General features: G+C 31.5%; 6 protein-coding genes across 17 annotated transcripts; 2 read left to right on the forward strand and 4 right to left on the reverse strand.

Moving 5' to 3' along the window:
- Nucleotides 1-20215: 20215 nt before the first annotated feature.
- Nucleotides 20216-27424, reverse strand: LOC133690349 (DNA repair protein recA homolog 3, mitochondrial-like). 6 transcript variants are annotated; one of them, XM_062110613.1, is made up of 9 exons: nt 27359-27424; nt 27117-27197; nt 26978-27035; nt 26672-26889; nt 26183-26270; nt 25598-25779; nt 25105-25251; nt 21790-21921; nt 20216-20985 (listed from the first exon to the last, which is right to left on the reverse strand). In XM_062110613.1, exons 2-9 carry the CDS (start codon nt 27171-27173, stop codon nt 20602-20604), a joined length of 1266 nt encoding a protein of 421 aa, XP_061966597.1. In that variant the 5' UTR covers nt 27174-27197; nt 27359-27424; the 3' UTR covers nt 20216-20601. The 6 variants fall into 6 exon arrangements, with proteins under 6 accessions (XP_061966597.1, XP_061966595.1, XP_061966596.1 ...); XM_062110611.1 differs by having other exon boundaries at nt 26978-27038; XM_062110612.1 differs by having other exon boundaries at nt 27117-27416.
- A 9006-nt stretch (nt 27425-36430) lies between these two features.
- On the reverse strand, nt 36431-40553 carry LOC133689873 (nucleosome assembly protein 1;2). Of its 2 annotated transcripts, XM_062109959.1 has the most exons (12): nt 40266-40551; nt 40131-40174; nt 39801-39896; nt 38598-38690; nt 38409-38493; nt 38262-38323; nt 37984-38168; nt 37674-37851; nt 37524-37567; nt 37141-37357; nt 37005-37022; nt 36431-36893 (listed from the first exon to the last, which is right to left on the reverse strand). In XM_062109959.1, the coding sequence occupies exons 1-12, from the start codon at nt 40309-40311 to the stop codon at nt 36825-36827; spliced, it is 1137 nt and encodes a 378-aa protein (XP_061965943.1). In that variant the 5' UTR covers nt 40312-40551; the 3' UTR covers nt 36431-36824. The 2 variants fall into 2 exon arrangements, with proteins under 2 accessions (XP_061965943.1, XP_061965944.1); XM_062109960.1 differs by lacking the exon at nt 37005-37022 and having other exon boundaries at nt 40266-40553.
- Nucleotides 40554-48175: 7622 nt separating this feature from the next.
- LOC133690225 (uncharacterized) lies at nt 48176-54702 on the forward strand. The gene is made up of 7 exons (XM_062110451.1): nt 48176-48937; nt 49029-50263; nt 50719-50784; nt 50974-51102; nt 51766-51816; nt 52698-52838; nt 52971-54702. Exons 1-7 carry the CDS (start codon nt 48811-48813, stop codon nt 54069-54071), a joined length of 2850 nt encoding a protein of 949 aa, XP_061966435.1. The 5' UTR covers nt 48176-48810; the 3' UTR covers nt 54072-54702.
- A 5449-nt stretch (nt 54703-60151) lies between these two features.
- LOC133687920 (heat shock factor protein HSF30-like) lies at nt 60152-62435 on the forward strand. Its single transcript, XM_062107268.1, has 3 exons — nt 60152-60854; nt 61089-61957; nt 62042-62435. The coding sequence occupies exons 1-2, from the start codon at nt 60192-60194 to the stop codon at nt 61953-61955; spliced, it is 1530 nt and encodes a 509-aa protein (XP_061963252.1). The 5' UTR covers nt 60152-60191; the 3' UTR covers nt 61956-61957; nt 62042-62435.
- A 357-nt stretch (nt 62436-62792) lies between these two features.
- On the reverse strand, nt 62793-67615 carry LOC133687919 (BTB/POZ domain and ankyrin repeat-containing protein NPR1). 3 transcript variants are annotated; one of them, XM_062107266.1, is made up of 6 exons: nt 67293-67614; nt 66806-67102; nt 66496-66574; nt 65062-65809; nt 63438-63641; nt 62793-63204 (listed from the first exon to the last, which is right to left on the reverse strand). In XM_062107266.1, exons 2-6 carry the CDS (start codon nt 67030-67032, stop codon nt 62963-62965), a joined length of 1500 nt encoding a protein of 499 aa, XP_061963250.1. In that variant the 5' UTR covers nt 67033-67102; nt 67293-67614; the 3' UTR covers nt 62793-62962. The 3 variants fall into 3 exon arrangements, with proteins under 3 accessions (XP_061963250.1, XP_061963248.1, XP_061963249.1); XM_062107264.1 differs by having other exon boundaries at nt 66496-67102; nt 67293-67615; XM_062107265.1 differs by having other exon boundaries at nt 66496-67102; nt 67262-67615.
- A 1317-nt stretch (nt 67616-68932) lies between these two features.
- Nucleotides 68933-70785, reverse strand: LOC133688962 (uncharacterized). Of its 4 annotated transcripts, none has more exons than XM_062108635.1 (4): nt 70609-70785; nt 70412-70483; nt 70265-70293; nt 68933-69420 (listed from the first exon to the last, which is right to left on the reverse strand). In XM_062108635.1, the coding sequence occupies exons 1-4, from the start codon at nt 70641-70643 to the stop codon at nt 69083-69085; spliced, it is 474 nt and encodes a 157-aa protein (XP_061964619.1). In that variant the 5' UTR covers nt 70644-70785; the 3' UTR covers nt 68933-69082. The 4 variants fall into 4 exon arrangements, with proteins under 4 accessions (XP_061964619.1, XP_061964618.1, XP_061964621.1 ...); XM_062108634.1 differs by having other exon boundaries at nt 68933-69423; XM_062108637.1 differs by lacking the exon at nt 70412-70483.
- Between the last annotated feature and the right edge of the window lie 816 nt (nt 70786-71601).

The following is a 71601-nucleotide window of genomic DNA, read 5'->3' on the forward strand; positions in this document are numbered from 1 at the left end:
TTGTCTCAGCTTTCCAACAAAACAAGAATGAGCTCATTTGGACTTCTAGAACTCGAGATATGGGTTGAACACTGAGCAGTGTCTGGGCTGCAGGATAGATTCCGACGACTCTTTTGTTGCTACAATTTGAACTTGAAAACGGCCGTTTTGAATCTTGGACTCTTCATGAAATTTTTAGGCCTATGTCTTAGATTTCCATAAATGTTCTATAGCTCCAGTTATGATCCAATAATCGAATGACGTTCCAGTTTGAATTGAACCATCATCTCTTCTTTAAGCTTAGTCCTCTCTTTGTCTTCTCAATTCCAATAATTGAACACATTAATCAATTCTTTAAATTATGAGATATGCCTACATTCAAAATGAACATTTATCATAAATTAAAGATATCTTATGTTATCAGACTTGTTATTATAAAACATGATCAAGTTAGGGAATTTAATGATACTTTAAATGTAATATGATGATATAAAACCTTAATGAAAATGCACTTTTGAGTACTAATCACATACCAACACATGTATTTCTCTTTGAGCCTTTTTTGTAGAAGATGCATCATTACAACATATGGATCGAGAAACTTCTTATTTTTACACCTCTTGCATGAATATTGAATGCCCCCTTCACTAATATTTCTTGGATTAGATAGTACGTAATTAATAAAACCCTAAACCTCATTACAATACTCCATCCTCTGCAACCCTTGGGGTGAATCTCTAAGCATCCATGAACGATCATCCATTACTTGTATCAAATCTATATAAAATAATGATGACAACATGTATTAATTAACTACGTTAACTAAATAAATTTGAAAATATATTTATTTAGCTCAAACTTATTCAATCTATTTTAGTAGTACTCTTAATTCATTATCAATTATGTATATAAAATCAAATTTCTACACATTTACCAAAAATTTCAACTTGGCAATAAAATTAACAAAATATAAAACAGGCCATTAAATAAGCCATTATTTATTTCATCACAAAACGCCTAAGTCAAAAATTTGATATAATTTTTAGTAATTTACAAACAAATATAATTTTACAAAATCTAAAATAAACCCTAATATGTACAAATCATAAATCCATACAACAAATTTGTGTGAGAAAAAAACTATAAAACAAGTAAACACCCAAATAAAATATATATACTACAAAAATATGCAAAAAAATAACATTTTAAAATTGAGTTTTAATAAATAAAAAAAGGTAGATTTGCTTACCTAAAGTGGAGAATCCTCAATAAAATTTGAATCAAAACAAGGATGCTAACAAATTTAGTGTCGTGGTGACCAAATTTGTTGTGGGAGGTTGAATTGTGTTGATTTTGGCGGTGGAGGGGTGGTTGTTTGTTGCAAAAAAAAAATTCATAAGGAAGAAGCATAAATGGTGGAAGGGGAGCGGAGGGTCAATTGCGAGGTCATAAATTAAATATTACCGACGGCATTAGCAACGTAATTAATCAGTCAGTAACTCTGTTAGTAAAAGTGTCATGTCAACGTATGATTTGCTTTTTTTTTACTCCCACTATAATACCCTCCGTAATTCCCTTGATATATACCGAGAAAATGTTTCCAACATATTTATAGATGTACTTTACCGTCAAGATAATTATGTCAGTAATATTGTATGTAAAAGTTACACATCATCGTACTGTTTGAATTTTTTTTCATTACTTATTTTCCCACTGATATTCCCTCGGTATATACTAAGTGAATTTTTATGTCGGTGTTTACTGATGGATACAGGGATGCAAAATTGTATCGGTAAAGGTCATCGTAATATACCTAAGGAAACATTCTATCGGTATTTCTATTTGTATTTGCTAATTTTCTGGTAGTGTAAGTAACTTGTAAAATGGATTGTCAAATGTAAGCACCATACTAGATAAGATAGCCATTGTAATAGCTATTAGTGGGATAGGAAAGCATTGGCAAGACAAATAGGTGTCGTAATAGCCATTAAAGAGATAGATAGGTGAACACAATTCTGGACAATCTTTATTTATGGCATGATAAATTAGGAAAAGGGGTACATTACATAAATCCTAGTTATCTTGACACAAATTAGGGGTTATAAGGTTCATATGAACAATATTTGTTTCTCTATACTAGATCTTTCATCAATCCATAATGAAGATCCTTATAAAATAGAATATTTTTCTAAATATCAACATTCATTTTTAGAAAAATTATGTTGAGCACCATAAGGTTTGTTTTTTTTTTCACTTTGAAACAAATGTTTTAAATATTCACTTTCTATCATGTACTTTGATGGAAGGTAGTGTTTAACATCCTCAGAAGTTCATGCAAGAAAAAAGTCAATAAAAAATATGTATTTATTTACAAGAGTTCCATTAGATTTGTAATAAAGATTAAAGAACCTTTGAAGGTTAAAAATAACTAAAATACTACTAAAGACGTTAGGTTATTTTAAAAATAACTGAAATTGTTATGTAATTTTATTCACAAATACAATAATAGACATTTTGACTTATAAAAATCATAAGGTTACAACTCTTCTTGACTATGTACATAAAAATTTATGTACAAAACTTTTAGCAGACATTATAAGTTCTTTTCCAATATAGAAGGCCAAATATTTAGGATTGGGTCATTTCAGAAAAAGTACTTGTAAAACACATAAGATCACCAAAATCATCATAAATAATTGTACCTTTATGGTTACTAATATTTGCCAAAACTAAACAAGAAATCCTTAGATATTTAACTCCTTTATAAGCACATCAAATTCTTTGACAAATCCTTAGTTTAATACACTTTTTTTAATAACAAATAAACTATAAGTGTTATGCTCACAATGCTTATTGATTAAGATTTCATTTATTAACTCATCTCAAAAATTCATCATTTGTACTTTAAATAAATCGTATCTATTGTATCATTACAACCATCATCATTCATATTTTGATAGAAACTCTTTCATAAAAGCGTCTCGACTATTCTTTGTTCGTAGCCCAGACCAATTTGTCTTTATCAATCTATTAAATACCCTCATCTTGTTATGTATATCACTTTTATTCAATGTTTACAAATACCTACTTTAACCTACTTATAAGTTTATTAATCTCGTTTTATACCTTAAACTTGTACTTTACTTTTAACTCTAGTTTTATTAACTCATTCTATATATTTACTCATACTTTAATACGGTAATGGATCTATTAACCCTATTTATCATATTTATTCATGCTTTGTTTTGATTAAGAGTTCTTAAACTCCATTAAAACCCTAAATTCCTGGTTTAGTTTGATTATGGGTCCATCAACCCATCTAGTACATTTACTTAGACTCTGCATTTGCTATATTCATTAATTTACCCCTACCACATTAATATCCATTATTAAATTAATTATGGTTTCATCAAACCATTTAGTATCCTCACATTCCTTGATATTGCCCTGGTTCACCAACTACCTTCTTTTTTTCAACACCTATTATGTTGTTTTTGATCAACTATATGTTTTTTAATCCATTTTGACTCACATAGTCTCATTTATAGCTTATAAATAGAAATATTCATTCTCAACATCAATCCTACCAAATATGGCTCATCTTTATTATTTTAAAATCTTAAATATTCCTCAAACCTATTTATAAGTCATTCATATATTTTCCAATCTTAATATTCCTTATGCCCATTTATGCACATTTCAATTATCCATGATTACCAATCTTTTTAATTATACATAACTCATACTTCAAAATATAATATCCCTTGTCGTTGTGGCCGAATTAACATTTAGTATATTGGGCTAATAAGGTCTGAGAAATTTCTTACCAACTATAATTGCACCTAATTTATTGATTTCTTTGCAAGCTTTTGGTCTTAATCTTCTTCCCTTCTAAAATGTTTCTCTCTCTCTCTCTCTCTCTCTCTCTCTCCCTCTCTCTCTCTCTCTCGTTCTTCCCAACCTAATTCTCCCATGTTCAGTGTAAGTTTACTCTTAAAAATTCTCAATTTATACTCCGTAAACAACTACTCCATTAACAATCAAAACAAGAAGAAAAGAAAACATGGTCTCTCTCTCTCTCTCTCTCTCTCTCTCTCTCTCTCTCTCTCTCTCTCTCTCTCTCTCTCTCTCTCTTTCTCTCTCTCTCTCTCTCTCATATTTCTCTCTTATATTTCTCTAATTGATCGTCGGCTATTATAAAAGAAAAGGGAAGAGAAATTTTTCTATAATTTACACCAAAAAAAAGTCTTGTTTAGTCTTTTAACAATAATAGTTTTTAAAAAATCTTGATCGCAGAACTTCTTGTACATAAACGTATTCTCATTTCATTCAGAACTATTTATACTCTTTTAGGACATTTTTTCCAATTGATTATGAACAAATTTTGCCTAAAATAAGTTTCTCTATTTTTAGTTAAAATTTACAAGATTAGATACAGGATTTATACCAATAGTTGGCATTGCTCGCATGTAAATTCATAAATTCATTTACTTGAAGTTCCTTTATATTTTTCTCTAAGGATTTTCACCCAACTCAAGAGTTTTCTTTTTAATAATATATTACTTGGTTGAAATTTATTTGATTTAGGGTGTTCTCCATATTGTTTTAATAATTCAAAATCGGGGGTGTTACAAGAATTGTAGTCAGAATATCGAAAATTGAATCTTCTAAAAACAAGATATTTTATAGATGCGATGATAAGTCAAGCAAAAATACCTTCATTGACTGGTGCAAACTTATGAATGAAATTTAATTAACAATAAGTGGGATGAGGATGCTAATGATGTTGACCAAATAGTAGATGAAGTGAAGAAATAGAAAGACAAATTACATACTGTTTGGATCAAGGACCGTAATATAGAAGCTAACTTAGTAAGTGTAAAATTATTTGTAGTAACTAATTTAGTGTGTGCAATGTTAATGTATGTAACAACTATATTATTTGTATTAAAGAAATGAAACATGGTGAATTCCAGTCCTTAGTATAGTCAAAATGTAAAAAAAATCATATCAATCATATCAAAAGCATGCTTTTTAAATAGCATGTACACATCAACAAATATGCAAACAACTAGCATGCACTCAACAAACATCCATAAATAGTTTAAATTATCATGATACCTAACATAAAAAACACAATGACCCACAATATGATATTCATTCATATAAATAACAGTAATATAGCATTCAAAAGTCATCGATCTTTAATGCATCTTTAATCATAGTAGCTTATTTAGGTAGATTGTTAAGAACTAGCTCTAGCACCACAAACATGTATATTGTAAAAAATAATATTGATTAGTAATTGTAAATTGTTTCTTTCGATCTATAAAAACATGATGCATGTTTAGGAAAATCACTTTTGTTTTAGTTAATTGTTGAGAGGAGGATGTACCAACATCACCTCTACCTCCTTTATTTCCTCTTAAAACTCTTTAGCATTTGTTTAAACCTCTAACAGGAACATTGAACCTTCTCCCAATAATGTTGAGTCCTTTTGATCTCCTACTAGAACTACCAGATTCCCTTCCAACATAACTAGTATGTGCACAATAACAAGCACGCAAACCAACATGCACTCAACGAGCATCCATAAATAGTTTAAATTGTCATGATACTTAACATAAATAACACAATGACCCATAATATGATATCCATTCATATAAATAGCAGTAATGTAGCATTCAAAAGTCACCAATATTAAGTACACCTTCAACCATAGTAGCTTCTTTGGGTAGATTATTGAGAACTAGCTCTAGCACCACAAACCTGTATATTGTAAAAAAAATAATGATTAGTCATTGTAAATTGTTTCATTAAATCTATAAAAACAAAATGCATGTTTAGAAAACTCACTTGTGTTTAGGTTAAATGTTGAGAGGAGGATGTACCAACATCACTTCTACCACCTCTGTCTCCTCTAATTCCTCTTAAAACTCTTTAGTCTCTATTTCAGCCTCTAACAGGAACACTGAACCTTCTCCTAATAGTGTTAGATCATCTACCAAAACTATTAGATTCCTTTCCAATATAACTGGATTCTCTCACAGCACCGCAACTAGTAATATGTTTAGCATTATCTCGTTAGCATGTCCTGGAATTATGTCCTACTAGTTGTAAATGTTGCATCAAAGTATGGAAGACTTCTTCCTAGTTGTACAAGGTTAATCTTCTTCTTCTTTCCTTCATTTATTCTTATTTGATTAACCCATATTCCTTTTAAGCTTTGAAGGTAAAAAATTACATTTTTTTTTAGGATCAAGATCAACTTCTAGTAATGGGTGCACCATCTCAAAGTATGATTTTCTAAATGTATCCACATTGTAATACTCACTACATAATTCTTCTAACTCAATTATTTTGTAATTAATACAATGGACAACATGTAAGAATGAAATACCAGTCATTGCTTATTCTCTATATGAACATTGTTTTTCCCCAAATCAACATCCAGTCTCATTTAGCCCTCATAGACTTATTATTCATCACAAATAACTGCAATCATTCTCATGTTCCTTCCCTTTTAAACATATATATCCAACTTTTTCTTAACATAAGGTGTGATCTATATTGCCTAATTTTCAAATTGATCAAATCTATCATGAAACCTAGCCATAAGTTTCAATCTAATCTTCTCTAATAACCAAAGAATTAACATATTCTTGTATTTTCCGATCTAGATATTGAATGACTAGGGCAACTTATTAGTCATATTATGAACATTAACTTAAGGGTCAAACATATGTCTTACCCGAGTCTCAGTAGGGATGTTCTTCAACCAATTGCAAAATCAACAAAAAAAAATATTTATTTAAAAGATGTTTGGGGTTTGAAATACAACTTCTAAAGGAGAATAAGGAGGATTAAAAGCTCCTAGAAAAGTCATGGCAATGGCAGATAAGTGGTGGTGCGTCTTTAACATGCTCTTTGAAATGCTATTATGGTTAGTGCATCGTTACACGTGTCATTGGTGTCTGATTGATGTATGGAATGGTGTATAATGTGCACCATCCCTTTTTTTGCCTTTTTTTTTTATGGTGTAGGTCATCGTCAACCATTGATGGATATTCAACTCCTTGAAGGTTAGGTGGTTAGGGTTCTCTTAGAGTTGCCTTGGTTTTTTCTCTCTCTAAATAATCACACAGAGTTTGTTGGGTTATAGGGCTTATATGGCCATGTAGTACTCATAAAGGGGAGAAGAATAGTGGTTGTCTCATATTTTTTAGATTTTGAAGGAGAGAGAAATCAAAGAGAGAAGTTTTTTGGGTTATTTTCTCTCTCTTCTCTATTGATGATGATGCAGGAGTAGTTCATTTCAATTGATTAAGGGCTTTCGTAGATAGATTTTAGGTAACGAGAATGGTGGTGGTCTCACAGAAATGGAGTTCGTAAGTGAGAGAAATCAAAGGAGAGTTTTGATTTTAGAAAGAGAAAAACAAGGCTAGGGTTTTTATGGGAGAAAGATAGGAAAAGATGAATAGTATTCTTCTAAGGTTTATATCTCCATATTTTAGAATATATTCTCTCAAAAAAATATTATGGTGGCTAGGGTTTTTGGTTGGGTTTTGGTAGAAGAGATGATGAATAGTGTTTTTCTCTTTTTTTTTTCTTTTTTTCTCTCTTTTTCAACACAATTTCTTTTTATCCATAGATGTTAAGGTTTTGGGGGAATAAATGATGAATAGTTTTTTCATGTGGTAACCCTATCTTTTCTCTATAATTCACTCATCTATTTATAACCCATAAATTTTATCATCTTCTCTTTAGTTATTTGGTCCCTAAGTAACTCGATCTTGTTTTGGTCCTTTTAAAAAAAAAAAAATTGGATTTTTGGAACATATTTTGGAATTGAGGGTTCAAATTTGGATCATGACATATGTCATCATTATATAGCCATGCATCTATAATTTCCAAATTAACTATGAATAGCTTATTTTCTTTTTAATTGCTTTAGTTAATCCATATGGTAACCAAAATATCAAAGCTTGATATAAGGTGATAGCACACATATGTTATCATTTATCTAATCTTGCCTAAGCAAGTCATTCCATCCTATCTTTACTTTTACTACAAAGAAAAATACAATAGATATCCTGGACCTAACAGTTATATCCATCTACCATACTCGAAATTATACCTTTTATAAAATATGATATCACCACTTGAGATGGGATCATGGTATCCTTGTTATGACCATTTTCAACCATAACACTTTGTACTAGTACACTATTAGAATTTGTTGTGACATGTAAAGTTTTCAAATGGTGACTTATAACCAATATTGGTTTAATAAATATATGACCTGGCTATTGATTGACCACAAGTTCTGACTAGTCGACTTTAAGGATCTCTACCTTTTTCTTTATACATTTTTTCATAATCATTATCCAAATAAGGTAGGTGGTCGAGTTTGGCATCAAAAGAATAAAGAAAAGTGAATATCATATTCATGGATATTGCTTTTCCAAGGTTGGTTTTCTTTATACTAGAAGGAATTTCTAACATATTTTTCTTAACTGCAATTTGATCATCCAAATTATTACATCAAGACTAATATTTTAGGAAATTTTTTCCTTTTCCTATTATATATTATCATTAGTAAAGATATTAGTTATATCTTCTAAGAAATCATAATGCAATAAGCTATCAGTATCTATAATCATTTCATTCTTTTCTTTGAGGTATTTTTCTATCTGGATGAAGGCATTTATTGAAGCTATTTTACCTCTTATAGGTGTAGCTTGTTTTGAAATTTATACATCGCTATCATCCTTAGTCCTTACCATTATTGTTTTCTTTATAAGAGATAATAGTTTTCTCATGCTATGGTAGTTGTTAGAGTAACATCTTTTTCTTTTTTTTTGCTTTGTTAAACAAATGATGCCACCTTTGTTTTTTATTTTAGGAATACCAAAGAGTTGTGGTGTTTGTTTCTTTTGTTCAAGCTGCGTAGGTATTAGCCTAACATATTGGATAATTTTTCCTTCTTGTTGTTTTACTATGATATTACCTTGGTGTTAGGTTCACTCTTTACTTCTTCAATTCATGGATGGTTGCTTTTCACGAACTTCTTTTTTTTTTATTAAATGTAAGTATATATAAGAGATCAAAAATTACAACTTTGGAACCTATAGGAAACCAGAATATTAAAAAACAAAATTCACGAACTTCTTAACTATCCTTGTAATAGCCTTATCTACCATTTTATAGAGTTCTTCAATAATTTTTCTCTTTAGTAGGTCATGGTCAAGTGCAAACTCTTGAGATGGAGATAGTATAGGGGTAAGGACCTTTTCAAATCCTTATGTCAATGTATTTAATCATCGTGTGATTTTTTCTTTGATATAAATTGATCATTGATCATTGTTGTTAGTTTCTACAGGGTTAGAAGTAATCATTTTAGCATGGATTGATCTTGGTCGCCTTATGTTAACAACACGAATGGTGTTTGAGGTTGTTTATTTTATACCACTTTATTGCTCTATTAAGCATTTAAAACTTGTCTATTTAGTAAGTTATATAGTTGTGCATCATCTCATCTTACTAAAGTGTTTAGACATTACATTCTCCTAAACTAATCTTTGGATGGTTTTCCTTATTTTCATTTCTTTTCTGACCCTGTTTGTTTGCAGGAAAGTAGTTTCTTTTTGAAAAGTGAATTTCAGGAAAGTGAATTATTTTTCGATGTTTGGTAGTGTAATGGAAAATATGTTGGAAAACATTTTTCAGTGTTTGGTTATGTCATGAAAAATGAGTTGGAAAATAACTTATTAATGTTTTATTTTTTTTCAAGTTTATTAAAATAATGAGTAACAAATCTTACAAGTTAAAAAGTTGAATGAGAATGAAATTGAAAAGAAAAATATAATCTCATAAATTATCTCAAATAAATAAATAATAATCAAAATAATAGAGATCAAATTTAACAAATAAAAAAATTAAAAATAAAGAAATTAAAATAATAATAATTATCATTTCATAAATTATATCAAATAAAATAAGTAACAATCAAAAGAATGAGTACCAAATTTGATAGATAAAAAAATTCAATTAAAAAATGATAAAAGAAAAGCAAATAACAATTATAAAAATGAGAAATAAAGTTAATATAAAAATAAAAAAATCAAATTCTAATAAATGAAATTGAAAACAAAACATTCAAAACAATATATATATATATATATATATATATATATATATATATATATATCAAAAGTTTGGGGACCAAATTTGATATAATCAGCAAATAATATGATATTTTTAAATTTTTAAAAACTTCCAGAAAAGCTTTCCGCCCAAAATAAAAGAAAAACACTTTCCTGAAAACCAAGCCAAATTTTTCTTTAACTGGAAAGTGTTTTTTTGTTGGCCAACTTTTCTAATGACAAATAAACACAGGAAAGTTTGAAAAGTAATTTTCAGGAAATCATTTTCCACCAAACAAACGAGGCCTAAATCTAAAAGATGTTGATAGTTGCTAACAAGATCATCATCCTCATCACTTAATTTTAGATTATTTCTACTGTGACTGGTTTTTATGCTAGTCATTCTCAATTATTCTTTCAAGCCTAAATATTTTGGCATGCCATTAAGTTGCTACTTGCTTAGCCTTACCCTCCCCCCCCCCAAGTCTATAGGCTTTCAGCGAATTATATGGCATATAGAGCATTTATATACCATATTATAAGGTATATTCTCGGCTTGTCGAATCACTTATTTTGCTTTACCATGTTCTATACAACTTTTCTCAATATTAATGTTTATGACCAATTCTAATCTTTATCATGATCGACTAGGCCTTACCTTTTATGATTTTTCCTTACTAAGGAGTTCTTCTAACTTAGGGATAGCCACTACTCTTGTTGTCTTAGAGAATGGATTGTTATACACTTTCATCTTTTTATCTAGACAATGAATGTGACCAGCTTTTAATGCATTTTGAATGTGGTTTCTAAAGAAAACATAATTGTTAGTGTCATATTTCCATGAGTTATGCCCCTTGCAATACTTTTTTCCTTTGATTTGGTAAACAATATAGATGGAGTGATTTTCAATTAGCTTATTTGTTACCTCATGCATCAATTAATCAAAGACTTCCTCAACTTTTTTATGTCAAAAAAGTATTCCTTGTTTTCTTCAACCACTTTAAAAGCCTTTATCTCTTTGCTACCAGGTTTAATAACTTATCTAGACCATTTTAATATTTTGATCACATATGGTCTTTGTTTTTAATTTATGTGACTGATATAAACTTTGTTAGACCTTTTCAAACTCCTTATATGAGTCTAAATCAATTAAGGAATTTACATTCATGAAATTGTTTGAATAGCTAACTAGATATATATACCTGAATGGCTTATTCTCTACTTGATTTACCAACTTCATCCCATAACAAGTAGCAGCATCCATTATGATGTAGATGTCTAAGTATTTTGTTACTATAAATTACTTCTTTATGTTTCAATGCATCCTGATTAGTACTTAAAAGTGCATTTTTATCAAGGTTTTATATCATCATATTATACTTAAAGTATCATTAAATTTCCTAACTTGAGCATGTTTTATAATAATAAGACTGATAATATAAGATATATTTAATTTATGGTAAATGCTCATTTTAAATGCAGGCATATCTCACAATTCAAATGATTGATTGATGTATTTAAATATTGAAATTGAGAAGACAAAGAGAAGGCTAAGCTTAAAGAAGAGATGCTAGTTCAATTCAAACTGCAACACCATTCAGTTATTGGATCATAACTGGAGCTGTAGAACTTGGATTTAGGTCTGGTTTATATGGATGGAAAGCTAAGATATAGGCCTAAAACTTTCATGAAGAGTTCAAGATTCAAAATGGTTGTTCAAATTGTAGCAACAAAAGAGAAGTCATAATCTGTCATGCATCTCAGACATTGTTCAGTGTTCAACTCATATCTCAAGTTCTAGAAGTCAAAATGAGCTCATTCTTGTTTTGTTAGAAAGCTAAGACAAATTCTCAAAACTATCATGCAGACTATCTGTTCAAATTCTAACGTTAGCAATGACGCTTTGTTCAAACAAGAAGATAATGGTTGTCACCAAGTCAAGAGGTGGCCACCCACTCAATAATTAGTCATCAAATCAATAGTTCTGAATCTTAGTATATAAAAGGAGGCATTAGCCATACGTTTAGACATCTTGGTTCAGATCAAGATCATATTCTTGCTTTCTTTCTTTGTATTTTTTTAATATAAAGTTTTGCTTTCATTAATCTTTTGTTTATGTTGTTCATCATAACTATGTTCTTATCTAGTTTATTTATGTTTCTCTTCTTCACAATGTTTAGTTAGGTTTATTATGTCAAGGTGAAAAGGTTTCACTAATGGTGTTAGAATAGGTATAATATAAACTCAACATGGACTTCAATGTTTATATCCAAGAAAGTTTGTTATCAACATGTCTTATCTTTTTATCTTATTAATACCTTGCTTGTTAAATGATTAATCTAGATTTGTGTTGTACAACCCTTGGTACAACAAATACATGGCACTTCCATAGCCTACTGTATTGTATAACCGACACCTATGCTATGAAAGGAACTTGATTTGTTGTTAACATAAGTTAACATCATGAATTCTTGACAATATTTAAAAGCATGGTGTTACTAAAATAAGATAATTAATATGATCATGTTACAAATTTATAATGAACTATTGAGAATAAATCATCCAATTGGAATCTCCTTTGTGTGTGGTTTCCAGTTGATTAATAAAAATAGTTTATACTATACTTATTTTTAATATTATTATTGGATCCTCTAACCTTGACAATTGCTTTTATCTTTGATTAATACTCACATCAATATCACATCTCAAAAGTTCTCTCCAACTCCTTTTCATTTATTATTTATAATTTATATAGTTAACCTCCCTGTGGTTCGACCCCGGTCTTGCCGGCTTATTTATTACTTTGACACTCCTGCACTTGGGATAAGACATCAATCTTTTGAACATGTCACATTCCTTCTAGAATGATTTTAACACTATCATACTTTATTATAGTTATAGTGCTCTTAGTTCTAAATGTTCTTAATTGAAGAGCATAACTCTCAATTGTCTCCCTAGATCTTGGATAATCCTAGCTAAGTTAGTCAATGTTACCTCTAGTTATTTTTTATAGAGGTGTTCAAGGAAGTGGGTCTTCAACTTTTCCTAATTGTTAATGGAGCTCGGTGGCAATGTAAAGAACCAGCAAAAAGTTGTTTTGACCAATGATAAACCAAATAAACTTAGCTTTATTAATGGGATTCACTACACCATCATCATATTGGTTTGTGAATTTAGCAAGGTTTTCTCTTATAGATTGATTTTCTTTCCTAAAAAAGTGTTTGAGATTTGCAATCTTTATTCCTCTATGAATGGGGTTCAACATGCTAACCCATTTAGGATATGGATGATTGTATATAATATGTGTTTTTTTTTCTAATTTCTAACATCATCTCTCTTAGGTATAGTTCAATCCTATGTATTCTTTCCCTTACTTGCAGGGGATAAAGGTCCCCTTGTTGTAAAATAGCTTGTAGGGTATTAAGATAGAATGGATATGGGGCCATATAAATGGAATGTGGTTGTTTTGTATATATGTAAGGTAATTGGTGTATTAAAGACTATAATATCTAGGTTGGTTTGTTGTTGTGGTGTCTTATATGTTGGTATATGTCTTGTCACATAAGTTATGGTAGCTTCAAACACCCTTACTGGAGTGCTTGTGGTTATGGAATTTACTAAGCATATAGACCCACGAAAATCTAAATCTAATTCAATTGATCAGATTTGGCATACATTATTCTAGAGACTACCATAATATTTTTGTGGTAAGTTGTGTTTTTTATATTTTCTATATTCATCTAGATGGCCCTCATATCATGATTAAAGATATTTAAAGGCTGATAAAAAGATGTTTCTTTAAAAAGAGGCATGACTGGTTGTCTGGAACTTATCGTAGCTAGTTGTGACCACCTTATAACTCCATCTAACTCATAAAAGGGATATGTGCATAGTAGTGTTTAAGGCATAGATACACCTACATGTCCATTTATGGTTGGTGGTAATGATATGGTTAGAAGAAGTGGAAATGTTATCGATTGTATAGAGATAATAAGTTATGTTCATATGTAGTTCTCTGTTGTGAGGGTGAGTTAGACATTAAATATCCTTCTCGTGTCACATTTAACATTGGTTGATCTTTAGGAATTTATGGTGATGAAGTAATATCAAATTCTTCATGTCTAAGAAAATGGAGTGTAGGAATACCATACCTTAAAAAGTAAAAAAGGTAAATGTTTTATAAAAGAAAAGCATGATGATGATGATGATGATGATGATGATGATGATGATGATGATGATGATGATGAGGAGGAGGAGGAGGAGGAGGAATTGAAAGGAAAATAAAAGGTATTGGAAAATAATAAAATCAATAATGAAAGTAATAATGAAAAGTTGTAAATAAAAGCAAGAAAAATAAATTTGATGAAATTGCATCTGTGGGGTTGACCATCTTTAATAAAGAAAAGTTGTAAATAAAAGTAAGAGAAATAAATTGAATGAAGTTGTATATGTGGGGTTGGTCATCTTTTAAAATAGTTGTATGGCCCTATTTATATTAATACAATATACTCCTAATTAATCTTTTAAACCTAATCTTATAAAAACAATTCATATAAGATAATGAATTTGTATATGGAATCCTAATAAAAATTATATTATAAATAAAGCATAGTTTCTTTTTATATATATAAATACATGAATCCTAACTAGTTATACACGTTAAGGATTCATATTCTGTTTAGGCCTGGATTGGTCGATCATAAGAATTTTTCCTTCATGGTCGATCACTGCATCTTGGTCGATAATGTGGACTCCTTTCCTATGGTAGATTGTTTCCTCTTAATTGATCATTGTCTTGTCTTCCTTGCCTTTAGTCGATCATGAACGTCTTGGTTGATCATACAACTCATGATCAACAGCTTATCTTTCCACGTACAATAGTGAATAATTAACTTTCTTTTTTTGATCAAAATGTAAGTGTATAAATAGATCAAAAAATATACATTGCTGGTAAACCAGCAAGTTCAGACAAAAATCGACAAAAGGAGAACAAACTCCCTTAGCAAACCATACAACAAACCCCGAGAAAGGTCGATAACTAAAATACAGACAAATGTTACGAGGGGAACCAAAATTGACAATGTTCCCAACCTAACATATAGCAAAAAACAGTACAATTGGACGCCTTGAGAAACCACTGGCGCGTAGGATCAATTGTAGATCAGCTAGAATAATTAACTTTCTTGTATGATTGATATATGGATGTTTGTTTTTTGTGTAAATAGTACCCACTACTTGAAGTCTTGATACTATCACGCACATGTTGATGCTCACAATTTCAGTAGCCATATCAATGATTGAAAAAGATCTATTAGATAGTCTTTGGTGCTGAATTTCACACTTTAAATTATTGACTCGTTAACAGAGATAACTTAGAACAAAGAGTTCATTATCTAATAAATTTTTTTATTTTAATACTCTATCCGAGAGTTATTTATTTTTATTAAATCTAAGAAATTTCCACCTATAACCAAACATATAAAGTACAATACATTGTCTATTTTAGAGAATGACAACTTACCTACACAGTAGATATTTTTAATGAATGTCAACTAAATATCATAAGTAAATTGCTCCTAGCTTTTCAATCATTTGATAATTAGAGTTGTTCTTTGATAAATGATCATGATGCAGACAATTGAATAAAAAAGGGGGGGATTCTACTTGTTGTAAATGTATATGTCATATTGTTAATTGGTTGGTTACATGTGGCATTGACTTTATTTATGTAAACATATTTAATTTTAATTAAAGAGTTATTTATATTTAATATTCATCTAATATTTTATTAATAAATCTAATATTTAATTAGTGAATCTAGAATAAAAATAAAGTTTATGGAGTAAAAAAGCTCTAAGATAAAAGAAGAGATAAGGGGTATAATTATGATTCTACCCCTAGAGCCTTCTTTAGAGTTTTTTTGGGGTAGAATTGTACCTTATAACTTATTACAATAGGGGTTTTGGGGTGTAATTTATGAATTTACACATGCAATTTATTCCTTATTACAATATAGTATATATGATACAATTATGATTATGCCCCTCCATATATAAAATGTTAATTTTATATTTTAAAATTGAAACCTAAATTAAATTAATTATAGAATCAATTTTTGTAATAGGATTAAGATTGAATTAAAATGTTTCATTTAAAATTATTGAGTTTTGTAATATCATGATAGGATTAAGATTTAATTAAAATATTTAATTAAAAAATAGGAAAATGGTTTTTCTAAATGAAATGAGTTTTTAAGCTGAGAAGTTTTATTTAATAGATCCTAAAATAGTTTAGAATTTTAATAAGAATTTTAATGTTATTAATTTTCTTATTAAATTTAAAAAATATTATTTTTCAAATAAAAATTATATTAAATAAAATTTATTACGTTTGAAAAATTATCAAATTGGATTTGATTTAATATTTTTACGTGTTAGAAATATTATTTTAAAATTTTACATAAAGTCAATAATTAGATTTGAAATATTCAATATATTTATGTATGCATATTAATACGTTATTATGCATGATAGATGGTTATGAATATTTAAAGACCAATATGATTGTGTTTTTTATGATTGAATTGATGTAATATTAAATAGGATCTGTGTGTTTGCTTTTTCTCTATTTTCCTTATGTTGTAAGATTTTTTTCTCATTTAATTCTCCTCAAATGTAACTCGAGGTTTATTATTCAATTATGTAAATGTTATGTAATTTAAAAATATAGAAATTTAGATAGGGAAAATTATTTTGTAATCTAAAACGAAGAAAAAACAACAATAAAAAGCTACAATCATGGTGCTGGAAAAGGACTTATAAAAATTTGTAACAGCTACCTAAGTTTTGACCACCTAATTCCCTTTGATGGCTTGAGAAAATTAGTTTAGATATGTCTATAATTATCTAATTAGAATAGCATGCTAGAGGCATATATTTATATATAATTGGTATGTATGATATATCATTATGCCATGGAATGAGACTTAATTAAAATAATATATCCCTTATTTATATATTAAGTACATATTGAGAACATGATTTGTTTTCTTTTTATTTTATATGCATAAAACTATAGTTCTGTTCATGGATAACTTGTTGAGCTACTTAACTAATTTAATTTATAAAAGGTTATTGGGAGTAGAGTTGTTTTTCTAATATTATATGTAAACAAAATATTATTAATAGAAAACAATATTTTTTACTCTAGTTAGTAAAGATTTGGTTATCTAAGAATTTTTCCATAAAGGATATAAGAGAAGTAACTTATATATTAGAAATAAACATCTATAGATATATATATCGAAAAGGTTGCTTGGATTGTCTCAATCCACATATATAGACAAGATGTTAAAATAGTTTAGCATGGAAGAATCCAAAAGATGATACTTACTTATTTTGCATAGGATACATTTCTCCAAGGATATGTTCCCTAAAACACAAATTGAGAGAGGAAATGATTCCACATACTTTGGATATAGGATTCATAATGTATATGATGTTATGTACAAGATCAAATGTATCTTATGTTTTAAGTATAACGAGTAGATACCGATCTAATCCAGGTGAAGGTCACTATAAGATAGTTAAAAACATTCTTTAATAGTTGAGAAGAACTCGTGTCTAAGGAGGAGATGAACTAGTAGTTCATGGTTATTTGGATGCTAGTTTTCAATCAAATATTAAAAACAAAAAATCCAGTCTAGTTATGTTTTTACTCTAAATAATGGTGTTATAAGTTAGAAGAGTTCCGAATAAAATATCAAAGTAGATTCTACAACTAAAATTAAGTAAACCTTTACGTTTGAAGAGACAAAAGAGGTTGTTTTGATCAAGAAGTTCATCACTAAAATAAGAGTGGTTCCTAGCGTTGTTGATCCGGTAGCCCTATACTATGATAACAATGGAGTCATTGATCCAAAAATTTACTTAGATAATTTTATTTGATTAGAGAATCATAGAAAGAAAATATGTAAAGATAGAGTGAGTATCCACTAAAAAGAATCTTATAGATACTATTACTATGCTAGTCCCAATAAAAATATTATCGTCAGGTAGAGCGATATGATATTTGGTACATGAATTGTAGCAACCTAGAATTTAACCACCCTTTTAAGTCTTGAACTCAAAGAAAAATAGGGTCATTTTTTTTTAATATATATAATTAATCCCACTACAATTCATACAATGATAATTTAAATCTCTTAATTCCTATCGTGATTTTGATAGAGTTTTTTTTGTCTGAATCTCTAAATAATTTTTCCCTTCGTCTAAAATACTTGTATAATAATCAATGGAAGTTTCAATTTCCCACATCACAACAATTCGTTCTCAAGTGTTGGCCTTAGGCCACTTAATTCATCAATTTCTTTCATATTCATCCAATACAATACAGAATTTACATATAAATTACAATGAAAGATAGTTACATTAACAAAAATAATACAAAATAGCTAGTTGAATTACATTTCAGAGTCTTATATTTTTACATAAGAATGATTCAAAGTAAAACTTAAGCATCATCATTTTCTATATATATATAAGAGATGACATCATTATTTCTAGATAACAAAAATTATTTATTTTTTTATGAATAATAAATTAAAGAAAGATGAGTAGCTGAAAGTGAAAAAATAAAATTGGGATCCGTCCTTTCATAATTATTACAATCTTCAAGATAAATTAATTTTTAGACTTTTAAAATTTATTTATAATTATAAATAAAATATAAATAACATGAATATAGTTTATTCTTTGATATATTTTTACATACAATTCATATATTTTTATTTACTTTTTAAAACAATTTTTATATAATATATAAAATAATTTAAAAATAGTCTATCCCTCACGTATCTTATTCTGATTTTCTTGAAATAGCCTTATCATCATATTCATATCATGTCATATGGTATTCTGGATTTTTCTTAGATTGCATTATCATCATATTAATATCATGTTATATTCGTATTCCATATCCGTGTCCATGCTTCATAGCTTTGCCACGTAGCGTTTGGAGCATTGGCTTAAAAACAAAAAAAAACAAAATGCATCTTGAATTCTTTAGGTAAATTGACACCCGTCTCTTAACAATTTTAAAAAAATATTGATGACGTATCCGGTTTTGAATTTTAAAAATGCTTTTAAAAAAATTTAAAAATTTTTTATTTTTTTCTTTAATTTAAATTAATATTTTTTCAGTATTTTCAGATCATTTTGATACACTGATATCAAAAATAATTTTTAAAAAATAAAATAAAAAAAACACCATTTTAATATATTTTCAAGTAAAAACCAACCGCAAATACAATCACACTCCCAAACAAAATTGACAAATAAAACCTAGACTTCCTGATTTCTTTCTTGAAAATCACATATATAGAGTTAACCTTTCAAGAGCCACAATTCTTCTGGCATGTTATGGTTGCGGTTGTTTTTCAAAGTGTTTTTTTGTGCCGAAATATATCAAAATAATATTTTTTTATTTTAAAAAAATTATTTGTGAGATCAGCGCATCAAAACGATTCAAGACATACAAAAAAAATTAATTTTAGCAAAAAAAAATAATTTGTTTGAAAACGCGGATACAACCACGTTTCCAAACACAAATTACCACAGTTTTTAAACTCGGCCCGGTTCAAGGTCCGGGTTCTAAATTTTGACCGGGTCAATCCCTATTTAAAAAAAATTCTAAACGGTGTCGTTTTAATTTTATAAAAAAAAAAAAACTCAACGGATTGCAACCGAATTTTTGACCGGGTTTACCAGGTCGACCAGATCATGACTTTCCTTAATTTTTTTTCAACCCGGCTCGGTTCCGGCCCTAGATCGATCAGGTTCCAAGCCAGGCCGGGTTTAAAAACTATACAAATTACTTAAGGATCTACTTGTTTTCCTTCTATTAATCAATTATTCAGTTACCCTTTAGTCTATATCGGACTCTGCAAGCCACAGCGTTTATTCATGTCCGAAATATTTTCGAGTTGCTGACCTGCGTTTATTAGGTTTATAAGCTAAAACAAACTTAAGAAATTGATTTATTAATTGATTAATAATTAGTAATATCCAATTAATTACTCCTTGACCTCACTGTAAAGAAAAAAATAAATATAAATAAAATAGATATAACTTATAGTGTACATTTAAGAAATTTGACAATTGCCCTGCATTTTCTGCAGCAACATATCTTGACCTCGCAAGACTTTCATCCATTCTATAACCAAAATGTGCACTACAACGATTAACACATTTCAATTACAGCACAATCAAAAACCATTCGCTCGGTCATGAGCAAGGGTAGCTTGTGATTATAATAAATCCAAGGCCTTTTGAATCTTTCCTTCAGTTTGTGCCCCACTGGGAAACCCAGATGCTATGGATGAGCAGGAGATAGGATTGCTGGATTCCATCGAAAACTGGGCGATGCCATAGAATCTAGCAGAATAAACTTCATCTACAGTTTTGCAGTCATTCACGTGCTATGCTTCAGCTGCAGCAACTTCTTCATCAGTAGAATCAGGTGAGGTGATTTCTTGAGTGGGTTCTCCATCTGTAGACTCATCTCCCAGTTCCTGACCTGTCTCACCTTCAAGTAGCTTCTCCCTAAGCTTCATCATAAGCTCTTCCTGTACATCATCATTATGAGCTAGAAACTCCTTGAATGCTTCCTTGCCATGGTATTTTTTACCATTACAATCATAAAATGAGCCACTTTTCTTGATGAGCTTGTGTTTCAACGCCAATTCTATGATCTCTGATTCACGACTTATTCCCTTTCCAAACTCAAGCTCAAATTGAACTGTTTTAAAAGGAGGAGCTAGCTTATTCTTCACTATCTTCACTTGGACTTGAGTTCCTGTTGTCTGCAAAACACAAAAGTATGAAAAGACACTTTGACACCAAGATGACAACATAATGAGTTCTGTAACCAATAATGTATAAATGTTGATATTTGAACCTAATGATCTAGGTTCAATTTCCCCGCCTCATCCCTTTCACCATTTGTGCCAGAGCCAAACCTACCCATTATATTATGAAATGTGGTTCGCAAAAATAAATAAATAAAGAGCAAAAGCAGCTTCAATCCAAATATACAGTAGGTCACGATATCTGAGGACAGAATGTATAGTCAGAAGTCACAAGATACAAGGGCATTTATTTCAATTGTTTACCTATTTTGAATGAGACATAAATTAATTGCAAATAACAATGTTCTAACTAGGTCTTCAAGAACAACTAAGCATGCAGAGGTGGTTAAAACAAACAGATCTCAAGACAAGAAAGGGCGAGGGGACTAACAGTCACTCCCAGAAAACTCTGCAAGGAGATGTATTGAATTGCAAGATAGAGGAACCCATTCCTCCCTTTATAATTTCTCTCTTCCCCCTATTTTTGCTTCCTTTATAGGTCAAGACTATATCCTTTTCAAGCAAAGCTTACACCAGCAAGTGTTTTTGCTTTGTTGCATATCTGGTGCCTTGCTTGAGAAACAATGTATTAAGTATAGAATCCAAGCCAAGAATATATTGTCTAGAGCCAACAAAACGTTCAATAGCTCATGCAAATTTAGTCTATTCCACCAAGTGTTGAAAAGAAGTATCACCAAAATTCCTTATCTTCTGACACAATGTCCAAATTCACAAATTGAGGAGATAAAACAGCCATACCTCTTCTCCCTTCTTGATAAACCCCACCCTTCTAATGTTTAGGCGAACTGAAGCATAGAACTTCAGAGCATTACCACCACAGGTTACTTCAGTGGGCCCACCAAATCCAAAAGTTGAAAGCTTTGCCCTCACCTATAGACAGATAAAGTCAACAAGCAAGCATTATAAATCCACATATCAAATTGAAATTAAATTTGATGTTGTTGGTATGACTTTGTGCCAATACTAGCAGAGCCATTCTTGAGCTCAAATACAATGGACTCATGGTCAGCACACTAATTTTATATGACATGGATCCAAATGAATTTTTTATTATCATACTGACATTGCAGACCACAAAAAGAATTTAAGAGTGCAAATAAACTTCATATTCTGAAGTATGAAGACATTAATATCAAGAAAAGGTAAGCTCAATATTGACTGCTTACTTTTGACTATGCTATCAGCCAAGGATAAGCTTACGATATCATAAATGATGACCAAGGGCAAGGCTCAGGCCTTGCCCAATCAGATCAAGCTCAGCTTAGTGCAGTTGCAAAAGGCAGAGCTCAAGTAGGCCATTTAGGCAGATTTTACAGCAGAAGAGAAACACATCAAACCAAAGCTATTAAAATCAGGATTTTAAATAGGATCCTTGGAGGGTCAAAAATATTGAATTGTGAGATCAGGTCATAAAATCATAAAATTTTACATAAACTCTAAAAAAAAGATAATAAATATAACATGTATGAAAGCACAAATACAAGTCATAGTACTAATTAAATTCATAATGTAATTTGGATGAAAAATAATAAAGAATGTAATAAAAATTAAAACACCATCTCAAGTCATACACCGGATAATATAAGAAACTAATAACAGACATTATATGTATGTTCTCCAAAAAAATTTTCATTCAATTGTGGAACAGCATGCTGCCAGATCTATGTAACATAGGGGCCTGAAGGTCCAATATGAGCTAGGGTTTGAATTATCAAAGGAAATATTGTCCAGATTCTTCTTTATAGATTGAATAATAAACTGCATTCCATGAATACCATATTCATTACTCTAAACAAGGGGAAAAGAGGACAAGAATGTTAACAAACCCAACAAATTTGCAAAGAACAAGTGAAAAAATAACTCAAATCCAGCAATACCATAAAGCATATAGCATGTAAATTGCTTAAGGTAACCCACACAAGACCAAATCATTCAAGACAGATGTGCAAAGAGGTAGATTAACCATGAAGAGAAATTTAGACAGACCAGAAAAGGGAAGAAAAATTGCGAAGGCCAGGGTTGTTAAATTGAAACAAAAAAAGAGGACTTGGCCTGATAATGGCATCGGCATCACCACAAAAACAATTTGAGAGAGAGAGAGTTATTTAAGAGACCTGGCAGTATTTTCATTGTTTTCTCAATGAAAACATATAGCATTGGGATCATCTGAAATCAGGACTTTAATGATTCCAACAAATTGAAACGCCAATCCCATTATGATTTTAGAAACTTACAATTTTTTTGTGGGAGTTGAATTGTGGTGATTTGGATTAGATCCAAAATCATCTGATACAAATCAGGATTTCCATAACCATGCATCAAACCTATAATTAATAAATGTCCAGCTCACTAGATTGAAATTAAACTGGGGGAAAACTACCCTTGTTTGGTTCATTATTTTGGCAGAGGGGTTATAATTACAACCCAAAATGGTCTTTGTGGAGGGTAAGTTTTACCCTTCGTCCATGGGTGTATTATTCCTTTTGTCTTCGAAAAACACTAATGTTTCAATTAATTTCTGTATTTTCACTAACAATTTACTCTTCACTTTATTAACACACAAAACACCCCTAGAAACCACTATTATCTCCTATCATCACTCTCCCTTTCTTTTTTCACAGAAAACACACTAATATTTTAAGTATTTTCTCTCTTTCAATAAACAATAACAATTTACCATTCACTATATTAATACACCAAACATCCCTAAACTCCAATTTTTACACCCTTAACAATTACTCTTGTAAGAACTCCCCTTTCATTTTTTAACCTTCTACCAAATGCAACCTAAATATAAACAGAGATAAAACAAACACACTAAATATCTGTGAATTATATCATCAGACAATTATTTCTGGGATGCAGAGTGCCTTCCTCAACAGCTATATATTTAATTTTGAAACCCAGAACTGAAGATGCAGAAAAAGAAGTCTCTCAAATATGTGCAAATGTATGTAAACTGCAGATAAAAAGAAGAAGGTACTAAAACTTTATGTATTCTGACATTAGACTATCATTACTGGGATGAGGACTCCTTTTATTTTGAAAACCAGAACTGAAGACACAGAAAAGAAAGTGATAGTGCATGTGCATACGTACAAAAGTATAGTACTCTAACAAGTCAAATTTCTTTTATCTGTTTGTAGCCCTAAAGCATTCGGCCAGGTAGTTTTCTTTTCTGCTTTACAACTGTCAGGCCAGGCCAACATCCATCTTGAGCATACACAAGTTCTGACCAAAAATTTGAACTTGCCTTGGCTCAAGCTCCAATGTAAGTCAGCCTCAACAAGTATCAAGTAGGACCGTGAAATAAAACAAAACTACTCGAGCTTGATTCAAGTTTGCTCGTCAAAATGACCAGTAAAGCTCATTCATTACCCAAAGAAACCAAACTTGTAAATATTTAAAATTCAACTAGCTTCATGAAGAAACTTGGAAATTGCACTAATTAATTCTATAAGTATTATTAAACATTCATTTCTTTTCTTAACAAAACATGATTACAAGATAGAGAAGAACAGAGTAGCAAATGATTTTCAAAATGCAGACATATATTTTAGAGGGAAAAAATATATTGGCATTGTTTAAGTTTATTTAATCATTACGTTCATGTACAAGCTCAAATCCATTCAAGGAGGTGTAAAGGAAGCCTGATCACTTTTTGAGCAGGACTACACTTGAGTTCAACACTTGATTTTAATTTGAACAAGCCAAACTTGAACAGTATGCTATCAACTCAATTACCATCCTAGCATGCAATTATTATACTCTGCTCAGCCAAATTGACAGCCTGAATGAAAACTCCAAGAGATGTTTCTTTGACTGGGTCAAAAATCTAAGCATTCAGCATGACATCTGAACCATAATTGGTAAATGACTAAACATTAGTTAGTTTTGAATGAAAATAAATTTAGGATCTTTTAAGCCAGAAACTAAAATGAATGAGCAAATAAAGCACTATAATTTCAAGTAAATCAGTACCGATCTCATAAACGGATGTAAACAAAAAAACCTAATCCTATCAATGATAGGACCAAAACTACAAAATGGTACCTGATTTATAAAGACCAAAATAGTTTGTGACTGCGATAAAGAGTGGCTCAGTTTGCGAAGTGCCTGACTCATCAATCTGGCTTGCATTGCCATATGTGCATCACCCATCTCTCCATCAAGTTCACTTTTAGGCACAAGTGCAGCTACCTGTCATTAATAAGAGTAGAAAAATAAAAACTAGACTCCAAGCCAAACTGTGCCCTTAAATTCAACAGTATGGATAACTCTAATAAAAAACAATTTAATTAAGCATTGATGTTTAATGCATGGGTGTGCTATCTGCAGTGAAAGCTGCAGGGACACCTGCTAACAGAACTCTCCTAAGATGATAACCATTACATAGGACATAGAAGAAGGTGGGCGGAAGGGAGTAAAAAAGGGAACAAATTATCTTACCAAGTATTACATTATACAAACCATGACCTGCTGAATACAAGAAACTCTAAATACAAGAGGATTTGATAGCAAGTAAGAGTACGAACCAATAAAGCACCTTACTTACACTATCAACAACAACAACATCAACAGAACCACTCCGTATGAGAGTATCCACAAGACTGAGAGCTTGTTCGCCACAATCAGGTTGCGAAAGAAGCAAGTTCTCAGTGTTCACCCCAATAGCCTTAGCTAATGATGAATCAAGGGCATGCTCGGCATCAACAAAGACACAGTAACCTGCAAAGAAGCTGATATATTAATACCATGGAAAAATTGAGGTCGAGTCCTCGACAAATCAGAAAATTACTTTGACATAAAAATCTTCAGAAGCAATTGATTGTAGCCAATATTCTAAGTACATAATTCTAGAGTGATTAATTCTTCAAATTTTTTCGAACTTACTATTAAAATATCTTGACAACATGATTACAAATTGTATGAAAATTGACATATCATATCCTTTCTTTTTTTTTTCATAAGAAATATCATATTTGGGGGATTCAGCCCAAGGAAAACGTGTTGCCATGGGTGTACACCTCCTAACAGCCAAATGGGAGGAAAAATAGCCCCTTTAGTCCTAGCTAGTAGCTACTACTGCCGACAGAATTAAAAGAAATCTTGTGGGCATTTAAGACGTAACCTCCTTGCTTCTGTGCTTCAGCAATTACATGCAAAGCAAGAGTGGTTTTCCCAGAAGCCTCAGGACCAAAAATCTCCACCACACGACCCTGCACAAATCCAATCCAAATATGTAATAAGCAGACAAGAATGCGTGCGTGCGCGCACACTAAACTATGGGGTTTGGTTCTTGCTTGCATTGAAGATATGGAAGTTCTGAATTCACGAAACCAGAAATGAACCATCAACTCAAACCATAAACATTTGGTTAAAGCACAATAAATGCAAAATGGATCTCTTCATAAACTAACATTACTTTAAATTATATCAATGACTAAAAAATACAGGAACAATCTCCATTTTCAAGTCATCAAAATAGAAAAGACAACCAATGTAGACCCAGACCGGTAAACAGTCAAATCTTTTATAGTTTAAGAAATTGTATGTTTTGTAAAACAGAATATTGTTTGCAAAGTAACTAAATGGTCGAACGAAAAATCTTCATTTATACCTTTGGAAATCCACCACATCCGAGTGCAATATCAAGAGCAAAAGAACCCGTCGACACGACTGGGACATTTTTGGGAGCTTCGGAACGGCCAAACCACATGATAGCTCCCTTTCCAAATTGACTAGTAATTTGGTCAAGAGCTTGTTGTAAGGCCAACTCTTTCTTTGACATATTTTCTTCACCAGACTCACTCCCATCTGACTTGGATTTTCTTTTACCTTATTAAAATAGAAAATCCATGCCTTTACTGCTTGACACAACTTGATAAACAAAATAAACTTATTCATGTCATCAACTTTCAGTTACCTTTTGTAGCAAAATTGCATATCTGAGTCGATGTTCCCAACACCCCTCTCCTTATTCCCTGCTAAAACCAATCAACAGAAACCTTAATTAAACATAAAAACAGAGACGGAGGGAGTCAACAAATGTAGAGATAAGGTACCTCGGGAGCAACAAGAGCGCGTCTCAGAAACGAAGCGTTTCGAAGAAGCCTCGCCATGGAAAGCAATTTCTTTCTTTCTTTCTTTGTTTTGGAATTGAAATAGAGAGGGGAGAGAAAGTGAAAAAAAAAAAAACCAAAGAGTATGGATAGAAAATAGAAAAATAGAGTTCAGGAATTTTACAGCATTGAAAGAGAAAGAGGTTTTGAGTTTTGAGCTCTGAGTTCTGGTTTTAGGGTTTTACCTTTTGGTTTCCCTCCTTTATTGATTTGTTGTGCTGAGCTCGTACTGAGGAAAGAGAGGGAACTTGTCTTCGCCATTAATAAATAAATAAATAAATAAATTATTAGATTTAATATTTATTTGTTGTTTGTTTTGGTGTGTTCCAAAGTATTTTAAAAATATTTTTTTATTTTAATTTTTTAGTATTTTTAGATTATTTTAATATATTGATATCAAAAATAATTTTTAAAAAATAAAAATTTATTATTTTAAAACATTTCCAAGTAAAAAACACTTTAAAAAACAATTTTAACTATACTTCTAAACACCCTCTTAATCGTGGTGTCGAACTGTTTTTTTACATAAAATAACATTTAAGTGTAGCAAATATGTTTTTTTAAATAAATAAAAAAGTGTCATTAGATATAAATTTAACTTAGTTGAATAAATTGATTTTATTTTAATTAGATAAAAATAATAATTAGTAGATCAAATTTTAAAAAATGATCAAAAAATTTATGGAAAAAAAAAATTAAAAGGAGACAAACAATTCAAATTAATTCACAAACTATTAAATATGAAAAAATAAAATGAGGTAAAAAAAAACATAAAAATATGGTCCTAATTAATATGAGTTAGCATGACAAATTTATAACCCTGATAATTAGGGTTGGGCCAATCCGAGATATTTTGTCAAACTTGTGATCTAAATCATGAGATTGGAATAACTCGGTAGAAAAAAAATAAAAAAAATTATAAAACCTATTTTTTGTAAAAAAAATATCAACTTGTGTTAATTTTTCAAACATATGCCCAAGACATTAGACCCAAAGTACCCTAACTGGAAAAATCATGAAGTCTAATTTTTAAAGTGATTTCAATTATACCAAAAGATTTTAAAAAATAACAATTAAAAAAAATAAAATTAAAATACAAAATATAAAATAAATTTTATATTGAAAGGGTGAAATTCAAAAGAAAAATCAATTTAGCAAAAAGACCAAAAAAATATAAAAAAAATAAGGATCAAAATTGACATAAAATAAAAATAAATTTTTAATTGAAAGGTGAAATTGAAAAGAAAAATCACTTTAACAAAACAAAAAAAATAAAAAAAATAAGGATCAAATTGGTAAAAATAATATATCAAAGGGATACACAAATGAAGCATTTTTTTTCATCTCGAGTTTTCATTATTTGTCGAGGTCTCATTACTTTTGGTTCTTTATTTATGCGAGGGTTTACACATGGACTGTTTCAAGCCATATTGCCCCTAGTTGATATAGCTATGCTTTTTTTTTTATCTATCATTAAAAGGCACTCATCATCATCGTTAAATGTCATTTATGGCTTTAAAGAAATTTGTCAAATCATCTTTTGACTATTGTTGTTGTAAGAGACTTTTTCAAATTGAATTGCCTTTCAACTAATCTAGTTATTTTCCATTAGTAATCGTAGGGTTTACAGAATTGCCTTTAAGTTGACTCGAATACTCAACTTTCCATTATGCAACAATAAAATGTATCAACATTCTCTTTGCGAAGAATTTTGCAAATTTAATTAATGACCATTTTTTCAAATCATTTTTCTTATATCAGGAGCATACTATAAATTTTAAAAATTATATTCTTTAAAATTTAATTGTTGAAAATAAGTCATCAAGATGCAAATCTAAAAGTATTTTCATGAAGATTAAACTTTTTTGGTTGAGAACCCAAAACATATCATTCAATGCTAGGATGCACAATAGATATTTTTGTTGGTATATGGGCCAAATGTTAATTAGGCATGAGAAAAAAGGAATGATCTAAATGCATGGTAGATTTGACAAGAAAAGGATCCAAAGGTAATTTTTTGGTTTCAAAATGGAAAACATCTTGCTTATATTGCATTAAGCTTGTCGATTCAATGACATAAAAATAACTTGTGGTGCACATTTAGATCATAATTCTTTTTCTCTTTATAAAGGCTAACACCTTTTCAACACAAACAAGTTATTTTTTTATCAGAAAAAACTTTTAAAGGTATATAATATAGGTTATAGCTTATGGTTATAAGAGAATGGATAATCATGAGACTCAAATAGTGTTTATAGGTCAAGAGACATAGGATTGCTTAGATTTTTTGGACTTCCCGTCTAAATTTTAATTGTTTGATGACCAATGACATCATGATCTTAATTTTCCAAACTTTCATGCTTTTTATTTGATATTTATCTTTCAATTAGGGAAATTAATGATTGACAATCAAAATATACCTTGTAAGGTTTTATAAAGAAGTAAAAGGTGGTTCTTCTAGAAAATACCTTGTGATGTCTCTTGAGGCGTTTTGATTTTGTTGAAAAGACGTTGAAGGTTGGCATCCTACTTTAGCAGATCTTGAAATGTATTGATTTTTTTTTGTGAATTTTTTTTTTTTGAGGGTTTGTCACTTATCTTAACATCATGATGATAATGTATAGAATTCTAAAAAAAATGACCCAATTTTGAAGAGTTATTTGTATTGTTTAAAATCATTGCTTATCTTTCCTAGAAGTCTGCTTCTTTATTAGAAAAGACTTTAAAATACACGTAATGTTGGATATGATTCAAGACTATGAAATAATGGATTTCTTAAGTTTAAAGGGTTTAGATAACCCATGATCACTTCAGGATATTTTTGAACTAGTCAATCTTGCTATATGAGTGTTCTTATATGAGAATTTATCTTTATAATGTATTTTTTTGGCTTCGACTTTACCTTAACCTTTTCTTTTTAATATGCCTCTTTAGCATTTTGCTTGATATACTTTTCTCAATTGTGATTGGTTTAGAGACCTTCAGATATTTATTTATCTCTAGTGATTCATTTATGCCTCCAATATGGAATGTAATCTTAGTCAGGGTTTTTTAAGAACAAATTTTCCAAGCTCAATGAAGGGACTAATAAGGGATTTATTTTGTTTATGATTGGGAAGGCAAAAAAAAGCCCCTTTCTCATTTCAAATATAGACTATTTGGATCGATAAGTATCAATCTAATCCAAAATGATTTGTTCAGACTTAACAGTGAATTACTTGATATAAATCTATGACTTTTAAACTTTCTATGCATCATTTTGTTTGTCATAACCTAAAATTTAACCTTTTTTTCAAAAACAAATCCAAAAAATACCAAAATTCTTTAAAAAATATGTTTTCGTTGCGATTTTGCCAATTTCTTGTCATTTGGTATTTTCATTTGTTTTGCTTATTGTTCTTGTATAGATAAATTTTTCAAAAACAAAATCAATAACACAAAAAGAAGATTTTTTTAATGATTAAATAATAATAATGACCAATTTAGAAACAATTTTGAATTGCATAGTATTGTTTTAAAAGAGATGTGATTTTTAAAAGTTAAAAGGTAGTATAAGCTTTTAGAGAAATATAAAAAAATAGATAAGTGTGAAAGATTTTAGAGATTAAATGTGAAAAGAATATTTTTTAGTGACATAAATAAGTTGTTATACACACACAAAAGGAAAGAGAGAAATTAATTAGAGCATTACCATAAAAAAGGCCCTACACTAAAAACACTCATCTTCATCCTTCCCCATATAAACTAACACTCTATACACATTGAAACATTATCTTAAAAAAAAAAAGAATTAAAAGCAATAAAAAAAAGATGTTGTGACCTATCAATCGACCTCTCTTCCTACTGTAACCCTTTATCTTTCCTAACAGCAAAGGTCCACTTCAACCTCTATATATTCCACAAAGGCTCAAGCTCTCCACATAGTCGAGCTTCTCTCTTTCATTGTCCATTATACCCAATAACCATTCATTTTCCACCGTCACTTGCACCCAAAACCACTAGCAAAAAATCATCTCTAGTGTCAATATTGAAGCCAACACAGACCCAAACCTTAATCCCACCATAAATAACACTAATATCAGCCTTCTATTAGCCACTAAGAGCCACCAACAATGGTTGACTATTCATCTTCTAGATCACCTTCAGTAAGGACAACCTCCACATAAAAGCAACTTCATTTATCCAACCTTTTTTCTTTTGATGTCATCGGCTGAAACAAAACCAGCCATCATCGTCGACATAACAACTGTAATGCCCATACTTTTAGCCAAAACCTTACCAACCAAAACCCATGGACTCAAACTATCAATAAACATAATAGCCATCTACTTTTATCAATGATTTATAAAAACAAACCTCGATCTTTCCTCCAATACCCATCCGTCAAAACCCCTTCAACCTGTGGATTCCACAATGAGTCACCCCAACAAACCAACTGATGTTGCCTTTCCTCCAACCAAGATAAACCTACCTACAACCACTAATACCATCGATCAAAACATACGAACCACTACCCCTTTTAGCCTCCAAACACCTCTAAATCATATTAGAAATAGTCAAACCACTACACGACCTCCATCATGCCTCTCTTTTACTATTAAATGTTGAAGCAACCAGAAAGAAGAAGAAAACGTCAAGAAACAGTAAAAAAAAAAAGATTAAACCAAGATTTAAAAAAGGATTAAAAAAATATTTATTTGCATAATTAAATTTTTTGTAAAATACTATGTTTAGTGTTTTTAAAAAAGGAAAAAATAATTTGTTATGGCATATTTCAAAAATGTTTTTTTGTATGTATTTTTTAGCTTAATAACAAGTTTATTAAGGGTGTGTTTGTTTCCAGGAAAGTGTTTCCGAGAAATCACTTTCCAAACTTTCCTGTGTTTATTTGTCATTAGGAGAGTTGGTCAAAGAAAAACACTTTCTAGTCAAAGAAAAATTTGGCTTGGTTTTCAGAAAGTGTTTTCCTTTTATTTTAGGCGAAAAACACTTTCCGGAAGTTGTGAAAAATTTAGAAATATCATATTATTTGCTGATTATATCAAATTTGGTCCTTAAACTTTTGACTGTTATATATATATATATATATATATATATATTTGTTTTGAATATTTTTTTTCAATTTCATCCCTTAAAATTTAATTTTTATATTAAATTTGGTTCTCATTTTTATAGTTGTTATTTGCTTTTTCTTTATCATTTTTTAATTGAAATTTTTTATTTATCAAATTTGGTCCTCATTCTTTTTATTTCTACTTATTTTATTTGAAATAAGTTATGAAATGGTAATTATTATTATTTTAATTTCTTCATCTTTCAATTTTTTATTTTTTAGATTTGATCTCTATTATTTTGATTATTATTTATTTTATTTGAGTAATTTATGAAATTATATTTTTTTTCAATTTCAATCTCATTCAACTTTTTAATTTGTAAGATGGGTTCTTCATTATTTTAATAAACTTGAAAAAAATAAAACATTAATAAGTTATTTTCCAACTCATTTTCTATGACATAACCACACATTGGAAAGTGTTTTCCAACTTATTTTTCATTACACTACCAAACATCACAAAATAATTTATTTTCCCAGAATTCACTTTCCAAAAGGAAACTACTTTCCAGCAAACAAATGGGGCCTAAGTTCATTTAAAGTTTGGCCCAAATTATATGGCTTATTAGGCCTACAAACCTAAAAAACCAAAAATTCATCTTGTTTTGGAAAATAAACAATAATAATAATTTTTAATTGATAAGTGATAAGTTTTTTTTTTAATGAATGGGCAAAAGATCATTTTTTCCATCTTCGCAAGTTCAATGCTCATCTTAAAACCCCAATAAAAAAAAATTGTTCAAGGTAAATGGACTCACAATGTGTTGTTACCTTAAATCTAAAAAAATAAATAAAAATACAATTCCTAAACCTCTAATAAATAAGAATTTTTAATTTGAGAATATTCACTAACATGAAAGTCAGGAGTATTGAGGGACCATAGGTTAGGTGAACTTCATCGATGCTTTTTTCCATGGACCTTCTTAAGAATTTAGGTTGGGTTCTATAAACCTAATATAGGCCTATTGGTACATTCATAGACATAACTTGAGTTGTGATCTAAGATGACCAACTTAGAGTTGTAAACTTATCAAGCAATTAGGAATGAAAAAAAGTAAACTAACTAGATTTCAGAATGGTTAGGTTAGAAATATCAATCAGGGTCTAACACATCGTAGTAAACTTGCATGCACCTAATAGATAGACTGTTGGTAATTTAAACATAATATACCTAAGCAATCCAAGATAAGAACAATAATGCAACTTACCTCAGGTAGGATGTTTTAGAGGTAATAATATTTTTTTTAGTATAACCAGTCTCTTACTTTAGATCTCTAATGGTGATAATATCTTTCCTTAACATAACTAGTTTCTTATCTTAGATCTTTGATGATTAGTTAGGGTTTTCTAGTGACCATAATAATAGGTGATGACTTCTTTTTTATAAGATTAGACCCTTCCCCTCAAGAAATCAAATACTTTGTTCTTTTTCTTAGGTCACTGCAACATTTGTAGCGATAATCTTGAAAACACAAAGACCCAAAAACCCTCTTTATTTTCCTCTAAATACCCCTCTCAAACCATACCCAAAATAAAACAAGAAAGAAAAGAAGGGAAAGTATAGGCACGAAAAAAAAAGGAAAGGAAAATGGAGGAAAAGAAAGGAAGTTAAGAGAGAGAATGAAGAAAAAAGATATAAAAATAAGAGAAGAGAAGGAAGAAAAAAACCCTTTTGTCAAAGATGAAGATGGAAAACTCACTTATAGTCACAAAAACAATCTAACCATCTCTTATTGAGACATCCTTGGACACTGAAGACATGTCAAAAAAGTTTTAACAATGGCTAGCATACCATAACAAGCATTTCCAAGTGGAAAAACCATTCCTAGTTTTGGCACAATCTATATCTCTCTTCTTCTTCTTCTTCTTCTTCTTCTTCTTCTTCTTCTTCTTCTTCTTCTTCTTATGTTTTTAGACAATAAATAGACTATCTAGGGAAGTTGCTACATGTTGAAGACAGTTGAATAAATGGACAACGTTTTGTGATTAACAATAGTGTTTTGAGAATTCAAGAAACGTTGGTGTTTTGAAAAGAAAACTTGATCTTAAATCAGTGCAGTCCAGGATCTTAAAAAATCAAATTTTATTTTTGAATTTGGATCTCAAATCTATAGTTGCTTATTTAGTTGTTCTTTTGAATTGAATATTAATGGATAATAAGGCATGATAAAGTTTTTTAAACAATTTCTTTAGTCCTTGGAGGCTTCGGTTACATCAAATCTTCCTAGAAACTTTTTATTTTATTTCAATTAAATCATTTTTCTTCGTAATTAAGTCCTTAAATAATAAAGGGTGAGGATGAAAGAATAGAACCTTACAGTGATTAGGAGAAGTTGACATCCCAATCTCGTAAGGGTTTTTAATAAGCCCAACCTACCATGCATGTCTAACGTCAGGTTAATCATAAACCCATCATTTTAGAAGTTGACGCCAACCTAACTAGAGGAAAAGAAGTATAAAGGACTTTGCTTTTTAAATGCAATAATAATAGGAGCCTAGGTCACAAGTGTGGTGGACCAAAATAGTTTCTATTAGAAGATGATGAGGAGGAAGAGGGTGAGGACAATTCAACAACTATAGAGGATCTTATTGACCTAGAGGAGCTATTAGAAAAACTAAGAACGAAATGGAAATTTTGATACATGTACGTGTGTTTGGTATTGTGATAACTTTTGTAGTTGTAGTTTTAAAAAAAGTTGTTTTATAAAAAATACTTTTAGTTGAGGTTGGTTTGGTAATTATATATGTTTGATTAAAACTGTGGTTGAAATTGAGATTGAATAAAAAGTAGTTTAATGTGGTTGGTTAAAAATACTTTTCAAATTGAGGTTATAAAATAACTAAAAAAGATATATATATTAATATTGATTGTTTTTAATTTAAATATTGTAGATTTAACTACCACTATTACATCATTAAATAAATAATGCTTTTATATCAAATATTTTTTATTATTCCATTAACTTATTTACAATTTCATCACGTATGAAATTAATCTTATAAGGACTATAGTTCCCATGATATTTTGAGTGTGCAACAAAATGAGGTAAAATATCATTAGAAACAAAATTGGAATTGCGATCAAATTCCGCAAATGCTACGTCATCATGCGATGTCCTTCTAATTTATGTAGTGTTATTGAATAATATTAAACATTAGTTTTTTGAATAAAACACAATTTAAAAAAAAAATTACCGGGTCGGACGCAGTTCAATGAACAGTTGAGACACTGTTCACTTCAAGAAGTGAACAGTGCTCAGATGAATATTCACCTGGCATAGACGTGGCCACATGAGAAGCAACTGAGAGCTGCTTTTGACAAACCAGCGGTTTCAACAGGCCCCCACATATACAGTAATTGGAGTTTTAATGTTATCAAACGTATTGTTTACGCGGTTTGCTTAAAAACTACTGCAGATACGTAAACAAACAGTCTCTAATTAGAAGTCCTAACCCAAGGATAGTGGATAAAAAAAAAAAAGTGTAGTGTAGCCTTGAATGATACTGAAAGCATCCACGATGTAAAATGTCAATTCTCATCATCCAATTAGAGCATCACCCAATTACAGTTAAATTTAGGATCCTATTTGTTTAGATTTTGAATTTTGAATTTGCAATTCAAGGGATCCATCCATTTCTTAACCCAAGCTTTCATGATTTAGTTCAGTTCTAAACCTAAGCTTTTGTGATTCAGTTGGGTGGATGTGATATGATCTTAGGAATTTAAAGCTTATTTGGCTTTGTAATTATAGATACTTTTCAAATAACTTTTCATGCCAAAATACATACCAATAATATTTTTTTATTTTTTAAAAATTATTTTTAACATCAACACATATAAATCATATTAAATTTTAACAAAAAAAAAATTAAATTTTTTTAAAAATAAAAGTCGAATAGCATTCCCAAACACTCCTTTAATCTTTAATGGCTACCGGGGCTTATCTTATATAATGGGATTTACAACTCTAACCATAAAGTTTTAACATGGATTCAAGCACCAGATTACGGGGTTATGGGCCCAATAACAGTAAAAAATCAAGAAACGTTAAAAATAAATACCCAGAGACCACCTGCAAGCAACACTCCACAGGACCTTCAATCAATAACATGCCCTCCTAGGGTGAAGCCTCGCGACAACTGATTGAAGAAGAGTTCATTAACCATTTAACAGTAGAAGGAAATCCCAGCATACACGAAAAAATCAAAAGCATAAACATCTTATAACCTATTTGACCACATTCCCTCCAAACCAACAGGGTAAAAAGAAGTCCAAATCATCTGTTCAGAATATGGCATACTAATGTAGAGAGAGAAAAAAAAGAATAAACATCCAAAAATTCAACACCCCTTCCTATCTCCCTTCCAAGCATTGCATTAAGAACTTCACAAATACTCCCCTCTTCCAAGCATTGCATTAAGAACTTCACAAATACCCCCCCCTCTTCCAAGCATTGCATTAAGAACTTCACAAATACCCCCCCCCCCTCTTCCAACCATTGCATTAAGGACTTCACAAATACGCTGCAGCGAAAACTTTACTGCTGCTTGCATTCTGGAGGCCGCTCACCCTGCTGACCATCCCCAACTTGTGTTCTTCCACTTTTCTGCAGTAACACCCAAGTTAAGTTTCACATGATTTACAGCTGTGATTGAGTGATAAAATAAAGGGCAAATGAACAGAAATAAGAGAAAAATATAATGAACTGGGGCAATACCTTGTTTCCAGCAGATGACTGCAGCAACATCCCATCCCATCCCAAATAACCAAAAAATAAGTATTGCACCAAACTTCAAATAGATAAAAGGAAAAGAAATACAATATGGCCAATTCAGATTTCAAGATAATCTAACCTTCTTTTTGGTCTTGCCTTCGTCCTCATCCTCATCATCTTCATCTTCATCTTCATCTTCTTCATCATCCTCATCTTCCTCCTCCTCGTCATCGTCCTCATCAATATCTTCATCATCGTCATTGTCACCATCATCTAGTCCAAGCTCATCCCCCTGAACAGCCTCCCCGGTAAACCATGACACAGCATGGGGGATGATCTTGTCTCGAATGGTTGACCTGAAAGCAAAGACAAATAAATGAAAGAAGTTCAACAGGGAAAAACAAGTAAGGAAATTGGTGGCTAGCAGTTGCGGGACTCTATAACGTTTAAAAATAAACACTGATTGTCACTTAGAAACCCAATCCATAACAAGAAGTAAATATATGGAAAAAAAGAGCTCACCCAATGTCATAATCTTGCTCCATCTGATTTTGCAATTCCTCAGCCTGTTCAAGAACAAGAAAATCAAACAAAAACAGAACCCAGAATTAAAACAAGAAGAAATGAGCTATCACCAATCATTTCAATAGATTTAATGAAGTTTATCATTACAGTATCTTCATCTATGTCTTCATCATCGTCAGGAACTTGTGGTGGACTGAAGAAGTTGAAAAAACTTTCACAATCTTCAGTTTTAGTAATTGGCTTGGCATTCTTGGATCCTTTCTTGGGCTTCTTCTTAAGAAGCTTCTGGGTCAAGCATTTTCCTGGATACCATTCGATCTCAGTTCTACAGCACACCAGGTAACAACAACAATGACATATCAGTATTAGACCAAGCCTTCTTCAATATTAGCATCACAACAGTAAACATGGTAAGAGCATTGTCAGCATAATAACAAGGTAGAAAAATAGAACTTACCCTATTGCTTTCTCGAGAATGGGCTCATCTTCATCAATCATGTGATATGTTTTTGTCAAAACAGAGTTCTTGAAATAAGGGTTAGTATCAAAGAAGAACTCAAGCTTAAATCCCTTGGGATCCTCTATCCTACACCACTTAATATCTTTAAGGTACTTGAGAGCTCCTTCATCACGCTCAGTAATCTGATGCCAATACGGGAAAAAAAATTTGAAATCATATCTTCACAAGCATTGAAATTTAGACAAACAATACAAGAAAATACACAAAAAACAAACCTCCTCGGCTAGCACTTCATTGTTCTTCATTGCGATAAGCCAAAAATCAGGAACACCTTTCTCTGTATTTGATGAATTTAAATATCAAGGTACACATACTTGCCAAGAAAAAAGACGATCCATGAAAAATAAGCAGAATATGGGTACCTTCTCCAGCCTTTCCCCCATCTTGATCCATTGCCACTTCATTTGTAGCTTCAACTTCAGCAACACCATTCACAATATCGTATCGCTGAAAGTAGGTGGAGAAGCAGAGTTGAAAACATCTTTTCATTGAAGAATTCAGGTGACAAGAATATAAGATCAAAATAACAATGGGCTACTAGGATGTTGTACCTTAGTGTACAATGGTTGGTACAATTTCTGATATTTCGCTTCAAGGGCTGCTCTCTCCTCAAAGAATTTTGCCTCTAATTCATCGTGTTCACTCTGCAAATTGAAAGATCTTTTATATATAGAAGACTATAACCACCATTTTATCATGCAGGAATGAGAACGAAGATGAACAACCATAAGTAATTCATGATACAGTAAATTTTCATTATGGAAAACAAACTTTCCTTAAATAAGTAAAAAGAGAGAGAGAGAGAGAGAGGAAGAGTTATAATTCAATCTCCCAACAACTTAGGACAGAAAACACAAAAGGAAAAATTCAAGTCTCAAAAGCAACAATGTCATGCAAAATTCTTAGAAGTGTTGGACCACCTCAAAATTCTTCCATCCAGGATCTCAGAAGTACCTTTAAAGAAAAATAACTTTTAAGAGAAGGTAAACCTTTGGCCTAATCATTCAAATCTCTGCATTCTTTCCACCTTGGCATCTCACAAAAAGAGAACTCTCAAAGTATACCATTCAAAACTTTGGTTGTTCCCATATGATGCTAACCCCTAAAACAGCTTTGTTTGGAAAGTTGTTGAAGCATGATATTTAATTCAGTTGAAGTCCATTAGGTCCAATTACCATGTTTGGAAACCTCTAAGGGATATTCTCAAAAATGATTCCATCCTCAATTCCTTGTTTGTATAGAATTATCAAAAAGGGATAATGATATAGAAATAATTTTACCAAGATTCAAAACAATAACTTCAATTTAATTATATCATTTAGGTTCTACTTCAAGCACATAAACTCAAGTGAACAAAAAAAATCATTGTACCAATGAAATCTAATTTAATTAAACTTCATTCTGACAAAAAATTAATTCCGAACAGCTTGCAGAGTAAAAACATCAAAACTGGATTGACAAGCAAGCTTCAACCATAATGCAAGACCAAATTACATGCATTCTTAAGTAAAAAGAATAAGTTCCCAAACATACGGAAAGTTTTTTGAACAACAACATGCAGACTTACAAACAAGTAAGCAACACAACCTCATATAGAAAATCAATAAACTGCAAGCGACCAGAGCACAACTAGGCACAGATCATATAGAAAATCAATAAACCATAAGCTACGAGAACACAACCAGGTAAAGAATATATCAGATCAAAATCAATTAGAGCACATAATATCATGATTGGCAAAAAAAAGGGCATGCCTGGATCTCTCTGAGATCCTCAACGCGCTTCCTAACAGACGGAGATAGGTTCTCGAGCAATTCAGAGTGCTGTCCAGTCAAACTCTGTAGCTTATTCTGCACGAACAGCAAAAACCATAATCTTATCAGCCAACACAAAATCCCAAATCCTAATACAAAAGGTAAAAACGTTAAGGAAAAAAAAACTAGGAAAGAGTGACCAGACAGAGGTTACTCAAAGCCTAACCACCCAGACACAAACATAAAGCTTGAGGAAAAAACCCCGATTGATTACTTAAGAAGAGAAAAATCAATTTCCTATTTTTAATATTTCAACAATAAAAAACAGACCTTAAGAGCATTAACAAGGCCAGCTCTATCCTCGTCGTTAAAAGCTGCAACCAAAAAACAACTTGTTAATATAAAAATAAAAATAAAAGGAGTGAAAGGTGACAGAGAGGAAGAAATTAGGGTTTTGGAAACTACCGGCGGTGAGATCAGCCATGCTGAAGTTATCCTTATCGTTACTCATGTTGAGAGAGTAAACAAGGAAGAGTACGGAGAGACAGAGAGAAGCAAAGAGCTAAAACCCTAGATTGGGTAACTGTGGAGAAAAAAGAGGGAAGAGGCGAAAGATAAAAAGGGAAGCCTGGCTGGCTGGGGTCTGTTGAGAGAGATGGCGTCGTTTATAAACGTGGCCTTCTCTTCTCTTTTCTTTAATCCTCCCTGCAGTCTCTCTCTCTCTCTCTCTACTTGAAATCAAAGGATAAAACCTTAGCATCTGGCTCGTGTTTTATAATTTTACTACCTAAAGCATCTGTATGCTCGGGACCCTCACCTGCCTCTTCATGTCCAGCTGCCTTTCCTTAGGGGTCTGGTTTTGAAATTTAAAAAATATATATATACATATATTTAAAATTAATTTTTTATATATATTTTTAGAAATTCTAAAAATTTCTTTTCTAATTAGATTCAATACTTATCCAGAATACTAACATTTTAAAAAGTTCCTTTTTCCCTTTTTTTTTTATTTTTTATTGCTCTATTTTATCTTTGCTTCTTTATTTATGAAAATTATTTTGACTCTTTTTTATTAAAAAAAAAAACAATTATATTGCTATTGCCTTCATGATTTGTGAATTTAAATTAAATTCTTTTTTCCCTTTCTTTTTATTTTTTATTGCTCTATTTTATCTTTGCTTCTTTATTTATGAAAATTATTTTGACTCTTTTTTATTTAGAAAAAACAATTATATTGCTATTCCCTTCATGATTTGTGAATTTAAATTAAATTCATATGTTTCGAGAGAGAAAAATGATGATATTGTTGAACAAGTATGTAAATGTGATGGTTTTACTTGAGTGGTTTTTCAGTGTTGTTTCTTTTTTTTTTTTTAGATGTAAGATATATTTCTAAAATATAAGTTAAGCATACAAATTACTATTGACTTTTGATGTGAGGATTTGAGGATTTTTGAAGTAATTATAATTTTTCCTAATTTTATTAATTTCATAAATGAACATGTTCGTAAAATTATAGTATGTAATATTGCAACTATTAATATAATTATTGATGAGATGTTTGAGAAATTCTCGAGATTAAGCTATCTTTAATGAATAAAAATAGATTTTTTTTCTCTTTATATAATGGTATCATTGAGCTAGTTTTCTAATCCCATGTCCAAATCCTTATTATTCACGTAAATATAAAAGAAAATAGTTAGTATTGTTAATTAAATATATGAGTGATATGTTTAATTTGCATCAACTTTAATGCATTTTCATGACATCCGACATATAAATTATATAATAAATATTTTTTCAATATAAAAGGTTTCAAATTCATTAGAACTTTATTAATTTGATTGGTAGATATGTACCCAAAACTATTAAACCAAATTTGGTTATAGGTAATATTATTAATATTTGTTTGGTGAAAAGTGGTTTTTTAGAAATTATTTTTTAAATTTTTTGTATTTATTTGTCATTAGAAAAATTGATCAATAAAAAATACTTTTCAATTAAAGAAAAATTTGGCTTAATTTCTAAAAAAGTATTTTCCTTTTATTTTGGGCGGAAAACACTTTTAAGAAGTTGTGAAAAAATTTAAAAATATCATATTATTTGCTGATTATAAAAAATTTGGTCCTCAAACTTTTTATTGATATATATTTTATTTTGAATTTTTTTTCAATTTCACCCCTTAGAATTTGATTTAATTTATTTTTATATTAACTTTGGTCCTTATTTTTATGATTGTTATTTACTTTTCTCTTATTATTTTTTCAAATTGAATTTTTTTATCTATCAAATTTGGTCCTCATTCTTTTTATTGTTTCTTATTTTATTTGAAATAATTTATGAAATTGTAATTATTATTATTTTAATGTTATCATCTTTTAATTTTTTTATCTGTTAGATTTGATATTCATTATTTTGATTGTTATTTATTTTATTTGAGATAATTTATGAAATTAGATTTTTTTTTCAATATCATTCTCATTCAATTTTTCAATTTGTGAGATTTGTTCCTCATTATTTTAATAAATTTGAAAAAAATATTAATAAGTTATTTTCTAGTTTATTTTTCATAACATAACCATACACTGAAAAGTGTTTTCCAACTTATTTTCCATGACACTACCGAACATTGAAAAATAATTCACTTTCTAAGAATTCACTTTTCAAGGAAATCACTTTCCAAAAAAAATAACTTTCTAGCAAATAAACGAGACCTAAATAATCATAGGATTTTTCTGAGTGTTATTGAATTACTTTTTACATCTCAAGACTAAATTATTTTTCCATTGGGACTCGAGCAAGCCACTCACACTCGAACCGATGCATTAACAAGATTTATTTTGTATGGCCTCCTTTGAGGTTCTAACCTTAAATGAAAACATGGTAAGTAATATGTAACCAACTAAGTTAAACCTCCAATGGTTATAATGTTAGTAAGATTTTGGGTATGAAAATAAATAAAGAGTAAAATTAAATGGTTTAGAAACGTAAAAACATTGTTTTTAAGATATTTATTTATTCCATGTAAATATAACACTTTCATGATACAATTAAGTTATCTAAAAGAATAAGAAGAAAAGACAAAAAAAAATACTTTTTTTTATATATATTCTCTTTGTGTAATAGCATGTTTATATAGACTTGAAACATTTTAATAAAATTATATAATTGTTAACAAGATAATTATATTTTGAATTAAATTAAATAGCTACTATTTAGTTTTATTTCAGAAGTTATAAATATCAAAATTAATTACAAAAATTTAAACAAATTAACTCGATAAAAAATTATTTGTACTAACAAATTAAATTTCAAGTGTCAAGTATTATTTTTCAATAAGAAAACTCATTAACCATAACTTTCATTTAATTTACTACAAATAAAAACTCATACTTGTAAATACTTAAAAGGAAGTGTTTTTTTTCAATGTAGAGTAAAACTTTTTTCTTTTTTATTCACTTACAAACTAACCAACATATACATTAACATTTAACATTATTAAACTTTACTTGTACTCACATAATAATTTGTTTAAGATGATTTTACATGGATTGCTTTTTCTGGATAAAAATGTGTCAACATATACAATAATAATTTGTTTAAGAACTTTCAGATAATCTTAATCAAAACATATAGTCATATAATTGGATAAAATTTGACACTATCTTTTATTTTGAAATAATCATACTAATATTGTTTTTACAAGTCATGGATTTGAATCATTTTTCTATGAATTTTTGTTCTTACAATGATGTTGAGTATGTATGTGTGTATAACTATTAAAATCGACATAAATTTAACATAGACATTTATCAATATGATTGATACAAATTATAAAGAATTTTTCAAGACTAAATTATATAGAATTACTCTAATACCAAATATGATAATAGCTAACATGATTAGATAATAGCTAACATTGTTAAACTCTAATGGCTAATACTATCAAACTTCATGTTTAAATGAATTATATATACACATGACTCAATTACAAGGCATTTGTAAAATATGACTTCATTATTAATTTTTTCCTTTTGAAATCGATATTTCTTTGGATTTCATCTCTAACTTTTCGTAGTGCATTAAAGAGCTCTAGCATAGCATTATTATATTGTAAGAGAAAATTATACAATGTGATTGTTACTTTGAGTGTTTTTTTGCACAAGACAAACTCCAATATTGTAAGAGCAACTTTTCGTAGTGCATTAAAGAGCTCTAGTATATAATTATCGTCTTCAACTTGGTTGTCACTAATGTCTCAATAGTTTGGTTGTCACTTTTCTTCTTGTTGAAAATTATGCCTCCAATATTGGTTGTGGTGGTATCCTCAAGCAAAAGGTTCAAGGTCATGAACAATTGTCCGATATTATTATAACATTTAGTTGGGTCCTCAAGAAAAGTATTCAACTATATATAAAAAAAATTATCAATTTTTTTACGCACTTCATCTTTTCAAGAGGTTATTTCTAAAAAAAAAAATTCTTTTAATAATTAATTATCAATATGCAAAGTATGATATTGAAAAAAAAAATGCTCAAAATATTGTTTCAAAATAGATTTTTGTCAAATGACAAGCAATACTTTCAAACTTTGATTTTGGAATTGAGTTTATAAAAGTACAAACTAATTATCTTCTAGATTTTCTTTCTAAAAAATATTTACAAGATTCAAGATGAGCACACTTGTCAAGAAAACAAAAAGAGTTATATGTCATAACCCCTTCAAGACCAGTTCATTCAACTATTAGTCTTCTTAATTCAACTTTAGTCAAATCTCTTTATACGAGACCAACTTTAACCTCAATCATTAGTTTTCAATACTCTCCTTAAACTCTTTTATTTCTACTACTTGACCTTCAAACAACATTGAAGCCATATAAACCTTAGTACAAAAATCTATTTTAAACAACTCATCAAGGTCTTCTTAAAAGAAACTTGTCAACCTATATAAATCAAGAAACTATCATATGTATATTTTCCCAATTGAAAACAAGTTCTATGATGAAAATTCTAATAAAATCATCCCTAATATCTTTCCTCTTCAATTCCAATTTGCCTTGAAAAATTTGCAAATGACTAGATAATTTTTAGGAATTCATCTAGATTAACACTAAATCGATTGAGGTATCTCATAATCAAGATGCAAGTAGTCCTTTCAAAATTACATATTCAAAAATAAATATTTTAAAGGTCTTAACATATCAAGATTGGAATAAAAGTTCTTATACTTATAAAAGATTTTCTTAAGACTTTCAACCTCCTGGATTTTATCTTGATTATTAACAAGTATGGTTCAATATATTTTACCTAAAAATTATGATCATTCTTAGTTTGGTCATTTTAAGAAAAATTGTTTAGAGAATTTTCCAATATGGTTTTCAAACCGATGGTGACAATAGTTCTCTCTCATCATTGATATTCTTCCTCAAAAAATTTCACGGGCTTTAGAACTATTTGCATAAAAAACTTTTAAATATGTCCCTGCCTCTTTATACTTCATTTGTACCTTGGGATCCTTAAATCTTATGTTGAGATTTCATGATAATGCATGACATAGATGAAGAAATTGGTTACTACCCATATCTCATACCTATATCTCATGAGAGATATTAAGAAAAAATGATGGCCTCAATTTAACAAAAACCAAGCATGCTCTCAAGATATTTAGTCTTGGTTACAGTCTTATTAATCTCAACAAATACAATCAACATCATCGTCGTAAGGTCAATATAACTTTTTAACCTCCAAAAAGCAAATTTCAGGTACATATTGCTTCATCCATCTTAAAATCAAAATATAAGAAAAAGCTTAAAGAAGTAATTTCTCAAATCTCAAGTTTAGATGATAAAGATATTACTCTTGCTGATGAGGATCCAAACTATGGTTTTGATATGATAGGATGAATATATGATCTCTAAGTTCATCAGCTAGTATTGACATTAGATTTCAATAGAATTATCTCCAAGTCACATTATCAATAATGAATACTATAATACCTTTATCTTCTCTAATGTAGAAATAATAATTTTAATTTCTTAAATATTTTTAAAATAAATGAATTTTTAATTAATTCTATGAAATAATTATTTTATTAATTTCTTTTATTATAAATAGAACTAATTATTTATGTTAAAAAGGTCCTTTTATATTATTTTATTTAAATTTTCAAAAGAAATAATTATTCTCCTATGGTTATTCAATTATTTATTTATGTTATGATTCATTATCAAATATAATTCGTTATTATTTCCATGTAAAAAGTAAACATAACCAATCTATTCATTTTTAAATTATTTGTTTTACTTATAACATATTTGATTAGTCTAAAAAATAGAAGTATTAGTTTTATTATATTTGATGTCTTTAGTAAAATAACTTATTTATTTTATTTATTTATTACAAAAATTGATTTAATATTTTTTATCATTTTTGTAAATGATGAATTTATTTTTGTTTCAAAATTGAATATGTTTTTTATTTATTAATTTGATTTAATAATTGAAATATGTTAAAACAAAATTTTTAAAAGTCAGACTAGGTATGAAAATATCATAGCTGATGAGTGAAAATACTATTCACTAGAACAATGTTTTCATAGTTTTACCCCTCACACCAAAAAATCAAACATTGGCAATTGAAGGTGTTAAAATAATTTCACAAGATCCATTAGTCATTACCAAATTGATTAGGTATGATAAGTCCTTTTGCATTTCAAATGCATATTAAATTAACAAAACACTATTTGAATAAAAAAAATTAAAACCAGAGTCAAATGACACTTTTGTATTTTCATAATGATTTTTACTTAATTATCATATAAAACGAGGGGCAATTTGGTATTTGACTAGGCATAAAAAATAATAAAAAATTAAAATGTGCAATGAAACAACCAAAATACCATTGTAAGACAAAAATAAAATTGGCCTTAAGGAGATTTTTTTGTCATTTTTCAAAGATTTTTTCATTTTATGAGGTCAAATGGGAGTGGGGGTATTGGATCGCTTCACAAAGAAATAAAATAGATAAAATAAAAAAATTTAGTCAACACATGCTAATATGTGAGAGGCACGCACGTCCTTTGCGGGACACGTATAACACCTCCTAACAATCAAAAGTGTCATTTTACCGTTTCGTTGGAAGGACACCCGCTTTTTTTTTAGACAATGCATGTTAGCATCATATTGCTGGTTTATTGACGATGGGTTTTTTTTCTCTTTCCTTCCTCTAAAATGACAAATTAGTCCTTTTTGTTGTTGCTATTTCAAATTTAGTTCTTATTCTTTTGATTTTTAATTTTTATTCTCGGCCCTTTTATAAATATTTTATCTATTTTTAATTTTATCATTTAATCCTAATTGGTCATATTATTTTTTCAATTTGGTCCTTATTTTTTTTTCTATTGTTTTTCTTAGCTTTTTTGTAAAAGTTTTATTAGTTTTATGATATATTATTTTTATCAATTTGGTCCTCATTCTTTTGATTTTTTTAGGGTTCTTTTTCTAAATTCATTTTTCTTTTTAATTTCATCATTCAATAAAATATTTTTTTTCTATTACAATTTTGATCTTCAATCTTTTAATTGCTATTTTTTGTTTTGAATCCTTTTGTATAATTGAAATTATTCAATTTCATCTTTTAATATTTGATTGATTGAGAATTGGGTTTCATATTTTTCTAGATGAAGTGCTTCGGTTCTAATGACCTAGGTCACATATTTGAAAAGTTAACACTGTTTGAATTTATATATATATATATATATATATATATATATATATATATATATATATATAAAGGTTTTGTGAATTTTTTTATTAGGTTGTTCTAATTTCATAATCTAGTCCGTGAATTTGATGGTAAAACTCGGGTTGTCTCGATCCTGATTACTAGGGTTATAAGTTTGTTATACTAACTCAGGTTGATTAGAGCTGAGTTTTATAAGTCATTTTTCTATCCCATTTCGTCTTTTTATATTTAATGGACTGTAAATTAAGTTACATCATTTATCATGATTATTTTAATTTTTTAAATAATTCATCTAATTTTGTTGTTTTTTTATGATTTAATTAAAATAAAATAAACTTATGTAATCAAGTCGAATTTATAATCTAAATCACATATATTTTATTTAAAATATACTTGCGGGAACTTAAATATTATTTATTAGTAATTTGTTTTTTAATATTACCTCGTGACGTAGCATGGGTCCAGACCTTTAGTTTTAAGAGGTAAAATATTGGCATTAAACTTCTTGAGCACCCGCACCAATCAAACAGCAGAGTCCAACTACAAATTCACGGATGATTCGAAACCCAAATCGAGGCCCAAACAAAAAAAAGCTCCTTAAGTCTGCCTTCACTGAAGAACAGAACCCGTAAATAGCTGCAAAACCACTCAGCCATAAGCCCGTCCGTGTCACGTATTAAAGCACCAGCTCCTGCGTACCCAATTTCGTTGAATTTGGTTTTGTTCTGCAAAACAATCCTAAATCCCTTTTCTTTTCTTGGTACAAAACTGGTCTTTTGTGTGTGGGTTTCTTTAAGAGGTCAGCGTGAGAGGATGATTTTGGTGCCCCCTTGTGCAGAGAGAATCAGGTTTTCTTGCATTGAGTTCTTGAACTTGAACTGAGTTTCAAGGAGAAGGGTATTCTTTTTTCAGGGGTTTTAGGCTTTAATCGGGGGTGTCAAAGTCCTCCAGTTCAGTATCTTCTTCTGCAATAAAATAAAGATTGGATTGCCATTTTTTGAGCTGGCTGCTATATCAAACCTTGTATCAAATAACAGTCTCAAAGTATTCGTTTTGAATTCTCTTTGCTATACAACTGTCTGTAGCTTTCCGTATAGTTTGATTTTTTTTTCCTCTAGCTTACTCTTGATCATTCAATTAGTAAAGGTCTATGTACTCACCCTTGCCTGCCCAAACTAAAACCCAGAAGGAAAACGGAAAACCTACTACTTTCTGTTTCTTTCTTTTTAAGCGAAGGTGATTTAGAGAGATCATTATTCCTCAATCCAATGGCAGAGACTCCTCTTTTCACTTTTTCTCCACTTCGCAAATCGCATCTCAAAAGTCAAACTTATCGCACTCTTGTTCGAATTTTATCGCACCCTCAGCTTTGTCAATTTGTTCCTCCGCCACCAGGTATTTTAATTTTAAATTTCAGTCTCAATTATATGTATTTATGTTTATTTGTTCTAGTGTTAGTAACTTATATATGTTGTTTTTCTTTAAGGTAATGGTGGTGATGGAGGGCCGCATGTGTTGGGAAACCAAGTATGCAGTAGGCATGTGGAGTTGTGCCATGCAAGTTTGCTGGATAAAAATGGCCAAGAAAGAGGGTTTAGTGACACGCAAGCGGTGATCAATGAGGTAGAGAACATAATGGGAATAGAAGAAGATGAGAACTTGGTGATTGATCAAACTGCTTGTGGAACTGGTTTACAAGATAGAGATTTAATTCAGGCGCAACATTTGCTAATTGATGAGTTAGAGCATCTCATGAAAGGAAACGTGGAGCTTGTTTGTCACAACAATTCTGGCCCTGTGACTAACCGGAATCGGAATGCTGCTGGTGATGTTGTTGCGGTTTCAAACAACCAAGATGAACATTTTGAGCGCCATCCAGTTGTTATCAAAGAATGCAGGGGTGTCGGCCAGCTACAACTTGATGAAGAAACCATATGTCAAAATAACAAAATAAGCAGTGAAGTTTCAAAACCAGTTGATAATTGTGAAGAAAGTTCATTGTCGAGGACTAATGGATTGGAAGTAAATAATGAAATGCAACAGAAAGAGATACAAAGTTCATTGTCGAGGACTAATGGATTGGAAGTAAATAATGAAATGCAACAGAAAGAGATACAATCGGAGAAATCAGTTTGTGCCGATGCCACAATGGGTTATCCTCCTGAAGATGGTGAGATAGAAGAGAGAGAAGTTTCTGGTGAGTTTGAGGTGGATGATGGATCAGTCGATATGTTTTCTGAGGATGCTGTAGTGCCACAGGAGAAGAAAGTTGATGAGAAGCAAGCTTCTGAAGGTATTATTGATAAAAATAGGCTTCCTATTAATGAAAAAAATGAAGCAAACAAGAAGCATTCCTGGTTTTCTTCTTCTATGGCGTACACAGTTGAGAATGCTAAAGATAGAAGAGAAGTGGAAGCCCAACAACGTTTCTCAAGTGAAATGGCATGTAAACGGAAAGTTGTAACTTATGAAGATCCTATATTAGCTGAAGAGGGTGTCTGGTGTAAGAAACAAAAGAAATGCCATGGAGTCAGGGAGCAAAACGATGGGAGTGCAGCAAAAGACCAAAAAAGAGACAGCAGAGTTAAGGAACAAAAGAAAGGAAATGTTGCCAATGATGGTGTTGGCTGCCCAGTGGTTTGTCCTAACAATCTGGCATCGTTCACAGAAAATTCAGATCAAACTGCATCTGCAAACCAAGGAATTGCATCGAAAGAAAATGTATAATTATTCTCCTGATTTTCTTTTCCTTTCTCCTGCTAAAGAGTCAATTTTAGTGCAGCATGGAGTCTTCGAGTATTGGTTTTAAAAAAAGAACATCCTCATTTTTTTTCTCCTCTCTGTATGTGGCGGGGATTATCATTTAAAGATTATATGCACGTTTGTCTTCATATTCTTTGCTGGGGGTTGGATCCAGAGCTTTCTGCCTCCTCTATATCTTTGGCATTGTTAATATGACGCTGGAATAGCTATGTCTAGATTAACTGATTTAAAAATTTCTTGAATTTGAGGGTTAATTTATTAATAGTGCACCAGAACCAGAAAGTTGATTCTGGACTTTTCTGCTCTCCTTCCCTCCTCTTGTCCTCATTGTGTACCCTCTCATAAATACATACCCCTAGTGCTTTCTTAATGAATCCAGATTTAACCCATTATGTTTTTTGGTTGTTCTACAGGATGCTGGTCTATGCAATAAGAAAAAGCGTGGTCCTCCTTCTAAGGAAAAGAAAGCAAAGAAGAAGGTTTTGATTTGTCCTTTCTGTTTTCTCATGTTTGGTTGGGTTCTTTTTTCTGTTAGCAAACTATTATTGTTTTTTATTTTTCCAGTTAATTTTGTATTCCTCCATCTGAAAACTTAATCTTTACTAAAGTGTAACTCTGTTGTCCCTAAAATAAACAACTTTCGCTCATCATTTAATGTTATTTTGCAGGAAAAAGAACGAAAAAAACGGGCTGAAAAGAACAGACAACTTGGTGTTAAAAGGATGAAGTTACTTCCTGTGCTGAATCTGAAACCTGTATCACCCTGCCGTCATTTTCTCAAGGGGAGATGCCGGGAGGTATGTGTTCTCTCTACACTCAATTCTATAACCTAGTATATCTTTATATTGATTTCTGAACTGCTTCAAAGACTCAACAACTTTGTCGTGTTGAGAAGTTGCTTTAGTCATTTACTGAAAAAATCAACTAAGAAATTGGTCTTTATGGTCTAATATTCTGCTTTTTTGATGAATTTTAAAGTAGACAGCTTTGATGAAGGTGATTATCTTGATCTCTTGTTGGTCTTTGTCAAGTATAATTGTTTAGCATATTTGAGTCTATATTTTTTTTTTCCTGCAGAAACAATTATGTGTTCTTCCAAATTCCTCTTTTTATTTAACGTTTGCCCTTGTATTTTTTTTTTCTGCCCAGTGCCAGAGCATCTTTCATGGTTGTAAAATGAAAGGGAATGCTTTTATTTTCATTTTCTACTTTCTTGACTTTCTACTGAACACGAAATATGCCTGTTTCTTCAACTTCTCTTTAATTTAATAGATTTTAAGACGAATTATTCAAATGGCTATCACTATCTAACTGAGTCTCCAATTTTAGGTTGCACTTGGAAGTAGTGTATTTTTTTGTCAATAGTGGTATATTGTTTTGGTGCTCTGTATTCTATTTTTATCTGGTTTTAGTTTTATATCCTGCTACTTGTCATTAGCATATTTCTTTTTATTTGACAGGGTCAAAAATGCAAATTTTCCCATGATGCAATACCTTTGACAAAATCTGAGGTACAATCATTTAAATTAGTACTTTATTTTGTACGGCCAGTTATCCAATCTCTTTTGCCTAGTGGTTTAGAAAATCACATTAATATGAACATTAACATGTGAGACACTCTTCCCATGGAAGTGGTTCTCCTCCACCCAACCAGAAACTGGACTGAAGCTTGGCTACAAATTTCTGCTTCTAACTGGCCTTGAACACATCTCATGTCAAAGCCAGAACTCATATACTGATATTTGTCTCTTCATCTTGGATTTAAGAAATGAATATACTGCTGTGACTATCCAACCTGTATAAATGTGTGCTTCGCTTTCGGGGTGAAGTTGGCATTTGGGGCCGAAAGCCCCAAAAACCCAACAACACCTCAGTTACATCTCATGTCAAAGCCAGAACTTATATACTGTTTTTTCTCTTCATCTTGGATTTAAGAAATGAATATACTGCTTAGACTGTCCAACCTGTATAAGTGTGTGCTTGGCTTTCAAGCTGAAGTTGGCATTTGGGACTGAAAGCCCCAAAAACCCAACACCACCTTGGCCAAGAGAAGTTTGGGTGTGGGATGCTTGTGCAGCCTACACAGGTCTCGCACGTGATCGTCAGATTTTGCCACAGTTAAGAACAAGACACATTTTATCTTGACTGCCATAGAAAAGAGAGAAAAAGTAGCAAGTAATTGAGGTTCATTCTGGAAAAGCATGCTTCAAAGGAAGCACTCACACAAATTATCTGGCCAGCAATTCATTTTCTCCTATCTAGCCACCTGTTGCAAAATCATATACTTAATTTAATTAGCCATATTTTTTATTAATTGATTTGGTAAGGTGATTGTTGTTGTTGCCAATTTCTATTAGCTAAGCATGTCTTGTCTTGCATTCTGGTTTTGCAGCCATGCCATCATTTTGCACGTCACAAATGCATGAAAGGTGACAATTGTCCATATGATCATCAGCTCTCCAAGTATCCTTGTACAAACTATGTGTCAAAAGGTTATTGTATCAGGGGTGAGAGTTGTATGTTTTCACACAAGGTACCTTCTTGCCCTTGCTAAATACGATTCCTTTTCAGCCACTTTTTCTGTTGTAGCACACGCAGAACCACAGTTGTTACTCTTGTCGTGTTTAGCTTCTAATGACTATCGTTGATTCAATTTCCACTTCAGGAAGATCATTCATCTACATCAAACGTTTCAAATGTTTGCACTCCTAAGGTGAAGCCTCCATCTTTGCCGAGCACTTCATATTCTAAGAGGCAACTGGATATTAGTGGAACTTCCAACCAGACTGCCAAAGCCTTGCCTGATTCCACAGGAGTTATTTCTGATGATAGACGTGCTGCACTAAATGTGGCGAAGACTGTACAGAATTTGCCTGCACTGGTGCCCAAAGGTATTAGCTTTCTTTCTGGTGGGAAGAAGTCAATGGTTGAATCTAGTCCTAAACCAAGCAGCCCATCTCTGAAGAGTAACGTGTTTGTCAAAGTTGGAAACCAGATAGATCAATGTGCATCCGTCACAGTTCAAAACTGCAATGAGATTCCTAGGAAAATTCCTTCCGTTGTTGCACCAAAGGGGATAAATTTCCTTTCATTTGGCAAAGCTCCATTGGATAAATGTTCAAGTACTATGAAATTAAAAAGCTTGGCCATTAATCAGGGAAATGGTGTCAACTTATTTTCATCCAAAAATTTCGCTGTGCACGAAGAAGGTTGCTCATCTTCAAATAAGGATAATAGTGTCGTAGTTGGCAAAGAGACACACCAAAGTGTGTCAAATATGGCGGCGCATAGGTTGAATAAGATGCTGCAGAAAACTGAACCTGTAGCATTTCAAGATGCTTCAGCGGATAGTTTTAGGAGAAACCAGCAGGCTAGCTTGCCTTTAAGTTCTGGTAGCGGTGTTCATGCATCTGTTCAAGAAAGTAAACTTGCATCCAATAAACATATAGAGTTGAGTGCATTCCAAGGGAGGCTGCCAGCTTCACCACTTGGTTCAGGTCAATCTTCTGATCAGTTGGCACATGCATGTTTGAAAAACAAACCAATATCTGCTCAGAAGGCACTAATGTCAACACTAGCATTTGCTACAAAGGTTGAATCTCTAATGAAGATGAATCAGTCCACCGGTGGTGCTTTTGCTGTCAGTAGCATGGTCAGCAAGGAAAGCAGGGATAGTGCTACACCTAGAGGTTTACAGATTGACTCAGAAAAGGCATCAAAAGTTTTGGATTTTTTATCTGGTATTGGTGGTGAAACAAAGCAGTAACCTGTTATTGCCAACTAGATATCACTGGGAACATAACATGTCTTTAGACTGGGAACTGGAGCTAATTCAAAAGCATTTGGCTGTCGAGCAAGAAGCGAAGACCATACTCTGATCATTTATTGGCAATTTAACTGTTATTCTTCATCCAAATTTTTTCAGTACTACTTAGGAGGTGCAGTTTGCACGTCTCCTAGCTGTCACTGCTCTTCCCTATCCAGCAGCTATTCTGTTGACTGGAAAGAGGCCGACTGCTGGTAAGTTTGTGACGGAGGTGAACATTGATGGCTGCATTTTTAAAGTCTATGAGGCGAACGATTTCAGTTTGTTCCTTGCTTTTGTTACGTATTTCTTGGAAGCACACATTCCAATTACTTGGCAGGCAATATGGATTCTCCGGCTGGCATCGCTCTGTTTTGCAGCACCCTGGGTTATGTATGGAGGACAGGAGCTTGCGAAATTGTGAGTTAATTGATGTCATTGAAAGGTAATAGGTCTGGAACCCAACCCAGGAAATATAACATATAACAACATCTATGTTGTTAACTGTCTCTGAACTCTTTCCGAATTCTGTGATAAAAATCTGAAAAAAAAAGAAGAAAAGAAAAGGAATGAGAACTTCAGTGATGAACAACTTCTTTCCTCCACTCATTTCAAATCTCCAGCAAGTTCTCACCGCTCAAATGAAGTTGGAACTCCATGTTTATGCTCGACTAGCTTTGAAAGGAATGCAGAGTGGTCATGATAATAATTGGTAGGAAGACATTCACCGATAAGTTATTTGAGCTTGCATGCATGCATGAAGACCTAGATTAAATGGCCATGAATTCATGAAGTATTTCACTCTACTCACTCATTTTCAATAATACCATGTTCGCCAACAATATTATTGATAATAATATTGTCATAAAGGAGCAAAGCCATTGCTTGGCTTCAGATAGGTTTAGTTAATGCTAATTGAAACTTGTTATAACTTAGTTTAAGCATATTAACTTGCTTATGTTGGTCCTTGTCGAGCCAGTCCAAAAATTAAAAATTTGAGATTTTCATTGCACGTTTAAATCCTAGAAACAAAAAATTGAGATAAATTTGGAGATAAGAAAGAGATATTCCTATAATATAATTAGTCTAAGATGCATTGAACTTTCTTATCAAACCAAAAGAAAAATGCAAACATGCTTATGTGTAAAATTAATTAATTTATTATTAATTTAACAATTGATTTATTTATATTTAAAAATTAAATATAATGTTTAACAACCTGATATGATCCTTTAAATATTAGAAAAGTCATAAGTGATTTGACTTAACTTTTCAATGATAGTTTCTCAGTATAATTATTATTCTTTTATTAATAATATTTTAATTTAGATATTATAATATATAGTATGTCAAGTCATGTTTGTTCTCAACACCATAACTATTGATTCTTTGAATATGATTTGAAACTCTTTTCAAATCTTATTCCACCTTGTGCAAAGATTTACAATTAATACTATTTGAGAAAAGATGAAATATGTTTTCTAATTCACCTAGGGTGATGAATCTTCTCTTGATTATTTAAATACATTCATAGAGGTCATGTTACACTCAATATTTGGCTATTTGTTACCCTTAATTAAGACAACGTATAACAAAATCAAAACATAGCACTCCATATATAAGATAATTTAGTAATTTCAAGTATAAGAATCACTTACACAACCGTCATATGAGGCTTTCCATATACACATGTGATCTCTCTATATAGACTTTTTATGCATGTCAATTTAATGTACATGTTATCTGATAAACATTTACATATTCGTTCTATATGAATAATCACTTCATTTCATAAAGAAAAGAACATAACTTGTATTATTCTCAACAGCTCTAATAAATATCCAATCTTAATAAAGTATTGACTATAAATATTTTAGGAACAATGCTTTGATGCAATAGAAATTCAATAATTATAACAACTTTATAATTTCTTTTGTCCCAAGAACTTATCTTTATTCTAGATTCATTAATCAAATATTGAATGATGTTAAGGATAAATAAGTTTTTTTTTTGCCAAAGAGTTAGCCATATAATTTCCTTAATTGTTAACAATTTAATTTATTCTAAAAAATAACCTATAAAATTAAATAAATTAAATATATTTACATGAACAAAGTTAATGCCACATGTAACAAACCGATTAGTTACATGGCATGTACATTAACAAGAACAAGAATGAAAGTGTCTTATGCTATTTCTGGTTGTCTTTGGTTATATGTGTGTGTGTGTGTTTTGTTGGAGAAACAAAAGAAAAGATATAAAATAAATATGTTTTTATGATAGTTTTGAAGAGAATGTTTGTGCTTTTAGAATAAGAGGTGCATAGAAACATGTCTCTTCTATTTTTATCATTGTTGTCTTTTTCATTTAGAGATAGTAACCAAACACTTTCTTTTTAGTGTAATGACTAAAACATTTATCATTATATTGTCCCTGGGAAGACACCATATCAGTTGTAATCTTGGAAACTTGAGTTTCAATGTCTCTCTTTATATCATTGCATCCGCCCCCCCAACACACACAAAATGTCAAGATTGTGGGATTTTTTTTAGTGTTATTAAACTAGGAAAACTCGATGATTGATAATAACATGGTTTGTATTTTTTTAAAAAAATCAAGATGATAACAGAAAAACTATATAAAAACCTAATCGAAACCAATTAATCCTACAGAAACCAAAACAAAACATATCATGAAGATCAATTTAAAATACACCAATACTTTAAAAAAAATCAATGTCGCATCTTTTGTTTTTTTTTAGAGGCGATAATATATTTCACCAACTTGGACTTTATAACCTAACTCGTCAAGCCTATGATTAGGGTCATAGAATCCAACGAATTTATTTTCGTTTCTTTTTAATTTATTTCTTACCTAATTATTGATAGAAATAGGATAATTCTTTTTATTTTAAAAAAGCCAAAGGATGAGACTAGAAGAAAAGAAATTAAAAGAACAAAAAATCTACAAAATGACTTAAAAAAACAAATATTGATATGGTGACATACTGAAATGGTCTGGATCAACTCATGTTAACTCGCTATAATTGCAACTTGGATTAAGATACTGTAACAATCATGTAAAAATAGAATTAGAACAAATTAATAAAAAAAAGCATCATGAAAACAAATTCACATTAAATCAAATGCTTAAAAAATTGTCAATGTGACATTTTTTTTTAGAAAAATATTTAGACAACAAAATATTATATTGACCTGGATTTTATGGATTAACTCGTCAAACCTGTGACCTGAGTTAGGGACTCAACTAAATTTAATGATTTTTTCTTAAATTTATTTTTCACTTAAATATAAAAAAATTGAATTGATAATAAATTAAATTATTTAATTCTATTTTTATTTAGGATTGTAATTTATATTTAAATCAATATATTAGGGATCATACAATATAAGAACCATTGATAAAAAAAAACTAAACTAAGATGATTAATCAAATGTGACTTAATTGCGAATAAATAAATAAATTAAGAATTAAGGGGTAGAATGCAATTAATACAGGAGATTACAATTCTAAATTTAGAAAAATTAAATAGAGACTTGATTAAATAAATTTCTAAAAATTGTTATAAAATAATATATGTGGTAATTTTCAATGGGAAAAATGATATTTTGTCATTTATAAGGTTATTAGATTTTCTTATAAATAAAATGTTATGCCTTATATTTTCAGTAAAGATTGTGCGATGCTTTAATATGACCAAATAGAGATACATCGCTGACCGTCTTGTTTTTCATCATTGTATGTTAAAAAGTTATCTGTTAACACTACTCAAACACTGATCAGTAACCAAATAAATATAAGTACGTAAAACTTAAATGAACAAATTATTTGGTATGGAGGGAAAACCTTTGAAAAAGATTTAAAAGATAAAAAATCTTCGCAGACAACCAAACCTAGGATAGATAGTCTTCACTAGTTTAGAAGATTACAAGAGTATTTTCATCTACAGATACTTAATATCTATACTACCTTACTTGTCAAAACAAACCCTCTATTTTGTCCTTTACTGTAATAACTTGTTAGAACACTTAACGATCTTTAAATTATTGTCATTCTAACTTGAACATTCAGTTGCTAACAATTAAAATAGAAACTTCCCCTATGAGTCATGAAGCTCTCCAACTCTTCAGCGAGCAATTCTTCTTGAAAATTTTCTTTACACTCCATTTGTGTGTCAAGAGTATATATCGCGAAACTTTCTATAACTTCTTAGTTTGTTGGGCTTTCTTGCTCCGCTGCAAGTGTTGCTCTACTGCTTTCTTTTAAAAGCTTTTAATTGTCTTTTTTTACATACATATCTGTGTGATAAAGATAAGAACCTTTGATAAACATTATCTTCAAGCTTTTTAGTCTGTTACATTCTTAACAAGCTATTATCGTGTTTCATAAAAACACTTATTTGATAGTTATTTTCGAATAACTTGTATTTATCATCTTCTTTTGATAAACCTTATATGAACTTCTTATATAATTTATCTAAACAAACTAGATAATTATAGAAATAATCACGCTATAACTTATAAGATCAACTTGACTAAATCTTTATCTAATTTGAATAAACTAATACTCTAAATAAATTCATCTTTATCAGCACAAATAATTCTTTTTCATATATTTTCTTTTCAACTTTCATCATTCAATATTTTTTTTTAAACGAGCTTTGTGATTTTTTTTTTATATCGGATTATTTTAATCTCATGATCTATGCAACGAGTTTGATAGCTTAATCTGGGTTGGCTCGACCCTTTTTTACTCGGGTTACTAGTTTGTTATTTTAACTCTAGTTGATCGAGTTTTTTTTTTGTTTTTTTATCTAATTTTATCTTTCCGTATTTAATAGGTTAAGAATTGAGATATATTATTTGTTTCTCCTTAGAAAAATATATTTTTTTTAAGGTTATCATGATTAAATTTTTTTTTTAAATAAACGCAAGCTCGATGTAAGACAAACTCTACATAAATTTGATTCAAATAATAAATCCTGAGCCCATGATCTTTCCGCGTCATTTCTCTGTTTAAAGCCCAACCCTCAATGTCCTTTCTTCGCTCACAAGCTCCACTTGTACGGTCGCAGAAGATTATCCCTCCTCCTCCTCCTGTTACCAAAACGGCATCTCTGTTTTGTCGTTTAGTGAACCGCAACAACAGTGTAGCACTGTAGGCATTCAGCACATTTCACCTGACACATCTTAGGTTTCTGACTTGACAAGTGGAGCTCATGCAATGAGCAACCGTCTAGCCGAGTGATCGTGGCCTTTGAGAGTTAGCACGAGGTGATCCGACGGTTAAGAAATCTCAACTTACTGTTTTTAGTTTTTAGAGCTAGAAGTGGGACTTAATTGAACAAATCTAATTCTTTGGAGACTAAATTAAGAAATGAGGTTTTCCTTTTATTTTTCAGTGACGGTGGTGAGTTTCTGTGACTGTCGGTAGCATGAAAAAGGAAGTGTGATTCCGAATGACAGAAAACGGAATGGCATGCACACATTGTGTTTTGTCGCTCATATATATATATATATATATATATATATATATATGATCAGAGTATTTTTTTCAATTTATATATTAATTTATGAGAATTTCACCTTGGACCGACTGCATTGTCATAAAAAAGAGTACTACTAGGTTCATCGCTCGAAGCATGAAGAAACAAAAATCTCTGCCTCCTGAGTCATTTCACCTACTTATCAGAGCATTTTTTTAAATACAGTAAAGTTTATTTTTTAAAAAAGTATTAAAATATTATAATTTTTTATATCAGTATATTAAACAATAAAGAAATATTAAAAAATATTAATTTATTTTTTTAAAAAAATTAACTTAATGATAAACTCTTGTTGTATTGTCGATGTTGTCGTTAAATTCTTGAAACCAGTCTTAAAAATTTATTTGTGGAAGAAATTGTTAAAAATAAAAGACATAATCTCAAAAATAAAGGTAAAGGTGGCACGTGTCCCTTACTTCTATCCTTGACTGGACACAGTGCCACCTCACTATCACACACACCCGTTGCATTTATAAGTACGGTCTCTTTCTCCAAGCTCCACCGAGTCTTTGAAAATGTTGGTTCCAGACGGTGGCCATTTTTTCGGCTACGCTCTAGCCGGTGTTTCTTCTGCATCATTTTCTGCAACAGCTATGTTACCAAAACTCATTTTGGATGATGATCATTCATTGACAAATGCAATAAAATCGGAGAAAGATCATAAAGTGGGTCAAGAGAGTAATATGTCCCCTTTACACGACACCGCTTGTTGCGGTGGAGGCGGCGGGCCTTCATCTCCATCATCATCATCATCATCAATGAATACAAGAGAAATGCAGAAAGCAGCAGCAGTACTGGAGGTAGAGGAGGAGAAAAGAATCAAAGCAACAGCAGTCACGGTCAAAGAAGAAGATGATGGTGGTGTAGATAGTCTCAATGAGTTGAAGGGAGGAGGCGGTGGCGGTAATAATAAAAATAACAATGGGATATCATCGTCTTCATGTTCCTCTGTGGATTTACCCAAACCCATGGAGGGTTTACATGAGGCAGGTCCACCTCCGTTTCTGAAGAAGACATTTGAGATGGTGGGGGATCCGGAAACAGATGAAACAGTGTCGTGGGGCAAGAATCGCGATAGTTTTGTTGTTTGGGACTCTCATGAATTCTCTAAAAATCTGCTTCCAAAGTATTTCAAGCACAGTAATTTCTCCAGCTTCATTCGCCAGCTAAATACCTACGTGAGTTAATTCATTTTAGTTTCTTTTTTCATGCTAATTAATACACTAATTGTTTATCTGCCTAGTACTGTGGTTGTTTTTCATAATCTTTTTGTGTCCCACTACATCAATGGACCACATGATGCTGTTTTTTCTTCTTTCTTTTTTAGAACATTGTGGTTATGAATTTAATTTATTTCATATTGTGTGTGTGTGTGTGTGTGTGTGTGTGTGTTGGTGCAAAAACGTTGACAGGGCTTTAGAAAGATTGATCCGGATAGATGGGAGTTCGCAAATGAAGGGTTTCACGGTGCCAAGAAGCATTTGCTAAAGACCATCAAGAGAAGAAGCAGGTATAACAAACAGCAGAGCGGAGCAGTTACTGGCGTTAATGATTCAACAAAACCTCGTTTGGAAGCTGAACTTGAAAATCTGAAGGATGATCAGGATGTTTTAAGGTTGGAAATCTTGAAAATTAGACAGCAGCAGCAGGAGTCGCAAACTCAACTGAGTGCTGTTGAAGAACGCATTCAAGCTGCAGAGTGCAAGCAATTGCAGATGTTTATTTTCTTTACCAAAGCTGCCAGAAATCCTGGCTTTATTCAACAACTAATCCAGAAGAGAAAGCAACAAGGGAAGCTAGATGGGATTGAATTTCGCAAGAAAAGACGACTGCTTCAAACCCATCTCCCTGAAAGCTTTCCTGCTGCCGTGGATACCAACGTCAATTTTAAAAACCATGCTCAGGAACAACAGGCCGCAATGCAGACCGAAATTACTGAGATTTTAACTGAGGATGTGGAGACCTGCCAAATGTTGAAAGTATTTCCAGCTCCAATGAGTGATGGGTTTTGCAGTCCGATACTTCAAGATCATAATGCAAATATAATGTGCGAAACAAGTACTCAAGATATGTCCTCTGCTTATAATCTAATGTCAGAGAAGCTACTGGATGATGGTTCGGTGATTGAGGATTTGGTTGATGAGGAGGTAGATGTCAATGACTCAAAACTCTACCTTGAATTAGAGGATTTGATTGGGATGCCACGAATGTGGGGTGGATTTGCAACCGAGTTAGTAGGGCATACAGCTGGTTGTGTTGGATCAATTCCCAGATTGTAATGGTTGGTATATACATCTAATCTTATTTTAATACGCAATATGCTTGGCAATCTATGTTTACATCATGTCCTTATGCACATGTACAGGATTGTTGACATGCCTCTAGACTTCTTAAAAGATGGTGCTGCTTCATCTACGTGGGGTGAGAGAGTTAAAGATGAAGTGACCCTTTCATTTGAATTCCTGCAGATTAAAGCAACTTCTCAACCCAATATTTGAGATGCCAGTGTTCACAAATGTTCACGTCTTTCTTACCAGAGTCCAATCCTGCAGATTGTAAATATTTCTACCACATTACATAGAACTATAGAAGACGCACCATAGTTATGCCCTGCATCGAAGTTCTCATAGAAGGAATGCTTTTTATAGTATAGTAATTAACTTTCTGTTCGCTGGTTACTGACTTGTTATGGTATCTTAATTTACTTTCAAAAACATTATGTGGCTGAAGCTTGTATTTATGAGAGTTTGATTCAGATACATTGCTTGGGGGGATTTCTATACCATCATAAGTTAGCAAATTAAATGGTTTTGTTTCTTGAATTTCTGTCGATACACTATTACAAGACAAGATTGAGAAGTTCCCTAAACATCTAACAGAGTGGATAATCTTGCGGCCTTATCCTACTTCCTAAAATATTTGTGTGAAGTGTAATGTGTTTGGACATAAAGAATCTTGATACCTATAGTTGAGTCTTGTAGCATGTTCAAGATGGCACTAATGTGGTGCAAGGAGGGATCTCGCTGCTCTAAAAAAGAAGCAAATCAAGACAAGCTTGACTGGTTGTTAATTAGGAAATAAGCTGTTTAGTGTTTCTACCAAGTTCGAGAGCGGGAAACTAAAAAGTATTTCCATTTCTTTCTGGATAACCAACCCATGATGTGTGTTTACAATTCAGAAGACACAGAATTCAAGGTTATTATTATCAAGGTAAACATTAAAACCATATCATACAGGAGAACAGGATTGGGCCTAATGACCACCACCCTTGTCAGTAAACTTCCCATTAGACCGTGCCAATTGACTTGGTGGATGATGAAGATGATATGACAGACCTGTCGAACTCTTGTTTATCTTCATTGAATGCCTTGCTTAGAGCTTCCTGGAGTTCAAGGTGTCTCTGTCTCTTCACAAGTCGTTCCTCTGAAGTTTCATTCCCTAAGTAAGCTATCTGTGATAGGTCATCAGCATCCATGATCTTGTTGAGTACGTCTGAGCAACGTGGGAAAAACCGTTTCCCAAGTTCCACTGTTAACAGAAAATTGATCAACTATGAGATGTCAATCTAGAACTGCATGGAAAGATAAACTTGAAGTTCGAATACAAAGCAAATGGCATGGTTTCCAGCTTTTGCACCAATGGTGTGTGGATGGAACAGTGCATTAGCCAATTGAACTAGGGCAGTCAAGGTCCTTCAGCAATGCTAACTCAAGTATTGAAGGAAAAGCAGTTTCAATTCATATATGTGTAAGCATAAGAACCTGTTCTAGAGAGTGCTCTCATCCTATTTAGATGCTCCTCGTGCATTCTGAAAGGTGCCTCGTTCAAGTCCACGGCTCCTCTTTGTGCCCCAGACAAGATGCTGGGCCTGATGCCAGCTAATGGAAACTCAGAAGTACCATCAACCTGAGCAATATCCATTGCAACTTTTGCTTCCATGGGAAAAAGGAGTTTTGCCAGTCCAACTGAAAGAACAATAACATTAATCTTCATATTCTGCGTTTCACTTTCATTCATCATAGTCATTAAGCAACGGAAACAGGATTTACTACCATTTCAAGATAGATAACTGATTACCATCATCCCCCAAGGATCATCAACTAAAATATGCAAATCTAAAACAAAGATTTATTTCCCATGAAAGAAAAGGGAAGAACAACTTCATTAGCAAGAAAACAAAAAAATTATGGAAAAACGATTGTTATATTTCCCAAACCAATAAGCAGATGAATTTTAGCACTGATAGCATCTGACTATACAAAGCTAAATATTAACATGGAATAATGAAAATTAAAGCAAGCATTCTGACTGGAGATATGAATCTAGTAGCAGCACCACGTATATTCAACAGAAAACTCATTGCATAGCTTCCATAAGATTTTTTAACCACAAAAAAACAGATCCTTAGTACTCAAAAGTTAAATCACAAAAAGTCAATCAGAATGATCAAATGCTCTTTGCAATAAACTATAGACAATAGATGCCAAAAGCACGTCTCATCAGACAATTCAACTTAAAAAGTTTTTTGGCTTAAGCATTTCATTCTGGCATAAAGGCTTGATGTGTAAAGAGAATTTAACTCCACAAAAGTGGCTGGCTAAAGAACAAGTAGAACTAGATATGCTTGACAAGAAACCGCAGGAAGGTACAAGCTAAGATTTCAAGAGACAGAATAAATTTTGTAATCACAAAATGAAGACATAAATATGAAGAGAGTGGATTATAAGTCCCTGTAAATCGTTCACATTGTAGATTCCATGGTGATAGAAATGTATTAGATGGAATATGAAAAAGGATGCCGACACGAGACAATGTTTTTTATGCTGTACAATATAAGACAAAGACGCCAGGTGTGCCATCATACCATTAGTTTACGAACAGATAGCTAAAGGATAACAAATCCTGCAGTGAATGGTATTATAACGATCAAGTTTTACAGCGCATCCAATTGTCAGTTAGGAAACAGCAACCAGATGAAAAAGCGTAAGTGGCAATAGCAAGTAATTCCAAATCCAATCAATGAGCTGAGGTTGAACCAGTGAGAGAGAATAGAAAACTATCGCAATGAGCATGTGAATTATGTTTCACTTGCAGGAAAAAAAGAAAATTCTTTCCTGTGTATTTGTCTTTTATGACTTTCCGAAGCTCTCATATGTAATGGATGCCAGTTTTTCTTTTCCACTTCAGAAATAAGTTACATGAACTTCAGGTTAATATGGTATATTCGAGGCAAATGTTCAACACACAAGTTTCATGTCGTGAAACTATCAAAATACAATTGAAAGGGTTAAAACTAAAAAGAAATGATCATATTGATTGTAACAAGACAGATATAATCAAGGCATAATACTTCAAAGGGAGAAATATGAATATAACGAAAATTACCTCTATTTTCGAGGTACAACAATTTCATTCGCAGGTCATCACCAGCCATAGCAAGAGAAAGAGAAGCCTCTCCAAGTAATGGATCCCTCCTTTCTGCTTGTTCCAATATTTCTATACACAAGCGCTCCTTGGGAGAAGCTTTTCCTTCCTCTGTTGACTTATGATAATCCATGGCCCTTGTAAGTCGTTTTGATATCTGCAGAGCCTTCCTACCATCTAAAGTAAGATCTGACAGCCGAGCTCCCTTCGTTAAGAGAGATACTATAATCTTAGGATCTTTCCGCATTGCAGCGACATGCAGCACGGTGTAACCCCTTGAATTTCTGCAGTTAACATCAGCTAATCCAAGATCAAGAATCTCAGTTGTTGTCTTTGCATCACAGTATGAAACAGCATAGTGGAGTGCATGCGCATCATCTAGATTAGTATGTGCCTCTTTCAGTAGCATTCTAACTAGCTCAACATCATCCGAGTCCAGAGCCCGATGTATTCTCTTTACATGTTTATCTAGTAAGTTACTGTTCTCAGGCACATTCAAACCAAGTTCTAAACGAGAATCCATGATTTTCTTCACAATGTATTGCGGCAAGGCTTTATCCAGAGTAACAATATCAACATTTGATTTCACAATAATCTCAACGCATCTTGTTAGCAATCTCTCACAAGCTTCACCACATATGTTTGCAACTGCTAGAATCACCAAGATGTCATCAGTTGAAACCTTGTCAAGAATGTCTAATAGGTGCCTCTGCAATCAAACAAAATAGCCAAACTAAAATTAAGAGATGAAACTAAGTAAAATGTAATTGGATTCCGTAATTGTATTCCATTAGCAGAAACTATACAGGTTTCATTCATTTATATCCTCTGTAATAGCAATCGCCGGTTCCTTTGGGAAGGAATGTAACTCTATCATGTTAATCATTTTAAACTCGACTAAATTCAAAGGTATCTGGTACCATAAATATCCATCCTAATATCATTAAATTTCAAAATGAGATTCATTTCCTTCCATGAGAATTAAGTACAGCTGATAGCACCATGCCAATATGATCAGAACTGCTCGGCTATCAATGATCAACTTGGAAACATGATGTTGGTCCTTCCAGTGCCTATGGTCTTAAATTATGTGCAGCTTTGGAAGATCCAAATACACTAAGCAAACCACACAGACAGTTGCATTTTTCCAAGAATAATACTCAGAAAAAGAAAACGTCCTTGGCCATTTTAATTTCTTCAAACCAATCCATAGTACTTTCTTGCCACCTATTTGAAGGTGATCTTGGCAGTATTTGGCAAGAAGAAGAAGAAGAAGAAGAAGAATTCAACAACTACTACACAAACACACTTAGAAACTGCTACATGAAAAACACTGAGCAACAACAATAAAACAAAGTTCGAAAGTAAATTCAGAATCAGTCTCTTAACTCTTACCTGATAAAGAGCCACCAACTCATTAACCTGGAATGTAAAAGAGGCATAAAGAACCTCAGTCAGGAGATCAACTGCAGGCCTGCAAGCAATATGGGAACAATCATCATCCACACAAGCACAAACATCTTTAGGCCAAGGCCTCACTTTCCCACAATACAAATAACCCAAGACTGTCATAAGTGAATCAAATCCAACATCATAGTCCTTAGCCAATTCCTTCAATTCAAACTTTGCTACCCCACTTCTGTCTTTAGCCACAGGACTCGAGAAAACACTCTTGAAAAAAGGACTTCTCGCAGATAAAATGCACCTGTGAACTGGGACTTCACGGTTGTAATTGGAGTTTGTGATTTTGGCATCAGCAAAGTAGTCAAAATCTTGGGAGTCAAAGATGGCTTCAAGGTTTCCTGATAGTTGTTGAAGAGCTGCAATTTCTGGGTTTGTAAAAGGCTTTGAAGTTGAGGGAGTTTCTATGCAGCAAGTGCTACTTCCATTGCTGATCTCGTTAGAATCAGAGAAACCAATCCTATTATCCATCAACAACTGAAAGAAAACCAGAAACTATAGAACTTGGGTTTTAAAGATTGAAAATTGGAGCAGATTGAACCTGTTTGAGACAAAAAGAAGCCAACTTTCTATATGAGAAGTCAGTGTAGAGAAACAGAAACAGAGTTTTCATTCAAAAATTGGAAACAACTTTAGAGAACAAAAACTATAGGTACTTGATTCAATCAATCAAAGACTAAACAATAGGTTAAAGAGATACATGCAGAGAGAGCGGGGGGTAAGCTGGGTACCATGATCAGCTAAGAACACGGGTGACGAGAAGAGGGTAAACAAAGAGACATGGAGAGAAGATACATGGTACACAGTAAGCTCTCTTTTTTTTTTTTTGTGGGTGTTGTCATGAATCATGATTTGAGTTAAGGATTCTGGATTTTTTCCCGTACATCAGGATCAGACCCTCATCAATCTCTTTTCTTGTTTCAGCTCAACTTATTCCATACTGATCGTTGATCTAATCCTGATCAAACGACTGGGGGTGTTTAACAGCCAAATGACTTTGTAGTGGTCCTTCTGTTGCTGGGGCTACTACTATTGGCTATTGCATGGTTGAAATATGTTTTTGTCCGTTTTCTGCTTTCGTCACCTGCTCTGCTCTCCTTCTTTTTCTTATATAAATAGTATCATTTAAACAAGTCGTACATACATTGATTATTTAAGGTTAAATCCTATTCCTAAACCTACATAATGTATTCAGAAAAAAACAAAAATAAAAAAATCTCTCAAAACTTGAATCCAAATTATTAAGAAATAGAATATATTTTCTTACAACTACTTGGGGAGAGGCATTTGCCACTACTGCTTTTGATTCTGATTGACGTGTCTTTCATTACAAGACTTCGTCCCTGGACATATATTTTGTCATTAATTTGTCTTTGTTGGCCTGCCCAATCATTCACTAGCTAAGAGGGCAAGATGAGACACAACTTCCAATTTCTGATGACAGACTACAGCTGAGCTCGTGTAAAGAATTTTCCAACTCCCGCGCTTCCAGTGTCAGAAAATAAGGTAGCCATGATGATGGCTCTACTGTCATCTCATGTTTTCTTCTTGCCTTAATTGGCTCTGCTTTCATGATTTGAGTTATTTTCAATTAAACTGACAGGCATCTGTAGGCAAAGTGGTCATAAAAGAAAAGGATTGTTTTGCCGGCTAAACATGATTACATAAATGAGTGTCGGCCACAAGACAACTGAGATTATGGAAGGCTTCACAAATTAGGAGTAGAAGAATTCAACTATGCGACTGGAAAGTCCATGTCCTACACCAGTACTGCTCTTGAAAAAACAGAGGAATTAAGAAAAGTCCACTGCTTCATGCTTAAACATTCCACTTCATCAAAAGCTCTCTCTACTAGTTACTCAAATATATGGCATGAATTACAAGGGGTGGAAGCTTACACTGCATAGGTTTTGTCATAGGATAATAGCCTGATGAGGGGGGCACTGAAGTTGACTAAATCTTCAGTTTGTAAGATTTCTCTTGAATACCTGACTAATAGAATCTACACTTCAATCCCTTACGGGAAATTGGAAGAATCATGGGGAGACAGGAGTGCAAAAGCAGAATTCTATTTGCTATTTATCAGGGAATAAAATGGTTCGCCGACTTTCCTGAGACGCACCAACTCAACAAGAATTATCGGGTTTAGTGGCATGCATGACCCCCCTCCCCTTTAAGTCTTGAGCTCAGACCCACCTAGTCAATGGGGAAAAAAAGCTAACAATGATCAAACCAAAATGTTTCTTGTAAAATTAAAATAGAATATCAGAGCTTTCCCATCGGAAACAGAAACTGTACTCATGAATCTTGCCAAATGTAAACAAGAAAATCTGTGTTACTAGAGACATTCAATAGATAAAATACACAGCAATGAAATGGAAAAATGAATCCAGTGAATTTCCATATATCAACCATGGTATGAGTTCTTACTGATTCATAACTGTGTTCTATTTTTCCTATGCTGTAGTACATTCTCAGAAAACAAACAAATATGAAAATTTTGCTCTGCAGAAGTATTAAATTAATCTCTCTTACTACCCCAGTTAAAGGAGCAAATTTTTTCCAACCCTTTCCCAATACAAGCTCCAAAACCACCTTCCTTCTTCGGAGAAGACACAGAATTGCTGGATTCTTTCTTACGATGGATTGTTTGAACAAGGGCTTCGATTTCTTCCTTTGCTCGTTGGAAAACGCTTGGACCTTTGACTTGATCAATTGGGGTACTATCATCAATGTCATCATTCCTTCCATGAGTTTCTATATGATGATGGACTGGTGACTTGCCATGGTGAATGATTGCTTCTATCTCTTCCTTTGCTCTTTCAATTAGATTGGGTGCCTTTGCCTTGACATCATTCTCTGCTAATACAGGAACAGCATATATGCAAAATAAGTGGTTTGATTCAAAATTATTTAGCCATATTGAAGCCATGTCAGACTCCAACTTCTGATACAACAATACAGCTCATGTCAGAAGCCATATCAGACTCCTATATATGTTACCTATCCTAAACCTCAAGTGTGTTATCATCTTTATCAGGTTAGTACCAGCAGAAAAGATTGACAAGTTCTTCTGCAGTTGTTATTGCTTATCGCTATCTAGTACCTAGCTTTCCTTGTAGCATTCCAAAGGTTTTCTACTTCAGTGTATAACATGACAGATGCTGCTCAGTGCTCACTGTCAAGTGAGGAGAACCAAAAACTTTCTGACATGTTTTGGTATCAGAGCCCCTGCAACAACGGAGAGAAAAAATGGCCACAAACAGCAACATCTCTACCTCCTCTAATCCAAATACCTAACATTTACTACCACCCAAATAATTCAAAAGTTCACCACTCTATGTCCTTGAGGCTGACATGGCTTCAATATGGCTCAATAAAAAATAAAAAGAAGAAAAAGTGAGAACATACTAAGACAGTATATGAATAGAAATAACAAGTGATGATTAACAATTTTTTTTTTTTTTACTAGAAAACAATAAGAATTAGACTCCTCCCATGTTAGGAATCAAAAGTTAGCCTAAAAAGGTTTGTGCAGTTGGTCATTTAGCCTAATGCCACTGTCCAATTCCGAATGACACAAACCATAAGTACACAGGTCATAAGCTGAACTTCCTCAATAGATCACAACCATCATAACATCTTAATCCATTGTAAGTATAAGAGCCATGACAATACAACAAAAAGAAATCAAGTAAAGCACCTGCTTTCTCCAATCTTGAAGATTGATGCCTGAAAGAAAAGGAGAAGGCCACATAACAATAAGAAAGAATCCGAGCCCATAAAAGAACATCTAACATTGAGTTGTAATATATAAATGGTAATGAAGCAAGTGGGTTGCTGTCGATGCCTCTCGTCAGGATTATTTTCTGAGTAAATCTTGGTTTGAACAAGAGCCTCAATCTCTTCCTTTGATGGGGTGCTGTCATCATTGTCGACAGTAGGCATGGATCGATGAGTTTCTTTATGATATAAATTGGGGGTATAGCGTAACATCCATCCCATTAAAAAGGTGTATTAATAATGATCGGGGAATTGAAAAAATACCTGAGATGGGTTTGTTTTGATTCAGGTTCAGCCATTGATGTGTTGGTGAGAAATACCTTCTTTTTTTCTTTTTCGAACTCTGATTATCAGAAACCCGCGTACGCAGGCAGATGCAGAATAGTATATTACATGGGACAGAGAGAATCAGAGCATCTTTTAAATTTGTTTCCTATCTGATCTAACAGTTTGTGCTAAAGCCTTTTTGTTTCCAGAAAAATAGTTTTATTTTAAAAAATAAATTTTAGAAAAGTAAATTTCAGGAAAGTATTTTCTAATATTTGGTAGTGTAATGAAAAATAAGTTAGAAAACACTTTCTAGTGTTTGGTTATGTTATAGAAAATGAGCTGGAAAATAACTTATTAATGTTTTATTTTTTCAAGTTTATTAAAATAATGGGAAACAAATCTTACAAATTAAAAAGTTGAATGAGAATGAAATTGAAAAAAAAAATATAATTTCATAAATTATCTCAAATAAAATAAATAATAATCAAAATAATAGAGATTAAATCTAAAAAATTAAAAAAAATGAAAGGTGAAGAAATTAAAATAATAATAATTAACATTTCATAAATTATTTCAAATAAAATAAGTAAAAATCAAAAGAATGAGGACCAAATTTGATAGATAAAAATTTCAATAAAAAAATGATAAGGAAAAAACAAATAGCAATTATAAAAATAAGGACCAAAATTAATATAAAAATTAAATTTTAAGAGATGAAATTGAAAAATAAATATTCAAAACAAATTATATATAACAATCAAAAGTTTGAGGATCAAATTTGATAAAATCAGCAAATAATGACATTGCTAAATTTTTCACAACTTCCGGAAAGTGTTTTCCGCCCAAATTTTTCAGGAAAACACTTTCCTGAAAACCAAGCCAAATTTTCCTTTGACTGGAAAGTGTTTTCCGTTGACCAACTTTTCCAATAGCAAACAAACACATGAAAATTTGGAAAGTGGTTTCCCGGAAACCACTTTCCGGAAA

This window comes from Populus nigra, chromosome 3 (genome assembly GCF_951802175.1).
Source record: "Populus nigra chromosome 3, ddPopNigr1.1, whole genome shotgun sequence".
Lineage (NCBI taxonomy): Eukaryota > Viridiplantae > Streptophyta > Magnoliopsida > Malpighiales > Salicaceae > Populus > Populus nigra.

Coding starts and splice junctions, on each gene's coding strand:
- LOC133688962 (XM_062108634.1), bottom strand. CDS start 70,643: ATGGCTGAACCTGAATCAAAACAAACCCATCTCAG. Junction 70,294..70,411: donor GAAAATAATCCTGACGAGAG/GCATCGACAGCA, acceptor CTTTTCTTTCAG/GCATCAATCTTCAAGATTGG. Junction 69,424..70,264: donor TTCAAGATTGGAGAAAGCAG/GTGCTTTACTTG, acceptor TTCCTGTATTAG/CAGAGAATGATGTCAAGGCA.
- LOC133690349 (XM_062110611.1), bottom strand. CDS start 27,173: ATGGCGAGGCTTCTTCGAAACGCTTCGTTTCTGAGACGCGCTCTTGTT. Junction 26,890..26,977: donor ATGCAATTTTGCTACAAAAG/GTAACTGAAAGT, acceptor TATTTTAATAAG/GTAAAAGAAAATCCAAGTCA. Junction 25,252..25,597: donor TTGTTGATAGTGTAAGTAAG/GTGCTTTATTGG, acceptor TATTAATGACAG/GTAGCTGCACTTGTGCCTAA.
- LOC133687920 (XM_062107268.1), top strand. CDS start 60,192: ATGTTGGTTCCAGACGGTGGCCATTTTTTCGGCTACGCTCTAGCCGGT. Junction 60,855..61,088: donor TTCGCCAGCTAAATACCTAC/GTGAGTTAATTC, acceptor AAACGTTGACAG/GGCTTTAGAAAGATTGATCC.
- LOC133690225 (XM_062110451.1), top strand. CDS start 48,811: ATGGCAGAGACTCCTCTTTTCACTTTTTCTCCACTTCGCAAATCGCAT. Junction 48,938..49,028: donor ATTTGTTCCTCCGCCACCAG/GTATTTTAATTT, acceptor TTTTTCTTTAAG/GTAATGGTGGTGATGGAGGG. Junction 50,264..50,718: donor GAATTGCATCGAAAGAAAAT/GTATAATTATTC, acceptor GTTGTTCTACAG/GATGCTGGTCTATGCAATAA.
- LOC133687919 (XM_062107264.1), bottom strand. CDS start 67,032: ATGGATAATAGGATTGGTTTCTCTGATTCTAACGAGATCAGCAATGGA. Junction 65,810..66,495: donor AGTTGGTGGCTCTTTATCAG/GTAAGAGTTAAG, acceptor GTTTGATTGCAG/AGGCACCTATTAGACATTCT. Junction 63,642..65,061: donor GTTGTACCTCGAAAATAGAG/GTAATTTTCGTT, acceptor TTGTTCTTTCAG/TTGGACTGGCAAAACTCCTT.
- LOC133689873 (XM_062109959.1), bottom strand. CDS start 40,311: ATGAGTAACGATAAGGATAACTTCAGCATGGCTGATCTCACCGCCG. Junction 39,897..40,130: donor GCCTTGTTAATGCTCTTAAG/GTCTGTTTTTTA, acceptor CTGTTCGTGCAG/AATAAGCTACAGAGTTTGAC. Junction 37,568..37,673: donor AAGACATAGATGAAGATACT/GTAATGATAAAC, acceptor GTTCTTGAACAG/GCTGAGGAATTGCAAAATCA.